The sequence below is a fragment of the Triticum urartu genome, chromosome 2A (genome assembly GCF_056163025.1).
Source record: "Triticum urartu cultivar PI428250 chromosome 2A, HENAU_Tu73, whole genome shotgun sequence".
Classification (NCBI taxonomy): domain Eukaryota; kingdom Viridiplantae; phylum Streptophyta; class Magnoliopsida; order Poales; family Poaceae; genus Triticum; species Triticum urartu.
The window spans coordinates 737,604,354-737,676,442 of NC_141874.1; the positions used below are offsets into that span (position 1 = coordinate 737,604,354).

At 45.2% G+C, this 72,089-nt stretch overlaps 3 protein-coding genes and 1 pseudogene across 4 annotated transcripts; 1 reads left to right on the forward strand and 3 right to left on the reverse strand.

Moving 5' to 3' along the window:
- The first annotated feature begins 5,771 nt into the window (after nucleotides 1–5,771).
- On the forward strand, nucleotides 5,772–7,151 carry LOC125540221 (uncharacterized). Its single transcript, XM_048703798.2, has one exon. It carries the CDS (start codon nucleotides 6,151–6,153, stop codon nucleotides 6,868–6,870), a length of 720 nt encoding a protein of 239 aa, XP_048559755.1. The 5' UTR covers nucleotides 5,772–6,150; the 3' UTR covers nucleotides 6,871–7,151.
- Nucleotides 7,152–26,782: 19,631 nt separating this feature from the next.
- On the reverse strand, nucleotides 26,783–29,684 carry LOC125540222 (putative carboxylesterase Os04g0669500). The gene is made up of 6 exons (XM_048703799.2): nucleotides 29,283–29,684; nucleotides 29,116–29,168; nucleotides 28,885–29,008; nucleotides 28,670–28,791; nucleotides 27,205–27,312; nucleotides 26,783–27,090 (listed from the first exon to the last, which is right to left on the reverse strand). The coding sequence occupies exons 1-6, from the start codon at nucleotides 29,548–29,550 to the stop codon at nucleotides 26,989–26,991; spliced, it is 777 nt and encodes a 258-aa protein (XP_048559756.2). The 5' UTR covers nucleotides 29,551–29,684; the 3' UTR covers nucleotides 26,783–26,988.
- A 90-nt stretch (nucleotides 29,685–29,774) lies between these two features.
- Nucleotides 29,775–32,047, reverse strand: LOC125540223 (putative carboxylesterase Os04g0669600). Its single transcript, XM_048703800.2, has 6 exons — nucleotides 31,549–32,047; nucleotides 31,410–31,462; nucleotides 30,612–30,735; nucleotides 30,404–30,525; nucleotides 30,201–30,308; nucleotides 29,775–30,113 (listed from the first exon to the last, which is right to left on the reverse strand). The coding sequence occupies exons 1-6, from the start codon at nucleotides 31,727–31,729 to the stop codon at nucleotides 29,967–29,969; spliced, it is 735 nt and encodes a 244-aa protein (XP_048559757.1). The 5' UTR covers nucleotides 31,730–32,047; the 3' UTR covers nucleotides 29,775–29,966.
- Nucleotides 32,048–38,984: 6,937 nt separating this feature from the next.
- On the reverse strand, nucleotides 38,985–43,573 carry LOC125540224 (putative inactive purple acid phosphatase 2; annotated as a pseudogene). Its single transcript, XR_015617652.1, has 3 exons — nucleotides 42,892–43,573; nucleotides 41,268–42,536; nucleotides 38,985–40,405 (listed from the first exon to the last, which is right to left on the reverse strand). The product of XR_015617652.1 is annotated as a putative inactive purple acid phosphatase 2 (transcript).
- Nucleotides 43,574–72,089: the final 28,516 nt, after the last annotated feature.

Below are 72,089 nucleotides of genomic sequence, written 5' to 3' on the forward strand. Positions count from 1 at the left end.
TAGTTGGAGCAGTTCTAAACAAAGCGTTGTGGCGGGATCTACGTGTGCAGCGGAGTACATAGCTGCTTCAGAAGCAGCAAATGAAGGAGTCTGGATGAAGGAGTTCATATCCGATCTAGGTGTCATACCTAGTGCATCCGGTCCAATGAAAATCTTTTGTGACAATACTGGCGCAATTGCCTTGGCAAAGGAATCCAGATTTCACAAGAGAACCAAGCACATCAAGAGACACTTCAATTCCATCTGGGATCAAGTCCAGGTGGGATACATAGAGATTTGCAAGATACATACGGATCTGAATGTTGCAGACCCGTTGACTAAGCCTCTTCCACGAGCAAAACATGATCAGCACCAAGACTCCATGGGTGTTAGAATCATTACTGTGTAATCTAGATTATTGACACTAGTGCAAGTGGGAGACTGAAGGAAATATGCCCTAGAGGTAATAATAAAGTTATTATTTATTTCCTCATATCATGATAAATGTTTATTATTCATGCTAGAATTGTATTAACCGGAAACATAATACATGTGTGAATACATAGACAAACATAGTGTCAACAGTATGCCTCTACTTGACTAGCTCGTTGATCAAAGATGGTTGAGTTTCCTAGCCATAGACATGAGTTGTCATTTGATTAACGGGATCACGTCATTAGGAGAATAATGTGATTGACATGACCCATTCCATTAGCTTAGCACTTGATCGTTTAGTTTACTGCTATTGCTTTCTTCATGACTTATACATGTTCCTATGACTATGAGATTATGCAACTCTCGATTACCGGAAGAACACTTTGTGTGCTACCAAACGTCACAACGTAACTGGGCGATTATAAAGGTGCTCTACAGGTGTCTCCGATGGTGTTCGTTGAGTTGGCATAGATCGAGAATAGGATATTTCACTTCGATTGTCGGAGAGGTATCTCTGGGCCCTCTCGGTAATGCACATCACTACAAGCCTTGCAAGCAATGTGACTACTGAGTTAGTTACGGGATGATGCATTGCGGAACGAGTAAAGAGACTTGTCGGTAATGAGATTGAACTAGGTATTGAAATACCGACGATCGGATCTCGAGCAAGTAACATACCGATGACAAAGGGAACAACGTATGTTCTTATGCGGTTTGACCGATAAAGATCTTCGTAGAATATGTAGGAACCAATATGAGCATCCAGGTTCCGCTATTGGTTATTGACCGGAGACGTGTCTCGGCCATGTCTACATAGTTCTCGAACCCGTAGGGTCCGCACGCTTAAAGTTCTGTTACGATCGGTATTATGAGTTTTTGTGATTTGATGTACCGAAGGTAGTTCGGAGTCCCGGACATGATCACGGACATGACGAGGAGTCTCGAAATGGTTGAGATGTAAAGATCGATATATTGGACGACTATGTTCGAACACCGGAAGTGTTTCGGGAGGTTTCGGACATATACCGGAGTGCCGGGGGATTACCGGAACCCCCGGGGAGTATATTGGGCCTAATGGGCCCTAGTGGGAGAAGAGGAGGGGCGGCCAGGGCAGCCGCACGCCCCCTCCCCCTCTAGTCCGAATTGGACAAGGAGGGGGGCGGCGCCCCCCCTCCCCCCTTTCCTTCTCTCCTTCTCTCCCTTCTCCTCTCCTACTCCTACTTGGAAGGGGGGAGTCCTACTCCGGATGGGAGTAGGACTCCTCATGGGGCGAGCCATAGGAGGCCGGCCCCCTCCCCCTCCTCCACTCCTTTATATACGAGGAGGGGGGCACCCATTGGAGACACAACAATTGATCATTGATCTCTTAGCCGTGTGCGGTGCCCCCCTCCACCATAATCCACCTCAGGCATATCGTAGCGGTGCTTAGGCGAAGCTCTGCGTCGGTAGCTTCATCAACACCGTCACCACGCCGTCGTGCTGATGAAGCTCTTCCCGGAAGCTCTACCGGATCGTAAGTTCGCGGGACGTCAATGAGCTGAACGCGTGCTGAACGCGGAGGTGTCGTACGTTCAGTACTGAGGATCGGTCGATTGTGAAGACGTACGACTACATCAACCATGTTGTCATGATGCTTCCGCTTACGGTCTATGGGGGTATGTAGATGACACTCTCCCCTCTCGTTGCTATGCATCACCATGATCTTGCGTGTGCGTAGGATTTTTTTTGAAATTACTACGTTCCCCAACAGACTGGGTTAACCACACCAAGACACCAACTGGAGCGTCTACTTCCACTACTTAAAGCAAAGTACGCGAAGGGGGGAGGCATCGAGAGGATCAGGCACGGACGAACAACGGCTTTTTCTCCTTTTGTTTTCCTTTCTTCTTCCTCGAGAACTATCTAGCAAATATGTGATTTGTATGAACTAGAGACGGAGTATATGTGAGTGATTAGATCGAGTTGGTACCTAATGTTGGCATAGGCCGGCACGGGTGGAGGAGGGATGAAAGAGGCGTGTCGTGGACGTGGCCGCCATGGACACCGTCGTCCTTCACTCCTTCAGTTGCAGTTATGTCATGTATGCCGCCAACAACTTGTCATAGTCTTGCACCACCGCCAAGTAGTCTCCTCCCTCGCCGGTAGTCAAAACTTAAGAGCTCACAGGAAGGGAGAGGTGTGGATCTTGATTTTTGCCGAAGATCTGGAGGAGGGCTGTCGAGGACGAGAATGGAGGAGTGGCGGCGGCATCCATCGTTTTTTCATGGTTAACCAGTGGCCATGGATTTGGGATGGATTTGAGATATAACTGCTACGGTACACAAAGATTGGACTGGGTATGCTCATGTTGTGAGTTTCATGTGCGTTTAGAACTGCTAAATAGCTACATGGGCCTAATATTTGACCATCGTGCCCACTTTGGGTCTTGCTGGCCCCCATCTTCATGTCGGATCGTGCCACCTGTTCTGTCAATTTTGAGTTCCAGCACGGCATATGATTCATGTGGTGCTAGCCTGGCCCACTAGTTCTTGTGTCATTCCGTGCCTTCTAGTCGTGCTTTGGGCTAGCCTAAAATGGCCTGGCCCAAGTCTCAACATTAGTTCTAGATGGATGGGGGAGACCGAGGTTGAGTGACGAGTGAACTCATTGAAATTGGAGTGTTCATTAAAACGAGTGAAATTTGATGGAGTGGATAGCTCACCAGCAACTCCATTTTACAGGGCAGTAGAGATAAAGTTGTAGATCAAACGAACTGATTTTTTTTGTCTTTTCATAAATTAATCTAGCGAGCTATTTCTTTTCATAATGTTCGTTGCCAACGATCCGAGGGTGTAACTTAGTCGAGGTTGAATCTAAAGGATCTACTGCTGGATAAATACCCTTGGAAGCTAATCCTCTGGAAAGTACGGTAGTAGCATCCAAATGTGCAAATGTTGTGGCAGGGGCGCGATTCATAATGGAAAAGAACATATACCTATTTACATAACAAACCCTATGGTAGGTCGCAAATTGGGGGAATTCGTGCCTACTCGGCATTTAACGAGTTATGAAGTCATTAATAACTTGATTATTTTTAGATAATAGTAGATAGAAAGAACGCTCGTAAGGAGTCCTATTGAAACCAAGAAATATAGGCCTGCTTGCCATCCACACCAGAATAGATAGAGTTTTCAGAAGAAACCTGCTAGTGGAGGAAGGCCTCTTGTTTCGAGAAAGATATCGTTCGATTCTCCTTCTATTGATTCTTTTCCGATCGAGATGTACGGATCCATGTGTCTACATACATAGATTCTGTTCATGGATTAACGAAAATGTGCGAGAGCTCTATTTGCCTCCCATTTAAGGAAAAAGAATTTCACGTTCTTCCTGAAAGGAAGGGAGGATTAGGGAAGTCCTATTAATTGCTGCTTTCTCCAGTCCCAGTGTTATATTACTAAAATCTCCTTTTGGTGGAGAAGGGTGGATTGTTAGTGTAGACGATTTAGAAGATACAATGGGTGGGCATGTATGGTTGGGTTTTATTTGTGTATTTGGCAGAATTTGGCATATTTTAACCAGCCAATGGTTCGTATCACGCTATGGTTGAGGGACCTTCTCGGTTCAAAGCTAACAAATAGGTCTCATGTTGGCACTCAATCGCTAAGAGCAGCCAACAACTTAACTTGCAGGCTTATCAATACACAAATGTATAACTCCCCAGGAATTTCAATTGCACTTATATCCATCACTGTAGGACTTGGGTTTAAACTTTCCCCAGCCCCTTTTCATCAATGGACCCATGACGTCTACGAAGGAGTGTGGTTCGTTCGACAAATTCCTACCTCTATATCTATCTCTGAGGTGTTTGAGTTTTGCAAAACTCCATAGACATGCAGAAGAGAAATGCTATCCCCACTCCGACAAAGAAAAGAAATTGGAATTTTTACTTCAGTTTTTCTATAAAATTGTTTCCGATTCACCAAACCAAAAGTAACCATCATTCCTTTTTCTGATGAATCACGTAATCCTCCAAGTTCACGAACTAATAAGGTTATAAAATGAATCATAATCACAATTGAAATCGTTGAGAAAGTGCCTCGGAAAAACAATACTTGCTGGGAACAATAGTATCACAACAGAGCCTTCAGTTAAGTATTTCTCTTAACTTTGGGCCTAATGTTTGACCATCTCCATGCCCACTTTGGGTCTTGCTGGCCCCCATCTCCATGTCGTCGTGCCCCCCTTTCCGTCAATTTTGATTCCCAGCACAGCAGATGATTCATGTGGTGCCAACCTGGCCCGTTAGCTCTTGTGTGGACGGTCGTGCTTCTAGTCGTGCTTCGGGCTAGCCTAAAATGGCCCGGCCCAAGTGTGGATGGGCGAGATCGAGGTGGAGTGACGAGTGAACTCATTGAAATTGAAGTGTTCAATAAAACGGATGAAATTTGGTGGAGTGGAAAGCTCACCAGCAACTCCATTTTACAGGACGGTAGAGAAAAAGTTGTAGAACAAACAAACCGTTAATTTTTTTCATAAATGAATTTGGCGAGGTTTTTCATTAAGAAAGAAACAATGCTTGCTGGGAACAATAGTATCACAACAGAGCCTTCAGTTAAGTAAGTGAAGGTTTAGGGTTTAACGAGGATTACCTTGCCTACGTGGCACACGACTCGCAAATTTGACCGTGGCTAGGCATGCCATAAAAGGCTATACAGTAATCTAGAAAAACTTGCGCGAAATCGCCCCTTCACAAGGTTTACCACCAACCAACCAACCCCTGTTTATCCTCGACATCCTTTGGGCCGACCTGGACACACGCTCGCAGTCGCCGTGGAAAGGAACGGGCCACCCACGGCACGCACGCACAGCCGCTGCTCCACGTGACCCTGACGGAGACGGACCCATCCACATCCACATCAAACTAGATAGCACTCCTCCTCAGCTCACCCCGTCGGGGACACCGGAATTTCGCGGCACCCGAACCACCACGCACGTCCCCGCGGGAACCTCCGTGGAACCCCCGTACGTGGCCGGGAAACACTCCTAGCAACTCGCATCGCCCGACCACCGCCACCACCACGAAACTTTTCACCAGCGGGACGGCACTTGGTACGTACTACGTCGAGCCAGCAGGGTGACCTGCCTCACCCCTACCAATTCTCCCAAAAAGGTCTGAACTTGCTCACGGCTGAGGTCCAACCACGACACGCCCGTGCGTTTCGCCTGCACCGCCGTGCCGTGCCGTGCCGCCGCCGCCCCGGCGACCGTCCTACGTTTACGCGGTCGTATCCAAGACTTCCGTTGCCTGCCGTCGCGACACCACCAAACACACGCCACACACCACAGGTAGTAGTACCACGACTACCCAAACCAAAGACGAAGTTGGACCAATGGAGATTTGGCATCCCCATCGCCTTGGCTTCTCCCAGGCTGCAATAATAATAGGGTCCTGGGTTCCCACCCACCAGACCCAACCCACCACCACACCACACCCCATCACCACCCCAAGGGGAGGGTAGGGTTAGCCCATCCCTCGTTCTCTTCCTCCCTCCCCTCGCCTCACCTCAGCCCCCCAAGAAGCTGAGAAGAGCTGCGCAGCCGCCATACAGCAACGTCGCAGCCGACGAGCCCCACCCACCCCACCAACCCCCCCTCCCCCTCCCCGCACGCCGTCGACCAGGTTGTTACCCGCCACTTAACCCGCCCGCCATCGCCAGCCAGTGAGTGCTACTACTTCAACTGCTGCGGGGGCCGGGGATGAAGAAGCTGTACCAGGGGAAGGGCCGGCGGGTGCACCCGGCGCCGGCGCCGGGGCCGGACGCGCCCGCGGTGGCGCTCGCCATGCTGCCCGCCACCCTGCTGGCGCTCGTGGCCGCGCTCACCGCCGAGGAGCAGGAGGTGCTCGCCTACCTGCTCTCTGGAGGAGCTGGCGGCGCGGCGGCGGGTGCTGGCGGGGGCCGGCGCAGGCGGCTCAACGGGCCGCACCAGCCGGAGATGGGCTGCGGCTGCTTCGGCTGCTACAAGAGCTTCTGGGCCCGCTGGGACGCCTCCCCCAACCGCCACCTCATCCACCGCATCATCGACGCCGTCGAGGAGGGCAACGGCGGCGGAGGCGAGGGGGCAGCCAAAGGAGCTGGAGGACCAGGCGGCGCCACGCGCCGCGGCCACCGCCGCCGCCGCCGTGGCCGCAGCGGGCCGTGCGCCATCGACGCCGCCGCCGAGGAGCACGGAGCCGCGGAGGCTCAGGCCGGGTGCGCGGATGACCACCTGCAACCGCAAGGCTGCTGCGCGTCGGACGGCGGCGAGGACGGCGACTACGAGGGCGACGAGGACGACGGCGCGGACAGCCTCTACGGCGGCGAGGAGGCCCTGACGGACGACAGCGACTGCGCGGGCGCCAGCAACTCGGCCGAGAAGAGCGCCGTGGGCAAGCTGGTGCGCTTCATCGGCGAGAAGGTGTGGGCCGCCTGGACCTGACCTCCTCTGCCGCCGCCGCTAGAACTTGTCGTAGATTAGGGAGGAAGGAGACCAGCAAGGTCAGTGAAAGCAGTAGTAGTAGTAGCAGTTCGGTCGTTTTGTCCAAGCAAGCAAGAGCACCCGCTCTATGCACCTTTTGATTTCTTGCAACTCTGATGAACGAGCAACCCCGAGGCTCCGGGTGGGGATTGTGAAGGTCCAATCCGACCAAAATCTCCCCACATCCAGGCCTCTCATGTACCATATTTTTGCTCATTTGGTTCAACAAGAAACTTTCCCCATTTCCCCTTTCTCTCCTCGCCATTGGCGAGCTGCTTCAGCAAAATCTTGCTCTACGAACCGTCGTTTGATATGATTCCCGCTGCTAGTAGCAGGACTAAGAATCTGCTCTTTTAATTAGTTCTTGTTATTAAAGCCTCTAGAAATGATTAAGTGCCAACCTCGTTGTCGCCTGGCCCATAAGCACCCATTGCCTTGTGTGCTAAGCAAAAGCATCTGCGCACAGGCCCTCGCTAACCCTGCTCTCCTGCTACTCACTCGCTCATGGTGGGCTTTGGTGACGTCCATCCCCCCTCAACGATGGAATCATGCGTACTACTAGTAGCAAGTACAATCTTTGTTGTTGTTGTTGTTGGTTGATTTGATTTGATTTGGTAAGCGAGAGCTGGAGCAGTTCGTGGCACCGATAAAGCTCGAGCTTATAAAGAGCAAATAATCATCACATCATCGGCAGCAACAACAACCACCGCGACGTGGCAGCAGAACCGGTGCGAATTTGACCCAAAAGCGGGAAGCTCCCGTGCTCCACCTCTCTCTTTCTCGAAAGGGAACCACTACCTTTTTTTGAAACAGGCCTTTTATTACTAGTATTTCTTTGATTTGACTGCGTTTTGGTGTATTCTATTCTTTCATTGGACGAGGCAAAAGGATGCACTGGTAGAGTAGATATTTTCTCCTCCCAATGTACCGCATCGGTACTTACCGAAAAGAATTGCTACTCCTGCTAGTTGCAAAGTGAAAGTTATCCGTGGGCCGGGCGGTTTGTTTGTTTGTTTCGCTCCCACTCTGCTGCCTGCTCGGCGGGGACGGACGTGTACTCCACGAAATTAAGCCTTTTTAACTTTATTACCAGAGCTAGTACAAAGCTTAGTGCACTTTAATAACCTACTAGCACAAAATTTATCTCACACTTATCTTGCTTTTTTCCTTAGGGGGGGAAAGCTTTTCTAGCTTTGCTCCCTTGAGCGATGTCATGGCTGATGCGTACCATTAGCTGGCGGCTATGTTGCAACGAAACTGCATACGTTTTTACATGGCACGGGAACGGCCGCGTTTCCGTTGGGCGGAGAGAAAGCCCGGAACCAAGGGCCACTGTTTGGCTGCAATGTTGAGTTGTTGATGCCCACGCTAGCTAGCCTTTGGAACAGCTGCCAACAAGGTAGTAGGGCGTGCCTGGTTCATGATGCCCACGCTACACTAGCCTTGCCAAAATGTTTGAGAACAAGGGGTGGGTGGACATGACACCCATTGCCATTGGCAGGAAACCAAACAGAGAGTGGGCAAGAGAGAATTCATGGCAGGGCAGGGAAAACAGAGAAGTCACTGTAGCCGGTGAGCCCGCCGGGAAAACGGAGGTGGATGGCGATGAGGCCAACTCCACGTTGTTCGGATGCTGTCCGATGGGGTCGTGTCCGGATTTGTCCTGCGATGCGGTGGCCGTGCGCTCAGCGCACGGACGCATCCCGGCCACATCTTGTCTGTGTACTTTTTTTTTCAAGTCCTTAACTTCTTTTCATCATTCATTTTCGGTACATGAAAAATACATCATCATATTTTGACTAGTAAAGCAAGACAAAAGAAAACAAGAACAATAAGAATACATTTTAGAAGATACCCTGTGCCACCGACGGGCGGGTCAGGGAAGGACATGCACAGACGGCCCGCGCGTCCGTGTGGTGTTTGTTTTACCCCAAAAGCGGCGCAAAATTGAACTATGGATAGATCAAAAGCGGACACAAAATGAATAAAAATCCATTTGCTCCCGCGCGCTGGGCCGCCTCATTTGTTAGGGTCGGGCGGTGGAACTGGCCTGAGGCCGAGTGGAGTGGAGTCGAGGGCACGGATGACGGGGTGGTATGTCACTCCACTCCTAGAGTACTACTACTGGTGCTACCGGAGCGGAGGACAGGGAATTGATGGGCACATGCAATGTACCTGCACCACGGCCTTGCGTGCTTCACTCTCACTCACTGCCGCCCGCGCTGCTCCACTCCACTCCAAGGTACACCACCGCAGGGGCAAGGTCGTAATGAGGGGAGGGCAGCGACGGAAAATCATGGATCGCCGCATTTGATGATGCTGCTGCGAATTCATTCATTTGGTTTAAATGAGCGAGCGGCTTCGATGATCCCAGGTGACCCAACTGCAGGTGCAGTTACGGCACCGAAGCAGCGTCCATCGCAGGCGTTTGCTGCGCAAGGCCAAGGAATGAAGGGGCCTTTATGACGCCGCGTTTGCGTTGCACATCCATTATGTTATTATGGGATTTTCAGGTTGCATTCATGGAAATTTTCTGCAAGGAATGGTGCTCCCTCAGTCAAGAAATGGCGCTCCCTCACTCCAAGTTTATATTTCCTAATACGTGCTTCGAAACTTTGTTTCATCACCAATTAAATTAGTAATGCAATCGATACATGCCAAAAGGATTCTACAGTTGGAAAAAAAACTAGGTCATATGTTAGTGACCTGATTGATAGTAAAAAAGGGAAAATACATAGTATTACACTTAACGCAAACAAAGGAACCACGAAGTTAAAACCAACACCGTCACCGTTTGTCGGACTCGTGACCAGACGACACCAACTTTACCACATTTTTTGCAACACGCATGACTAGACAACTTTGACTTTTGCCATCGGGGCATGCTTTGACACGTCATTTGTCGCACTAGTGACTGGATGACTTTGACTTTGCCGTAAAAAGTTCGGGCTCACCATGGTCATGCCTACCAATCTTATCAGTGCCGAAGAGAGGAGACATGCTGGAAGAGAGGAAAACTAGGCTTTCCCCCACACCAACCAAACATGGACACACAACGTTTCTATGTCCATTTGCACCGGCACATAATTGAGTCCACAATTTCCAACAACACATCAAGTTCGCCAGTGCCGCCTCTAGTCGGTCGTTTCACCTCTAGCTAGGTGCTTCGCCCAAAAGGATAGATTCCCAAAATTTGACGCAACCAAACAAACGCACCACAGCACATCAACATAGAGTTAACACTAATACCGTCATCATTTGTCGGACTCATGACCGGATGACTCTGACCTCGTTGCATTTTTTGTCGCACTACCGACCAAATGACTTTGACTATGGCGCACCAAAAATTTGGTCCACCATGACCATAGTTATCAATCCTACCATTGCCGAAGAGAGGACAGATGTTCGAAGAAATACAAAACAAGACCCTCTCTTAGATAGAACAAACATGGATACACACTGTTCGTATGTTGGTTGCGCCATTGCAAATTGCGTCAGCAATGGCCGGCCAAACACCAACTTCAGCAATGCCGCCTCCAGTCGTCGATTGGTCCCCCTTTAGTTAGGTGCTCTAACCAAAAGGACATATCTCCAATATGATGTTAAAAAAAGTGATGACCTGTAAAACGTGATGATCAATTGAAAGAGATAGAAAGAAACGATTTGCTGCATTCACTACCTCTCACTACTGATTTTGTTCAAGGACTTGAATTATCGCAACAGACAAACGCGAAAATTGGTAGTGGGGAGTACCAAATGCAGTGAGTGTTTCTTTCTCTCTTTGTGGTTTGGCTCTAGTTTTGTATCTTCCAAACACATGTGCATACACTCCATACTCGAGAATGGATCTACAGAGCATCAAAATCAATAAGTTCATTGATAAGTTGCCCCTATCGAGGGGGTCCACTAGAGGTGGGCATATTAACCAAGATTAGGAAATAATCATGATTGAAATCAAACGGAACAACAATAAAAAAATCGGTCCCAAAGCCGCCCATGCCTAGGGTGCACCATCAACACCGCAAATATAATCTTGCTTGACGAACCGTTTTCTTTTTTGAAGATGCGGTTGAGATCCTCGTCTCCTCGGCTCTGCATTATTGCGATACACACAACCATCGGCAACTATTTTCCTGAGCAAAGTGGATGGAAGACAAGGACTATAGTAGACCAAAACATCAACGTGTCAACAATACTCGAACTTGATTTTCGGTAGGCTGGGGTTCCGGTCAATTGATCGACTTGGTGGAGCTTTTTGAGCGCTGTCACGCCATGAATGCGCCCAGGAATCGTGAATGGTACTGATGTCTTTGGGTACGGCGATGGTGCGGCTATGCATGGAATGACCAGTGGCAGAGTTTCATGATGATTATTGAGGGGGCTAATCAGAATTGAGGGGGGGTGAAGAAGATAAAATATGCATGAACTCTGAGAATGGTTGATATTCAAGCCTAATAATATTAGGAGTACACTTGGGAGTTTTCCTAGAGTAGGGGGGTGCAATGGCCCCCTTTCGCCCCACAAAGCTCCGCCACTGGGCCTGACCCGTACTACTTATGTTAGGGTTTGACTCTGTCGATTTATTCCTCCTATTAGTAGCAGGACTAAGAATCTGCTCTTTTAATTAGTTCTTGTCAAAGCCAAGAAATGCTCGGTGCCCACCTCGTTGTCACCTGGCCCATGTCCTGTGTCCATTGCCTTGTCTGCTAAGCAAAGGCATCTGCGCAAAGGCGTTGGAGTTCTGCAAAGCCATCGTTAAGCTTGTCCCCCTGCTACTCAGGGCATGGACAATGCATAGCCCTAGGATGATGCACCACAGGCCATGTAGGATCGGATATCAGGAAAAGTAGGTTCGGATAGTGTAGCGGGATCCTCGGCAGGAGGCGGGTGCTTGTGGAGAAAAAGTGTGGTCCGTTGCATAAAGCTAAAAAAGTTGAAGTGGAGAGTAGGGTTGCATGTGTAGTGAGAGTCTACTTTCTATCTTTTAATGAGGGCAATAGCTTACGTTGGAGAGAACAAAATCAATATAGATGCCCCAGTTTCATGCCAAGAGACCATGTAAGGGTTGTACGATCCATCCATATGATAAAAATAACCTATTTTTTCTCATGGGACATTTGTACCTGTCCTCATAGTTCGCTTTGGTGACATCCATCTCCCCTCAATGATGGAGTCATGCGTAGTACTGGTAGTAAGTACAGTACAATCGTTGTTGCTGTTGTAGGTTGATTGATTTGATTTAGTGAGTGAGAGTGGGAGCAGCTCTTGGCACTCGTAAAGCTCGAGCTCAACCAGGAATTAATTAGCACATCAGTAGCAACAACCGCCGCGACGTGGCAGCAGAACTCCTACGAATTTGACCCAAAAGTGGGAAGTTCCCATGCCACTGCTGCTCCCATCTCTCTCTTTTTTCGAAAGGGGACTACTACCATCTTTTGAACCATTCATTTTATTAGTATTTCTTCGCTTTGAGAGTTTTGTGTGTGTATTTAAGACTAAAATACACTTATAACCCCAACAAAGGAACTACGGAGTCGCAACCAACACAGTCATCATCTCTCCCACTCATGACCGGACGATAACGACTACTTTGACTTGTCGCCAGGGCGTGCTTCGCCACGTCATTTGTCGCACTAGTGACTAGATGACTTTGACTCTGCCGCACCCAAATTTCGGTTCACCATGACCATGTCTACCAATCCTATCATTGCCAAAGAGAGGAAACATGCTCGAAGAGATGAAAATTGGCCCTTCTCCTACACCAAACAAACATGGACACACATCGTTTGTATGTCGGCTGCACTGGCACAAAATTGAACCTGCAATTGCCAACAACACACCAAGTTCACCAATGCCGCCTCCTGTTGCTCCACCTCTAGCTAGGTGTTCCGTTCAAAAGGATAGATCGCCAAAAAATGACACAACTAGACAAACACACCAGACCACACCAACATGGAGTTAACACCAAAACCGTCATCATTTGTCGCACTCATGACCGGACGACTCTGACTTCACTACATTTTTTGTCGCACTAATGACCAGACGACTCTGACTTTGGCGGCATGACTGGCTTTGCCACGTCATTTGTCGCACTAGTGACCAGATGACTTTGACTTCGCCGCACCAAAAATTGGGTCCACCATGATCACATTTATCAATCCTACCATTGCCGAAGAGATGAGACATGTTCCAAGAGATGCAAAACTAGGCATTCTCCTACATCGAACAAACATGTGTGCGCGCACACACACATTGTTCCTATGTTGGTTGCACCGTTGCAAATTGCGTCAGAAAATGGCCAACGACACACTAACTTCGGCAATGCCGCCTCCAGTCTTCGATCACCCCCCCCCCCTCGAGTTAGGCGCTCTGAACTCCCAAGATGACGCTTCCAAAAAGGAAAGTGATGACCTTGAAAATGAGAGCATCAATTAGAAGAGAGAGAAAGAAAAGTTTGATGCATCTAGTACTTCTCACCACTGATTTTGTTGAAGAACTTCAATGATTGGAAGAGACAAACTCAAAAATTTGCGCCGAGGAGTACCAAATGCAGCGAGCATTTCTTTCCCTTTTTTGGTTTGACTTCAATTTTGTATTTCTTCTAAACACATGTGCATACACTCCATACTTGTGAACGGATCTCATCCACGGAGCATAAAAAATGATAAGATCGATAATTTGATTGCTGACGTCCCCCTTTTATCGAGGACCACTAAAGGTGGACATATTAATCAAAAACTGGTCTATCGAACCGAAAGAAGCATGCTTGAAATAAAATGAAACAACACCAAAATAGTCATTCCCACAGCCGCTCATGCCTAGGGTCCACCATCTACATCGCAAGTGTAATCTGGTTTGACGAACCTTTTTTCTCTCTAAAGTTGAGATCATCGGCTCTGCATTATTACGATACACACAACTATTGACAAATACTCCTATGGTGAAGTCCCTTTTACTCTGCATATGAGATTTACCTGAAGTAAGAGTTCGTAAAGTTTGACCATATTTATATGAAAATTACCAACACCTACAACAATAAAGTTATAGAATATGCAAATTAAATTCAAGTCGCATCTATGATATTAATTTTGCATTGTGAATGTCGATATTATTTTTTACAAAGTTGGTCAAACTTTATGAAGTTTGACTTTAGACAAATCTCATATGCAGAGTAAAAAGGACCCGTGGGAGTTTTTTTTTTGAGTAAGGGGTCCTTTGATTCTAACAAATTACAGAGTGGGATTTTTTGGATGATTAGACCCCTTACAACGCGTTTGGTTGTTTAAGGGAAAGGGATTGGGAATTTATGAGAGGGAGTTGCCTGAGGGATTAGGCTTGGCAAGTGGACTATTAGTCCTAATCCCACGTTTGGTGTGGGGTGGGAATTATATGTGGGAATAATTCTAATGAACAATGGAGAAAGAATGGGACACGCAAATGTTGAAACAAAATCGTAACATGTGAAGGCAAAAAAAAGAGTAGAAAGGGAAAATAGATCTGCATCGGTCTGTAAAAGAAAGATAAACGAATCAAACTTTGTTACGTAGCAAAATCAGATGGGCTACACGCTGCTGGGTGCCCCTCTTGCATGAGATGTGCTCGTGCTTGGCATTGCATCTGCAGATTAGTAAACAGTTAGAGCTGGCCGATTTATTTGGAGGAAAAATGATGTCGCTGCAAGTAGGATTTCCGTGGAGTTTTTTTCTTTCTTTGCGGGAGATGGGTCAATAAATCTATAACAATTTTCTTCCAGGCGTCAACTCCCTTTCCTTCACGGAATTACCAGGGTCCCCCCAAAGAAGAGATCGATGGGAGTTGGGCCTCCTAATTCCCCTTCCCCTTCCCTTGTTAATTCCCAAGTCCATGTAATCAAGAGATTTTTAGTCCCAGCCACCTTAAATTCCCATTCCCTAGCTCCAACTCCCCCCAAACAAACAGGCTATTAGGATCTTTTCGTACTGTACTTTGGTTGTTTGATCTGTAGGATTGAATTATATATGAATTTTTCGTAATGATTTATGTGTACAGCTGATCTATAGCATCCACTCAAATCTTTATGAAAGAATATCCCTTTTTCATATGATGCAACCGAACAACCTAAAATCCTGTAGAATTGAGATGAACTCGAGTTTGATTTTTGTTAGGCTGGGGTTCGATCGATTGATCGATCGATTTGGTGGAGCTTTTTGGGCGCTGTCACGCCATGAATGTGCCCATGAATCGTGAATGGTACCCCTGCTGGGTTTGGGTACGGCGACGGTACGACGGTGCAGTGCATGGGCCTGTCCGTGCCGCGTGGGCGGGCGTGGGTTAATTAATTAGATGGGTTAGATTTGCCGATGGGTCGGTGTCGTCGTGCCGTGGGTGCGGGACATGGCATTGTTGGCAGTGCGACAGCGACGCCGCAGTGCAAAAACGCCGGGAGGCAAAGCAACAATGCTCCGATTTGGTTCGTGGCTTATGATGAGACACTATTTGACATAATTATTTTGTCTCCTGACTTATCTGATAAGCTGCTTAGAAGGTTACCTCCGGGCCCGTGGGGACGTGGCCGGAGGAAAATAGTCAGCGTCTGTCTAGACCTCATCGCTGGAGAAAAGCATACTATTCATCATCGGGCGACAAAACTACGGCTCGTGGTTAACAGTCAAACCCTAGCCGCGGAGCCGTACTTAACCAAGAATTTTGTCAACATGTCGTGGACAAGATTCTCCGTCTCGTCGATGATTCGCTCTTGGTTTCGTCATATCGATGGATGCCGAGAGCAATGAAAGACTGCGATGCACGAGCGCGACGGAGCAGAGAGCGACACGCGAGGCGAGTACGAGCAGCACGTCCTGCAAGCGTACGAGCGCACCGGGTTCCTAGGGTGGGACGAGTGGCGCGGCGGCGAGCACGAGGCCTTTTGTTCTCGCCTCGGTGTCCTCGAAACCCGCTCCAAGACGGAGGAGGAATGATGCGTTTTCCTTCTCTATCACCGTGCGCCCGCTTTCATTTTTCTCTTTTCTTCTTTCTTTCCTGTGCGCCGTGTTATCGGGTGCGAATGTCGGAGACGGGCCCGGCTGGCCCAACCGCTGCTGCGCCCCGTGATGCTGGCAGGCGGCTCGGATCTCGAGGCGCTCGGAGACGGCTCTGATGGGGACGCGACGCGTCACCGGCGGCTGCCCCGCCGGTCCCCCGCTCCCACCCCCCGTGACGCTGCGGCGGCTCAGACCAACGGGAGCGGAGACTGGGCACTGTGCTAAGTACACTTTGACAGCGCGCGTCGGACGTAGCCGCAGCAGGAGTCGCCGCACCGCGCTTGTCGAGTTCCTCTACTTTGAAATGGTCAGTGGTCAGTGGCAACTGCAAGCGCCACGGAACGATCAAGCTGGAATTCTTACTTTGGACTGGCGGCATAGAATGATAGTAGAACAACTTGGCCGCTCTCTGTGGGGCTTTGGAACCGAACGCACGGCCAAGGCCGACGCGGTGGGGTTTGACCCGGCGGTCGAAAGGGAAACGCGACTCGCTGCCAAAGCAAAGCGAACCACAACTTCCAAGTATATCGTTGATAGACTTGTAGCGATTCCGTCGGAGAAAGGAGGAGCAGAGGACATGGAGTTGTTCTCCGATTCTTTACGTGCAGAGAAAGACACGAGCTCCCTCGCAAAGAGAGAGAGAGACACGAGCTCCATCTTTTTTAAAGTATAGAAAGGACATTTTTGTCTAACCGGGCTCGCACCCCTTTTCATTAATTTTGCAATCAACGGAAATACAATGTTCCAGTAGTTTTACCAAGCCAACCACATCCAAAATAAGACTGAAAGGGGAGGAGCGAGCTGGAGCATCGACAGGAAACCCACCGCAAGAGGACCCTAAAACGGATCAACTGCCATAGGACGGAAACCTGACAACACCGACTAGCCACTACCCTAACCTCATCCACGAAAATAGTGCACCACCTGATAGACTACATAGTCTACTCAGGCATAAAGAAGCAACTCTCCAAAAGCATATAAGACTCCAGAACGGGCATCAAACCCTAGTGGACTGTAAACCAAGCAGATTAGCCGATCTGGATCCCCTCTCCATCCTTCAGTCGCATCACACCTCGTGAGTGAGTCCTGTCCGCCAGAGCTGCTGCCACATACGCCAATCTCTTCACGCCCGCCTGAAATTTCGACCTATCTTCTTCCTTCAGTAGTCCTGTCCAGTACAACATAAAAGAACATGCACTGAAAACAGCCTCCAGCGGAGAACGAGCATTATAATTGTCAAAAGTAACTTTGTTTCGAAGACACCATATCCCCCAACACAAAGCCGCAATGATCATCATGAAAAATTGTTTTCCACCAGGGAAAAACTTATACAACCACGCCCAGCTTTGCCAAAGGGAACGCGGGCAACAGGATACTCCAGCCGTAAGTCCCAGGGCCCCCCAAACTGTTCGAGCAAGAGGACATGTAAAAAGTAGATGGTTCACAGTTTCCATGTTCGTACAGAAAGAGCAAACAGGATTCCCGGGCCATTTCCTCTTCCTCAAATTATCTCGGGTAAGCACATCATTTTGGAATAGCTGCCATAAGAATATTTTGATTTTCAGTGGGATACTAGCTTTCCAGATCCACTTATAGTTAGGGCCAGCTAAATCCCTCTCCAACCACTTATACACCGATTTAGTGGTAAGTCTCTTGTTCTTGCACAACTTTCAAAACACTGTATCAGGGATATTGTTCAAAGTATATTTCTTTGCCTCAGAAACTACCCATTCCCATTGATCATTGATCTCCCCAAACAGCCTACGCCTGAAACCCAGGCTATAGTTTTTCGCCACAAAATCTGCAATAGTCTCATCCTGATCCTGACATATACTGAATAAAACGGGGAATTTTTCACATAATGGCACAGCATCTATCCATGGCTCATGCCAGACCCTAGCCAAGTTCCCACTATTAACCTTAACGGCCCTCCCAGCCATATATGTCTCTTTAACTTTCATAATTGCTTTCCAGCAAGGGGAGTTTGAAAAACGACTACGAATATTAGCCATCGTTTTATTCTTGAAATATCTGGCCCGAATAATTTGTTGCCACAACCCATCTTTAGTTTCAAGTTTCCACCACCACTTGGTCAACAGACTAATGTTCTGCTTGTGGAGGTCCTTGATCCCCAGCCCACCGATTCTTTTGGACCTACAAACCCTAGTCCATTTCATCATATGATACGCCCGTTTATTGTTCTTCCTTTTCCAGGAAAATCTTCTCCGGTGTTTATCCATTTTCTCAATAAAAGTCTTGTTGAATAGGAACATAGACATAAAATAAGAAGGTATTCCATCTAGGCTCGAGCCTAATAGGTTAAGCATAGAAAGGACATGGAGTTCGGTATATACAATGTCGGAAGAGAAATCCCAGCAGTTTCTTATAGTAGTGGAAAGAAAGGACGAGTTATGCGTACCGTGCTGCTCATAGTAGTACGTACGTACAACGTATGATACGCCACGAAGCAAAGAGAAACTGGAACCGCTGAGCGCGTCACCAAGTATCGTGACAGCGCCCGTCGGACGCAGCCGCAGTACATGTCAAGTGCGTGCCCGGCGGGGCGAGCGTCACGTCACAGGTCGCTCTACCTCGTTTGTTCCTTCTTTTGCCTTGAAACGGTCAGTGGTAAGCGCCAGGACACGATCAAACTGGACTACTCCCACACTTTGGTGCCACACAAAGCTGTCCGGTCTCCGTGTAGCTTCGGGAAGGAACGCAAGTAAACCTGGGAATGGTTTGGATTCAAACCACAGTTTCAGTTTGGTTTCCTATTGGGCTGTCATTGGATTGGACAAAATAGGCCTTAATTTAGTTTGGTTTGGGCTATACTTCTTTTTGGGCTGGATTGGTTTGATGTGGACAGAGACCAATTGGTCTCAAACAGTTTCAACTCAGAGTCTGAAACCAAACTGAGCCACCAAACGTGCGAGCAGCTTTGACGGGCGGCCACCGCTAGGCTGGGCTGAGCTCCGGCCAACGCCTCTCTCTCTCTCTCTCTCTCTCTCTCTCTCTCGATGAGATGAGATGAGATGAGATGCCGCCGCCGGCGACCAAGTCGCGTACATATGCTCTGTAGATGAGATGTTGCCACCGAACCAAGACTTACATATGCTCTGTAGATGAAATGTTGCCATTGAACCAAGACCCCGCCGCCGGCGACCAAGTCGCGTACATATGCATCGGTGTTACGCAGTGGTGCACCACCAGCCGGCATGTCCATCTGCTACTTCGCTGACTGCAACAAGGTGCATCAACAGCCTGGGTGTTCAGTAACGGAAATGAGTATGAAAGCATCAGCAGCTATCCACGTGCGCATGTGCAGTCCATTGTCCATAGTTTCAGATTTTGGGCACAAACCGATTTTAGGAAATGGGCTGGATTGGTTTGGTTTGAAAGCACAAGCAGTTCAATTTGGTTTGGATTATAGCACTTACAATTTGGATTGGTTTGGCTTGACTAATAGACTAGTACATGTATGGATTGATCTGGGTTTGGTTTGGATTACAAACTATTCTCAGGTTTAAACGCAAGGCCAAGGCCAAGGGCGGCACGGTTTTGACTCGGCGACCCAAAGGGAAATTGATGCCTGAGACCGTCAAAGCCCGAAGCAAAGCAAATGAGAGCAACACAAACCTGAGAAAGACTACTACGTACTAGTAGTGGAAACGACTTTGTCCAAAAGAGAATGCACCGAAAGGGGCAAGAGGACATGAAATTCTTCTTATATGTCAAGCAAAGACACGGGTTGCGCTAAAAAAATGTGCAGAAACGACACGGGGTTCGGTACATCCAATGTCGGCACAGGAATCCCACTAGTATTTTACTAGAAAGAAAGGACAAGCTCTACGTGCCGTGCTACTTACAACGCACGAGTGCTTATATGATATGCCATGCAGTGGCTGGGCTTCATGGGGCCAAAAGGGGACATTGCCCCCTCTACTCTAGAAAAACTCTATATCTTTAATTATTAGGTTTGAATATAAAAAAATTCTCAGAGTTCATGCATGACTTATCTTCTTTGTCCCCTCAATTTAGATTAGCCTCCTCAATAATATTCATCAAGCTCCGCCATTGATGCCACGGGTTTTGGAGTGAGGTCGTTGGAACTGAACTGAATGTGGGAAGCAACAACCGAAGGCATCATGGGTAGAATCCAAGATGCCTGCACAGTTCTTCAGCCATATTCAGGGACCAGGCCAAAACTACAATAGAAACGTACATACGGCACTACACAAATTCCTTGCCAAATTTGCACGTAGCGGAATTGATGTTGGTCGTCGGTAGCCTTGTTGGTTGCCATAGCATTATGTGTACGTAGCACACGTGAGGTTTGTGTTGCCAAGTTTTGCCCTTTTTTTTTTGCGAGATCAAAAGGGTTTTATTCCATTATGATAGGGCTACAATCTCTTGGCAAGAGATTTTCAATACATGGGGTTCCTCTACCGAGCCACACAGCCGTAGCTCGCTCAGAGCGACTTTACCTTGCCAGGCAATTTGCAACACTGTTTTGAGACCTATGAAGTTTCTGCGGAAACACTCTATCAACCATAAGGGACTTAATTTCAGCTACTAAGTGACCAAACAAAGATCGATCTTTGATGTTAATATTTTTCAGCCTTGAACTTCATCTTGGCCTTCTAAGAACCAAGAATAATCTTCTTCTTGTAGTTCTTCAATGAGTGTGATACCCATCTCTTCATCGATAGCCTTCTTCATGTTGAGAACGACAAAATTCTTCATTGCATATGAAGTTTTGTTAACAGTTTTTTTTGAACACATACAAACTTCATGGTGTCCTTTACATCACAAATACTTCGAAAAGTAATTTGTCACATCTATATATTGTAAAATTTCCGGATAATTTTTTGGCTTATGTTTTTTTAAAGATCTAGCATGTTGCTGGCTTGCATTGATTGATGTAGCAGGTTATATATCCATACTATACACTGCCACATTTTATTAATTTTTATCATGCAAAACTTGTTGATTGATTGTCACTGAATATCTGTGCTTTTCACTTAAATATTTCAACACCACTACTGATGCTTTACCACCATGCCCACTATGTATGTGACGAAGACAACTTTGAATTTCGATGTCTATCTGTAATGCGGATTTTCTTTCGCCGACATTCTCTCCCACTCTAGTACACTCATTGGCATTCATTCAACTCTCTTTTCCATAATATTTTATTATTGCATTTGTTCTAGCTCACTAATTATTTCATAGTTCTTATATCTTCTTGTCAATACAAGTAAAATATTGGAGAATAACTCTTGCAAAGAACTAATTGCTTTTGTTTGCCTTCACATTACTTTCAGGTGGAGTACACCGAGGACAAACTACAGAAATACATTAACAAAGAGGATGACACACTGCCACTCAAGCTCGGAGATGGAGCCGTGAGCTGCGACACACATTTCATCCTTGGAACCGACAAGAGGGCCACCACGACGAACTGGTCATGGTTTCACCACCATGCCAACATGCAGAAAGGTGTCATTTACGCCTTCCATTTTAGCACAAATAAGGGCGCCGTCTCTCCCTCACCATCCATCGTCTCTAGACGTAATGCTCTCAGCACCTTCTATCGCCTATGCACATCACTTGTCTATCGTTTTTAGCTTATCTCTAAGACTTGATATTCCTGCGTTGTGATGATTCGATTAACTCTGACTTTCTTTTGGAGATCAAACGCCTTTTGGAGCATTTTAGGCTTTCATTTAAATTAATAGTTGTGCTTTGACATTCACTTTTAACACTGTGATATTCGTGTTAATATTGACCTTCTAGCTGTAATAGTATGACCTACCTATTAATATGAACCTTTTGGCTTGATCAATTTATTTTTGCTATATGAATGCACATTATAATGATTTATTTCTCTTAGCTGGTGTCCTGGACAAGGAGTACTCACCACAGCATCTCTCGACTATGTGGGTCGGGCTGAGGTCTTCCATGGCGGTTCATTAATGGGCTTTTTTGGATATCACATGATGTATAAAAGAAGATTTTCACAAGAGTTGCTTACAAGCTAAGGACTTCTCTAAATCCTAGGCCTCCAGTACATTATATAAGCCGAGGTCAGGCTAATTATTAGATCATATTTCAGATTATTATAATCATACACAATAATCTCGTGGTAGATACCTGCATTCTATACTATACCCCATATCAATACAATAAAAAACAAGACGCAAGGTATTATCTCTTCGAGAAAGCCTAAACCTAGGTAAAATCATGTGTCCATGCTACCATCGATCCAAAACGCCTAACTTAGGACCTCTACCCAGTCCAAACATATTTGAGACCTGGAGAAAATTAAAATAAGAAATTATTTTCTATACAAAACAATTTTATACCAAACATTTGTCCTTATTTAAATGTATTTTCATTTTGTTACAATATTAACGAGTATAATGTCTATTATTTAGTTGACATAGTTAACCACATAATAGTATATTTTTCGTGTTGGAACCACATAACTATGTTGTTAATTATTAATTGTAATGTTATTTGTTATCATTTGTAACGTATCGCTAGAATTTTGTTATGGCTAAATTTAAATTATGTTGTGTAGAAAAAACTTATCCTCGAATTAATTATTGTTGCATAGCTTATATAGTGTGTACATATATGGTTTGTGCATTTTAATATCATCAACTATAATGATAGAGATCTCTAAAGTGCATCGTCTAACTATAATCTCAATAGTGGTTCTAATATATTATTAGGTAACCATATTCATAGAATCTTGCAGCATGTAAACTTTTTTAAAAAAAATTGATGAACTTTTTTCCCAAATCAATGAACTGTTTTTCAAATCAATGAACATTTTCTTCAAATGAATGAACTTTTTCTGAAATTTATGAATGTTTTCGAAATTTATGAACTTTTTCCAATTTGTGAACGATTTTTCAAATAATTTATACCAGCCAAATAGTTATGTTTTTCCTGCTAGTAGAACAGCCAAGTGAGCTTGGTCTAGTGGTTATGGTGCTAAGCTGTTGAGATAGGCGTCGGTAGTTTGAATCCCACTTCTTCTGTGCAACAATCAGAATTGCTTTTTCTGTTTGACAGGGGCATGTTGCTGGGGCGGCCCGCTACGCGCCGCGTTGGAGCGCCACCAGCCTTAGCCGGCGCTTAAAGCACCCAATAGGAGCTCCCTTCCATCCGATGCACGCGCCGCATCAATACTGGCCCAGAGCACGCAATGGCAGGCATTGATGCAGCGCGATGTGACCACAAGGTTGATGCCAAAGGCGGCACGGTTTTGACTCGACGACCCAAAGGAAAATTGACGCTTGAGACTGCCAAAGCCTGAAAAAAAGCAAATGAGAAGAATTCGAAACCTCAAAAGACTAGTAGTACCAACTAAAAAAAAGACTAGTGTAGTAGAAACAACTTTGTCCATTTTTGAAAAAAGAAACCTACTTTGTCTAAAAGAAAATGCGCCCAGAGGAGAAAGAGGACATGGGATTCTTCTGCTATCATATACTCACTCTGTAAACTAATATAGGAAGCTTTAGAAACCTGTGTTTACAGAGAGACTGTCTCATAGCTCAAGGAAAGACACGAGTTGCGGTAAAAAAAATGTTCAGGAACGACATTCAGTCGGTATATCCAATATCGGCAGAGGAATCCCACTAGTAGTATCTTAGTACAAATAAAGGACAAGCTCTATGTGTCGTGCTGCTTACAAAGTAAAAAAATTGTAATTAAACTAAAGTAAAAAAAGTTCTGATTTTTTTAAAAATAAACTTGACCTTCCCTTGTACTTATAATTTTTTTCCACAAAATGAAAAACCCCCATTGATTTCTTAAAAGAATGGTCAAAATAGTGTGAATAGTGATCTATAATAGCAATAAATTTCGTTTTTTTTGCCCGGAAATCAATGTTGGTTTTTTATTCATAAAAAATTATATGCTAGTGCAATAGAAACTCAAATTTATTCTAAAAAACTTCTATACTTCTTTTGACTTTTTATATTTTTTTCCCATATCAGGTGTATATACACCCAGGAATCAAAGGACATTTCTCCATATGAGTACTTGTATGATATGCCATGGGTTCTGGAATGAGGTCGTTGGAACTGAACTAAAAGTGGGAAGCAACAACGGACGACATCGATATGCAGGATCCAAGATACCTGCACAGTTCTTCAGGCATATTCAGGCACCGGGTCAAAACTACAACAAAGACATACGGTAGTACAGAAGTTCCTGGGGCATCAAGGGTACACGTGTTTCACTGCTATTTTCCTTTTAAATATTTCTCTGTGTTTTTTGTTTCTTTTGATTGTTGATTGTTGATTGTTTTCAAGTTGCATGTTGTTCGATGGGCACATTCTTTTCTTCTTTGTTCTTGGAGCGAAATTCGCACATAGCAGGATTGACGTTGGTCAACGGCAGCCTTGTTGGTTGCCATAGCATTATGTGTAGCACACGTGATGCTTGTGTCACTACAAGTGTGGTCGTGCTATGCCGGTTCGATGTTAATATTTTTTGGCCTTGAACTTCACCTTGGCCTTCTAAGAACCAAGAATAATCTTCTTTGTGTCATCCATCAATGAGTGTGATACTTTTGTCTCCTCATCAGGAGCCTTCTTCATGTTCGGAATCACAAAATTCTTCATTGCATAACACATACAAACTTCGTGGCGTCCTTTAGAGCAAAATACTTAGTAAAGATATCTGTTACATCTATACATTGTAAAATTTACAGATAAGTTTTCTGCTTATGTTTGAAGAAGCTTGAACTCAGGTACATCTTTTGCATGTGACCCACAACTAAGGCATCAAATCTTGACCGGGCACAAACGACACTTGGTATGTCATCCATCGGGTCAATGCCCTTCGCGTGCAAGACAACATTACCACCGACATCATCATTTGCATCTATTCTTGATAGTTTTAATGATTTTGATTTCTTCTGGCTGCATAAGAAATGTATCTGCTTGTGCATAAAGAAAATTATGGTTTCTGGCAATTCATATCCATGTGAACAAACATCTAGAGCTGAGGATTTCAAGTAACATTTAGTTTTAGGAGGTGGACCCTTGCTTTACGTTGTCGCTCCCATTAGAGCTTCCCCCCTCTCCCGACCGCCTTCCACTTGAGCTTTGCCCCACGACGACAAGTGGAGGTGACACGGAGGAGGGACCACTAGAGGCAGCAAACCTAGAGGTATGCGTAACCCACGAGTGACATGTGGGTCAATCACAACAATGTTAACGGACAAATATTTGCTTTTAAGCAACTAGCTGATTTTTGGTCCTTTGTTTCAAGTGGTCTTCATGCTTTTTTTTTATGATTATGTGTAATGAAAAGTAGGAGAAGATTTGTTGATCTCATTGTGACTATCCATTTCGTTGTTTCATGCCTTCTTTGGTTTAGAGGAATTTTATAGGACTTTTTTTTAAGCCCTTTGGCTTGTAGAAATAGATCAGAAATCCTATTTGTATGTAGGATAGGAGGACTGAGCTTGATTTAAGCCATCTTATTTTTATAGTTTTCTTACTTATTCGTAAGATATTCCTAACCTCAGTTTCCAAGCGATGGACAAAAGTTGACACGAGAGGCAACTCCGCTCCATTCGTTCGATACAAACTTGTTCTGATGATAAGCTGTAAAAAAAGAACTTGCATTGCACCGCGTGCAAGAACCAATCATTTCATCCAGCAGATCCAGTTGTAGGTAGAAAAAGATGGACATATATACATACATGTCGTTTATTTCTCATGAAACTAAGAAGATGCGTGTATGTATAAATATGTTGTACTAGAAATATTCCCGGAGACCTATGGACTATGGTGGCGGTCCAGTTGGATAACCCATTTCAGGATACGTGCCCTTGTAGGGATCACCTGAAGCAAGCAAAGAAGCAAAGCATTGATCATGTTTACAAGTGCAGACACACATACAGAGGAAGGGAGGGAGAGAGAGATGAGATCCCGTGCCTGTTTCCTGTAGTTTCCTAGCGGCAGCAACCTCCATGGCGAGGACGAGGAAGAAGGCCACGAGCATGCACAAGACAAGCTGGGTTTTGGCCATCTTTGGTGTCGTGTTTGTTGGCGCAGGAGTGGTTGCTGCCCTCTGCCCTCCCTCTTGCCACGTACTTATATCATACCGTGAGTGGATCGTTTCCATTTCCTGGTCAATGTTACTGGTGAGATTTGGACTGTTTGCGTTCCACCATTACTCCAAAGTTGAACAAGACTACACGAGTCTCCAATGCACGTATATTCATTCATATCTACAGCTCGTAGCCGCAACAAAAGTCCAGGGCATGCATTGCCTGGTGATCAAAACTTCGTTGGTCCTCATTGAAATGGTCATGGTAAGCGCGGCAAATCAATCAAACTGCCCGGTCCCCGTGTAGCTCTGGAAAGGAACACAAAATGGCCAACGCCTCTGACTCGGCCATAGAAAGGGAAAATGATGCAAACCAGAACCATAATCATCACCGCCTTCAAACGATTTTGTCGAGAAGAAACACATCCGCAGGGAGAAACATTTTGTCCGGAAAAAACGCATCCACAGGGAAGAGGACATGAAGTTCTTCTCTTTGTAGCAAAGACATGAGCTCCATTTACACAAATGACTAGGAAGGGCATGGATTTCGGTACATCCAACGTCGGTTCAGAATCCCAGTGGTATCTTACTAACAATAAAGGACAAGTTCTACTACATGCCGTGCATACACCGTATGATATTCAACCGATGTAAGATACGCTCAAAAGTGTGGAAACTGAAAGCTACAATGGACCGTGTCGATAGGCAGATTCTAAGCAGAGAGGATACCTGTACAACGGTATCCAGGTAGTACCAGGTCAAACCTACAGGAGAAAGAAACAACATACCGCAGTACATAATTTCCTGGAACATCAGTGATGCATCCGCGGAGACATTCATGAGCATGAGTGCATGACAAAGTCTCAAGAATAGTTTGGATCGTCCGAGTTCATCAATATACCAGGGAATACAGGTTCAGTACGGCTGCATTAGCCAGTTTTGCTATGGTGGGGAACGTGACGGCGGCCCAAACTGAAGGACGTTAACTTTGCTTATCTTGTGAGGCTTTGAGACGACCCTTGATCCACGCCTCGAGAGAGGATAGCTCTTCCTTTGCGATCGAGTGGCCTAGATTTGGGTATGCCTGATAAATGTGCATGAGCAGTTGAGAGCTCAGATAGGAACCGAAAAGTTGTATGAAGAAATATGGAACCGAAGCTTGCCTGGAGAAGGGGGAAAAGAGGATGTAGAAGATTACCTTAAATTCACAACTGATGCCTGCACTTTGCAAAAATGGTGGGCCGGCCTGACCGGCTTCAAATAATACCACTTGATCAGCTATTCCATGCGACCACAGAATAGGTGTCTGAAAAGTTCCAGGAAAAAATTCAGCCAAACAAAATTAATGCTCTTATAAAGAGTTCAAATTTACTGTCAAACTCCTATTCATGTATTGAAGGGCTCATCTAGCATTCTTCAAAGTTTACTAATTTTTTTGGCAAGTGCTTCCTTCGATCAATCAGGCTAATTGCATCAAGTATGTTTAACAAATGCCTGCAATCTGCGTGTTTTTATCCATACATTCTCGTATAGAAGAGTCAACACTATATGATTTTACTGTCAAGACTGTTAGGATAGAGTGTCAGAGATCATATCACTCACAGGTTCATGAAGGTTTACATACGAAAGGAACATCACGAGTAAAAATGCTGATGGCATCCTTCAAAGTTCAATGCCATTTATCTTTTTTGTGGACAATAGCGTCGTTGACTGGTTAAAATACAAAAGTTGATATGGTGTAACAGTCCTAAGGTGGGCAAAGTTGCTTCGTCCTCCTAAATGTAATAATTTTATATGTAAGGTTGGATCACAGTAGGTGTATTGCCATATTTCTTATCCAAGAGGCAGCACTGGATATTAAGTTTTAGGTACCAACTATGAAATAACTGAAGTTCAAATGTAGTGAATTTCATTTGGCAATGTTGAGGTCAGTACATTTTGGTCTTCCAGCTGTTTTCACAGACTAGTTCAATCTAATATATTAGGTGCCAAAACTATACTCCATAGCTCAATTGTTGAGTATGCTCATGTTGATCAGGAATTATTGCAAAAACTACATCGTTCCGTTCCAGGTGTAGAAGCAATCCAATTAAAATTGAAGAAATCTGTAGATGAGGGATCCTTGGTATGGCCATACTAGTGTAGGCAGAGTTCCGGCAGTGCTCGGGCACGTGATAAGAAATATTTCTATTCAAAAAGCAATGACTAGGCTGTACATAAACATCACCAACCACATCTCTTGTTGACTAGCGTTCAAGTTTATACCAACCGATGAATTTTGGCTTTCTCACATCTTGTGACTGTGTGCTGAAACTAAGGAGAAGGCTATATTTCTATTCAAAAGGTAGTGACAAGGCTGTACATAAACATCACCAACCTCATCTTTTGTTGACTAGCGTTCAATTTAATACCAACCAATAAATCTAAGCTTCCTCACATCTTGTTATTGTGTGCTAAACTAAGGAGAAGGCATCAAGAGATAAGAAATATTTCTATTCAAAGGCAATGACAAGGCTGCACATAAAGTCATAAACATCACCAACCACATCTCTTGTTGACCAGCGTTCAGTTTCATACCAACCAATAAATTGAAGCTTACACAACATCTAGTTATTGTGCGCTAAACTAAGGAGAAGGCATCAAGGGATGACTGTGTGACATACCTTCCTTGCTTCGGGTGAAATCCTCTCAATGACCAACGAACCGAAAGGGACCCAGCCACTGAACACGGCACCACCACCTAGCGTCTTCGGATAAAGCAAAACACTTGCTAATGTCAGAGCACCTGCAGTTTGACACAAAATCCAATACGTATCAATTCACGGCACAAAAATTTGTGATCTTCAGAATATATCCAACACCCATGCAACAATCCTACCTCCCTGACTGAACCCGCACACAAATATGTTGTCAGGATGGATGCCAGCGGCCACCTCCCTGTCGATCATGGCGTGCACATTCTCCACAGCCTTAAGAACACCGCTCTCATCTTGCGGCGAACCCTAATATTTACAGATTTGAGCCAGATCAATTTCTACTGGTACAGTTACTTGCCTCCCTTCCGCGAATACAAGCGGGAGGGACTGAGTGGGTTGATGAGTTAACTCACAGGGCTCAAAGGCAGCTCGTGGATATCGAACCATGATGGCATCACGGCGCCATCTGCAAAAACAACAAGTGATCTTCAGAATCAGGTGATGCTAATTTGATGAATCGAAGCACCCTTCCCCCAAAAACTTCGATGGGGCTGTGACGGTGGACGGAGGGGAGGCGTACTGTTGCAGGAGACGGGGGAGTTGGGGGCGGAGGGGAACGCCCACTTGGTGTGACGGAACTCCGGCGCGGCGAAGAAGGTGCGGATGGGCTCGTTGGCGGGGCCGGAGTCGCCGAGGCCGTGCAGCCACAGCACGAAGCTCCGGTTGCGGGCCGCCATGGGGCCGGGGAGGCGGGGCGGCTGCGCGCGGCGGCGGAGCGAGGCGGCGAGGAGGGAGGCCGCGGCGATGGCTGCGGCGATGGAGAAGAGGAAGCGGACGCGTCTACTCATGGGTCATATGGGCCGGGCCGGGCCGAAGTAGCTCGTCAGCCTGTGCGCTTGTGCTTAGAGAGTGGTAGAAAAATCACTGCCAATCAGAAGCAAAAATTTACCCGATTTTGACGATTGCAAAGATAACATGAATAAGAGAACATCATCGATGAGCCACCGGCCATGTCAGATTCACGTGACAGTTAACCGAAGCATCAACGAATAACAGAGCAAGTCATCAATCAGGCACACGAAAAAGAGCAAGTCAACTGTAATAGTATATCATAATCCTTTCCTTGGATATCATAAAAAACAACTTCCATTGGATCATGTCTTCCAAAGCATTCGTGTGGCAAGATAAACTGAGATTCAGGTCACGTATGTGGTAGCAATGTGCCACCTAGAAATGGTGCCAGTAAGTTTGTGAAGCACCCTAGCTAGTGTAGATCTTCGTGGTTCGACAACGATGATGACGACGGTCTTGCAGCTTCAGTTCCTTGAGAAATCCCTAGACGATCGAATATCCATCGTCGAAAATACTGGAGCTCTTCATCCACAAGCAAGTGCCCAAGGGTCGGATAAGTCTGATAATATTGAAGAAAAATAGTCAGAGAAGCTAAAACCGAAGCTCCAATTCAACGGTTATGACTTCAGGTATGATTTTCTAGCACCTTGAATTCGCAGGCCATGCCAAGCTCTTGGAGAAATGCGCATCCGGCATGCCCGGCTTCGAATAGTACCACCCCGTCTGCCATCCCATGGAACCATAAAACCGGAGTCTGCAGGTTTGCAAGAATTCAGAGACAAGACATTTGCAAGAGGATTCAGCTACGAAATATATTTAGCTTAAGAATGGTTGCTGGGCTGCTGTTACCTTTCTGGCTTCAGGTGTCACCCTGTCAGCAAATGATTTGCTCAGAGGAACTGAACCACTGAAAACAGCACACCCACCTAAAGTCTTGGGGTAGAGCAGAACACTTGCTATGGCTAGAGCGCCTGTGTAGACAGAATGGAAATCAATTTTTTTACAGTATGTAACTGCCTTGGAAACAATATAATAGATGTAGGTTTCAGTGATTTACCTCCTTGGCTTAACCCACAAACAAAAATGTTCGTAGGACATGTTCCGGCAGCCACTTCTTTGTCTAACATTTCGTGTACACGCTCAACAGCTTCTAGGACCTCTTCCTCGTCTCTAACAGTGGTCTAAGAAGGAAAGTGGGAACAGAATGAGCAAAATAAATCATAATTAATGGTATAATAGCAAGTGAGGTATCAGACTATAAATGCTTGGAGACTTGGGACACTTTATCTGTTCTTTATCCGATTTTGTGGTCTAATTCAAGGATACAGAAGTAGTAGAACATTAGAAGAACAATCCACCCTGTTCAGTATATCCAGGCTGCACTCTGCTCTTGTAACTTGTACACTGATGTCCTTGAATGGTCATGTTGATTCTAAAAGGGTTAAATTGGTGCAAGAGGTTCGTTATAATGCAAAGTGCTCAAGAACTTACACTACATTTTAAATCTTCAAACCGATGAGAAAATGATGACATGTTGTTCTATAGCGACAGACTGGGAGCGCAAAAGATGCTAACTTATTGTTCTTCAACCATATTTACTTTGTAATAGTCCTCTAAATTGACTCGCCAATAGCACTAGCAGCTTCAGTGTACTGATTATTTAGTGTCGGAAACAAAGTTTGTAGCAAGCAGATTGCATCCTCGGCAAGTAACACTAGCCAGGTTTTAGCAGCAACCTAGGCTGTTGTGGATCAACAAATATGTATAGTACTGAAGAGAGACTGCAAGTGGATGCAGTATTCTTATATGACTCAACAGCAAGCAAATACTTCTGGGTTATCAAGCAGGGAATTACAGCGGTTATGGGGACCTCCGGGATGCCGAACCACGCATTGAGCACCAAGTCACCTGCAGCAGCAACACCGCAAATCGATCGAGCAACTGAATCAAATCCATCGAATCAGGAGCAGCAAGTGTTGGGTGAGCGAGCGTACCAACGCAGGCGATGGGGGCGGTGGGGAAGGAGAGGCGGAGGGCGGGGGCGGCGGAGAAGTAGGGCGCGATCTGGCCGCGGCTCTGCTCGCCCGTCTCGGCGGAGCCGTGCAGCCACAGCACCAGCCCGCCGGCCCTCGCCGCCGCCGCAGCAGCAGCAGGAGCAGGGGGAGGCGGGGCCATCAGGACAGCGCGGAGTCAACTAAGAAGAAGCGATCGATCGGCGGCGCGGCTGGCAGTGCAAAGGGGCGGCGGTTTGTGCCGATGAAGGGTGCGGGCAGGAGAAATTAGTGCGGGCGTGGGAGGCGTGACGGCGATGGCGGCAGCGTGCGGGGCGTGGGCGTGCCGTGCGGTTGGATCGAATATACCCTCACCCTACCCCGTGCCGTTGCGTTTTGGCTCTGGAACCATCGCCCGCTGGCCGGACGGAGCGACGGCGAAGCGCGCCGGCCGGCAGGCGCCGCCGGTGGATTACGTTGCTTCTTTATTCGTCACTGGTGGGTGGGACTACCCTACGCCCCTACCAGTTCTCAAAAATAGAAAAAAAATACTCCCTCAGTCCGAAAATAATATATGTTTAAATACATCACCTTTTATTTATTTTGATTAATGACAAATATTTTCAGACGAAGAAAGTACTACGCCCCTACCATAATTCCACCAGTCACACAAAAACACGTCTTCATAAATGAGAAAAGAACACAAAAATGTGTCCCAGTTTGTTTCTGAAACCACAGATGCTGGTAACAAATACTTGAGTTTTTTTTCCTGCAGAAACAAATACTCGAGTATGAAGTTTGCATTCATACGATCATTCTACTTATTACAAGGTTAGCGACGAAACCTATACCTCTACTGGAGAAACATGCAAGCCCCTGTAATTTGAGTGCCCTTGTCAAAAGGAAGTCTCGTCACATACAAAATCACATATTGTAATGTTGAATTTAGAGGAATGGACTTGCTCACACGATCACGATGACTCTGAACACCCTTCCTGTTGGTAGAACTCACACGCGATGTTGACTGCTATGATATGTTTCATGTTTCTATCATGGTGCATGGTATTTCCATTCATGAAACCATATTATCAACTCGCTAGAAGACACTACCAAAGCCGCTTGAAAAGGTATCATAAGTAAAGAGCATAATTAAAAGTGCCTGCCACAAGTGCAGATAAGCAAAAATAATGAGATGCCTTCCAGTTTTTTTTGTTTTCCTCACATATCTCATAGCTAGAAGATATATTAGACGGGGATGTGAAGAAATATAAGCTTATAGCATGAATCATTTGCGAGGATTATCATGCTAAACCTACACATGTTGTTCTCTTTTCAAACAAGTTATGAAAGCGTATATATAGCAGAGGGGTGTCATTCTAGAAGGTGCTCATTTGTTTTCGAAAATAGCTCATGCGGAAACATCTTGACTTCATGTATATTATTTTTGTTGTCACGGAGGAATTGTGAACACAAGGTACACTTAAATGATGTAAAATGATACGAGTGTTTGATGTTAGTTGTGGTGTAGTGTGAAATGCATGATGAAACACACGAAGTCCTAGGCCCCCTAATCTCTACTATCAATGGAGAGTTCGGTTCGTCACCTCCACTCCAGTTAATCCCCTTTCCACAGGCGTCTCCTCCCACCGGTTCATCTCACTTCCTAACTCGTTTTTCTCTCCTCCTGCCCACCCCCACTTTGAATTACTGTTTATTTTGTCTGATGCCGTAAGAAATAAAAACCAATGTAAATATAGTACGACTTGGAATAATTTATCCCCCTTATGAGTGGCGGTCGGGGACGAGCGATGGTCTTTTCCTACCAATCTATCCCCCCTAGGAGCATGCGCGTAATACTTTGCTTTGATAATTTGTAGATTTTTGCAATAAGTATATGAGTTCTTTATGACTAATGTTGAGTCCATGGATTATACACTTTCTTCCTTCCACCATTGCTAGCCTCTCTAATACCGCGCACTTTTCGCCGGTATCATACACCCACCATATATCTTCCTCAAAACAGCCACAATACCTACCTATCATGGCATTTCCATAGCCATTCTGAGATATATTGCCATGCAACTTACCACCGTTCCGTTTATTATGACACGCTCCATCATTGTCATATTGCTTTGCATGATCATGTAGTTGACATTGTATTGGTGACAAAGCCATCGTTCATAATTCTTTCATACATGTCACTCTTGATTCATTGCATATCTCGGTACACCGCCGGAGGCATTCACATAGAGTCATATTTTGTTCTAAGTATTGAGTTGTAATTGTTGAGTTGTAAGTAAATAAAAGTGTGATGATCATCATTATTAGAGCATTGTCCCAAGTGAGGAAAGGATGATGGAGACTATGATTCCCGCACAAGTCGGGATGAGACTCCGGACTAAAAAAAAGGAGGCCATAAAAGAGAGAGAGAGAAAAGGCCCAAATAAAAAAATGATGAGAGAAAAAGAGAGAAGGGATAATGCTACTATCCTCTTACCACACTTGTGCTTCAAAGTAGCACCATGATCTTCATGATAGTGAGTCTCCTATGATATCACTTTCATATACTAGTGGGAATTTTTCATTATAGAACTTGGCTTGTATATTCCAATGATGAGCTTCCTCAAAATGCCCTAGGTCTTCGTGAGCAAGCGAGTTGGATGCACACCCACTTAGTTCCTTTTGTTGAGCTTTCATATACTTATAGCTCTAGTGCATCCGTTGCATGACAATCCCTATTCACTCACATTGATATCTATTATGTTGGGGAACGTAGCAGAAATTTAAAATTTTCTACGCATCACCAAGATCAATCTATGGAGTAATCTAGCAACGAGGGGAAGGAGAGTGCATCTACATACCCTTGTAGATCGCTAAGCGGAAGCGTTCAAGTGAACGGGGTTGATGGAGTCGTACTCGTCGTGATCCAAATCACCGATGATCCTAGTGCCGAACGGACGGCACCTCCGTGTTCAACACACGTACAGCCCGGTGACGTCTTCTACGCCTTGATCCAGCAAGGGGAGAAGGAGAGGTTGGGGGAGACTCCATCCAGCAGCAGCACGACGGCGTGGTGGTGGTGGAGGAGCGTGGTACTCCAACAGGGCTTCGCCAAGCACCGCAAGAGACGGGGAGGGAGAGGGGTAGGGCTGCGCCAAGAAGGAGATTCAATCGTGTCTATGGCAGCCCAAAACCTCAAGTATATATAGGGGGAGGGGAGGGGCTGCGCCCCCACCTAGGTTTCCACCCCTAGGGGTGGCGGCCAGCCCTAGATCCCATCTAAGGGGGGCGTCCAAGGGAGGAGAGAGGGGGGCACACCACTAGGTGGGCCTTAGGCCCATCTGAGCCTAGGGTTTGCCCCCTTCCACTCTCCCTTGCGCCTTGGGCCTTGGTGGGGGGGGGGGGCACCAGCCCACCAGGGGCTGGTCCCCTCCCACACTTGGCCCATGCAGCCCTCCGGGGCTGGTGGCCCCACTTGGTGGACCACCGGGACCCTCCCGGTAGTCCCGGTACATTACCGATAAAACCCAAAATTTTTCCGGCGACCAAAACAGGACTTCCCATATATAAATCTTTACCTCCGGACCATTCTGGAACTCCTCGTGACGTCCGGGATCTCACCCAGGACTCCGAACAACATTCGGTAATCACGTATATCTATTCCCTATAACCCTAGCGTCATCGAACCTTAAGTGTGTAGACCCTACGGGTTCGGGAACCATGCAGACATGACCGAGATAACTCTCCAGTCAATAACCAACAGCGGGATCTGGATACCCATGTTGGCTCCCACATGTTCCACGATGATCTCATCGGATGAACCACGATGTCGCGGATTCAATCAATCCCGTATACATTTCCCTTTGTCTATCGGTACGATACTTGCCCGAGATTCGATCGTCGGTATCCCGATACCTTGTTCAATCTCGTTACCGGCAAGTCTCTTTACTCGTTCTGTAACACATCATCCCGTGATCAACTCCTTGATCACATTGTGCACATTATGATGATGTCCTACCGAGTGGGCCCAGAGATACCTCTCCGTTTACACGGAGTGACAAATCCCAGTCTCGATTCGTGCCAACCCAACAGACAGTTTCGGAGATACCTGTAGTGTACCTTTATAGCCACCCAGTTACGTTGTGACGTTTGGCACACCCAAAGCACTCCTACGATATCCGGGAGTTGCACAATCTCATGGTCTAAGGAAATGATACTTGACATTAGAAAAGCTTCAGCAAACGAACTACACGATCTTGTGCTAGGCTTAGGATTGGGTCTTGTGTCCATCACATCATTCTCCTAATGATGTGATCCCGTTATCAACGACATCCAATGTCCATGGTCAGGAAACCGTAACCATCTATTGATCAACGAGCTAGTCAACTAGAGGCTTACTAGGGACATGGTGTTGTCTATGTATCCACACATGTATCTGAGTTTCCTCTAGGGCATGGATAATAAACGATTATCATGAACAAGGAAATATAATAATAACCAATTTATTATTGCCTCTAGGGCATATTTCCAACATATTAATGGGTATCTTCATAGCCCGTTGATATGCCTAGTTGATGTGAGACTATCTTCTCCTTTTTGTCTTCTCCACAACCACCATTCTATTCCACATACAGTGCTATGTCCATGGCTCACGCCCATGTATTGCGTGAAGATCGAAAAAGTTTGAGAACACCAAAAGTATGAAACAATTGCTTGACTTGTCATCGGGGTTGTGCATGATTTAAATACTTTGTGTGGTGAAGATAGAGCATAGTCAGAATATATGATTTTGTAGGGATAACTTTCTTTAGCCATGTTATTTTGAGAAGATAAAATTGCTTAGTTAGTATGCTTGAAGTATTATTATTTTTATGTCAATATTAAACTCTTGTCTTGAATCTTTCGGATTTGAATATTCATACCACAATTAAAAAAATTACATTGAAATTATGCCAAGTAGCATTCCACATCAAGAATTCTTTTCTTATCATTTACCTACTCGAGGACGAGCAGGAATTAAGTTTGGGGATGCTTGATACGTCTCCAGCATATCTATAATTTTTTCCATGCTATATTATATTCTGTTTTGGACATTATTATACACTTTTATATTATTTTTGGGACTAACCTATTAACCGGAGGCCCAGCCCAGAATTGCTGTTTTTTTGCCTATTTCAGAGTTTCGCAGAAAAAGAATATCAAACAGAGTCCAAACGGAATGAAACCTTCGGGAACATGATTTTTGGAACGAATGTGATCCAGAGGACTTGGACCCTAAGTCAAGAAAGAAACCAGGAAGGCACAAGGTAGGGGGCGCGCCTACCCCCAGGCGCGCCCTCCACCCTCATGGGGCCCACGTTGCTCCACCGACGTACTTCTTCCTCCTATATATACCTATGTACCCCTAAACTACCCGATACGGAGCCAAAACCCTAATTACACCACCGCAACCTTCTGTACCCGTGAGATCCCATCTTGGGGCCTTTTCCGGAGCTCCGCGGAGGGGGCATCGATCACGGAGGGCTTCTACATCAACACCATAGCATCTCCGATGATGTGTGAGTAGTTTACCTCAGACCTTCGGATCCATAGTTATTAGCTAGATGGTTTCTTCTCTCTTTTTGGATCTCAATACAATGTTCTCCCCCTCTCTTGTGGAGATCTATTCGATGTAATCTTCTTTTGCGGTGTGTTTGTTGAGATCGATGAATTGTGGGTTTATGATCAAGTTTCTCTATGAACAATATTTGAATATTCTCTGAATTCTTTTATGTATGATTGGTTATCTTTGCAAGTCTCTTCGAATTATCAGTTTAGTTTGGCCTACTAGATTGATCTTTCTTGCAATGGGAGAAGTGCTTAGCTTTGGGTTCAATCTTGCGGTGTCCTTTCCCAGTGACAGTAGGGGCAGCAAGGCACGTATTGTATTGTTGCCACGAGGATAACAAGATATGGTTTATATCATATTGCATGAGTTTATCCCTCTACATCATGTCATCTTACTTAAAGCGTTACTCTGTTCTTTTGAACTTAATACTCTAGATGCATGCTGGATAGCGGTCGATGTGTGGAGTAATAGTAGTAGATGCAGGCAGGAGTCGGTCTACTTGTCTCGAACGTGATGCCTATATACATGATCATACCTAGATATTCTCATAACTATGCTCGATTCTGTCAATTGCTCAACAGTAATTTGTTTACCCACCGTAATACTTATGCTCTCGAGAGAAGCCACTAGTGAAACCTATGGCCCCCGGGTCTATTTTCCATCATATTAATCTCCCGTCAACAAGCTATTTCTAGCGCCGTTTTTATTTCGCTTTATTTACTTTGCATCTTTATAATAAAAATACCAAAAATATTATCTTATAATATCTATCAGATCTCACTTTCGTAAGTGACTGTGAAGGGGTTGACAACCCCTTTATTGCGTTGGTTGCGAGGATTTTATTTGTTTGTGTAGGTGCGAGGGACTCGTGCGTGGCCTCCTACTGGATTGATACCTTGGTTCTCAAAAACTGAGGGAAATACTTACGCTACTTTGCTGCATCACCATTTTCTCTTCAAGGGAAAACCAACACAGTGCTCAAGAGGTAGCAGCGTCCTGGTTGAGGAGTGCGCCGGACTGGTAGGTGCCCCATACCCGACAGGCGTCCTGGTTGGGACCTCAGGTCTTAGATGTTTAGGTTTGGCTGCGATGTCTATTTGGTATTAGGCCCAGACTATCTGCGCCCCTTCATCAATTGGATAGGTGTAGCGACAATTGTTGCTTAGACGGTGGCTTTAGTCTTGCTGTTGTATGACTTTGTAAGGTCTTATGAGAATAATTAATAAAATGGCCGTATGCATCGTCCAGATGCAGAGGCCGGGGGTCATCCTCCTTTTCTAAAAACCCACGACCTCTCGAAGGATACACACAACTAGAAAAGTTTTAATCAAAGTCACAGATGGACTGATGGTAGTCAATCCAAAGACTAGATATTGGGAGTGTCTTCTTTTTTCGTAATTATTGGGAGTGTCTCTTTGATAACCGACTGAAAATCAATTGGACATCATTCAAATTTTCAACCAATAACAAAATGACACTTGTATGTATCTGTATGTCCATATTTTTGTCGTCCATGCTCAGTACTTATATCAACGCTAAATGACTCCACACAAACAAACCTTACCGGGTTGCAACAGGACCCGGGTTCAAACAGATCAATCAGCTAAAACTACAGCAATAAACCTACGACTATGCAGCCCAAAAGGCCATATAAAACATCAACGCATTAAGGGCTCCCAGCAAAACGGATTCAACCAAAATCAATGTACAGAAGGGCTGCCATAAAACATGCACTTCTAAATGCACAGGTCAGAAAATCATCCCGCCCAGTACATCTAAATCCTCTGCATCTTCTCTCATCTCAAAACAAACAGATCAACACCACCAAAAGTATCCATCAAATCAAATTAGATGAACATATCACAAAAATCATAGTGCTGTTTACACGGTAATTAATGTGCTTACAGTGCTGTTTACACTGAATTTACAGTCATTCGACACTGTAAGCAGCCATCTACAGTTCTATTTACACAGAACTTACGGTCATTCTTAGAAAAAATTACAGTTATATTAGTACCTAAAATTACAGTCACCAATTTTAGAAACTTACAGTCATTATGTGCAAAAATTACAATGATATTAACACTGCAAATCATCCTTACAAGTGTCTCTAGCATCACTCTATGGTCATAGGATAACTCTGTTTATTAGATCCCATTACTACTCAGAAGTTCTCTAGGGGAACAAGGGCTGAAAAATACAGTAGATCACATGAGTAGTAGTTCTGTCAAAATATCCTCTCTACCATTGCTAAGGTTCAACAGTGAGAAATCTGACAGAACAAGCAAAAAGAAGAGCCATGGGTATTGCTCTGTTGGAATGTGAAATCCTTTTGACAGAAAAACACACAAACATGCATCAAGCTATTCCCAGTGACACCTGCATAGTACAAACTACAAAGCCTTTAGCTAACTGTAAAAAGGGAAAAACAACATAAGGAGCGGACTAGAAAATTAGTGTTACCTGACATAGATACATGCATCAAGCTATTTACTGTGACACATACACATTAAAATCCCAGTAAGCTCACTGTAACACTGGGGGCAGCAAACAACTTAAAAGTCTATGGTTCAAAATTACTATAGCTTTGCAGGAGAATTACAGCTCTTATTGCACTGTAAATAACAAAGAAGATGCACTACAAAAAAAACAACAGTAGTTTAGTATTGAGCAGCAAACAACTTTAAAACTATGGTTCAAAATTACTATAGCTTTGCATGAGAATTACAGTTCTTGTTGCACTGCAAATAATACAGAAGATGCACTGTAAACAAATAACATTAGTTTAGTATCCAGCAACAAACAACTTGAAGAGATGGTTCAAAAATACTATAGCTTTGCATGAAAACTACATTTCGTGTTACACTTTAAATAATATAGAAGGTGCACTGTAATGCAACAGTAGTATAGTTTCAACTGGGAGCAGCACACATATTCAGGTAAAAACACTAACAAATAAACTACAGTCATGTGATCTATTGTATAGTCTTCCTTGGGAATGTACTGTAAAAAAAATTACATTTCTTGCAACCATAGTCTTCAAATATCGAGTGAAGGGGCCTTGCAAATTACATATTTTTTTACACTGTAAATGGCACATAAATGCACTGTAAAAAAAGTTAAACCTTGAAGGGCCTTGGAAATTATAGTAGCCCTGATTGGGATCACATTTTTCACCACATTGGAGAAAAAATTCCCAGAATAGTGAGTAAAGGTTGTTGAAACAGGAACACTGGTAGATCTCTTGCACTTCTACAGAAACAGAAAGGATAAAAAGAAAAAAAATTCAGAAATAAGTGATAAAAATAGAAAACAATCTCTAAAACTAAAAGTAACAGTACTAGTACACCCAAGTTTACACTCAGCTAAACCAAGTAAATTCTGCTGCAATAATCATACAATCATACGATACATTACTGAAATTACTGAAAAAAAGTAACAAGAAGCAGATTGATAAGACAAGTTCAGAGAAACAGGAGAATCATACTGCAAAAATCTGTATTGGCGGGCAAGAAGCAGATTTTCAGAGTAACAAGAAGCAGATTGATAAGAGAAGTTCAGAGAAATAGAATTAGAAGAGCTACAAAACAAGGCAAAAACATGAACAGAAACCTAGCTAGGATTGGCGGACGAGAGCTCAAAAATCCACAAACCAAGATCTAGAAAAGTAATAAGGAATGCAGAGGAGGGAGAACAACAAATGCGAACCACATGGAAGAGCATCTTTAGGCACAGCGGCCGGCAACAGTAACCAAACGCTCAAGCAATGAGAGAGGGAGAGCTCAGAATGGAAATCGCCAGAGAGTCGCCCCTGTCCATGCTCTCAATGTCTTTGCTTGAACTGTCGCTGACGAAGGGGTAAAAAGAAGACAAGCTACAGAGCGAACAGAGAAGTTTCAGAATCGAAGGGAAAACAGGCAGCCCATAAACACATGAGAGAGCCCACTAAAACAAATAACCAAGCGGGCACGCACGAATCGCTGCGTAAGGATCGAACGGACACAATATCCAACTGAAAACGAATTGTTTTCAGTCGAATGAAAATTAGCAAAACCGTAGATATTTTAGTTGGTGCCTAGGTACTCTGTTACAGTGTAAAAGAAAGAGTAATTACCAAGACAATCGAGTAAGGGTGAAGTAATTAGGATTCCTCATCTTGTACAGGACTCCATCGTGCCGGGTCCGTCTTCCTTCTAACAGCAAAGCAAGCCATGAATCCGAGTAGTATCGCAAGCATCACGCTGCCGGCAATTCCCAGGTATCTCATCTTCTTCGGCATCGCACCGACCAGCTTATCAGGTGCGCTGCCGGTATCGACTTGCGGCGACAATATTTCAACCATGTCATGGACTTGCCCATCATGGTTACCAATGTATGTCAGTGTCAACTTCTCCCTTGTGGCCACAAGTTTTGCGTACCCGAACTCAGCACCATGGTACATGGACCTCTGCGGCTGAGGGAATATGGGGACTTCGGGGTGGTCAGGTCTCGGTTCCCAGCTTGCTTGGTAGTCCTGCCCAGCCATCCCGATCACAATATGCACAGGAGCACCAGGGTACACGAAGCTCGACAAAGTGTTAAGGCACTGATAGTTCTTCATGGGACAGAACCTCTCATACCTGTGAACGTGCCCCCACAGAGCGAGCGTCACGCCATGTTTCACAAAGAGAGGCTCCAGATGCTGAATCATCTGCTCCCTGTGAGCCGTGTCCTTGGACTCGTTGCTTGAGGTGTACATCGGACGGTGGCCCTGGAACACGACGAATGGTGTTCGACTCCGGTTGAGGCGCTCGAGGTCGGCCTTTATATAGTTGTACCGATCACTCCCATGAGTGAAGTCAGTCTCAGTAGACATGTAAACAAAATGAACAACACCTGCGTCAAAGGAGTAGTAGAGATTCCGGGTGTCAGGAGCAATGGTGCTGGTAGGGAGAGAAGAATTCCCAAGCATTTTGAACTTGATGCTGTATGGTACTCCGCATTCACCGCCAGCATCATTCCCGCCATATATGTTTGCAGCCCAGGAGGGTTTCCAAGGTTGGGAAGGCCAGTCGTACTCATGATTCCCAATGCAGACATGGTATGGTGTGTTGGCAGCAATAGGCTCAATCTGTTCGAAGAAATGATCCCATAACCACGCATAACCCTTGGCGTAGCTGATGTCACCGATATGTGAAATGACTGCAGGTTTGTCGTTAAGGGCTTGGAGATCACGGAGAATCCATTTCACAGTTGACAGACTTTCTTGAGGTGTTCGAAAGTAGGTGTTGTAAGGAACGTAAGTGCCGAGATCACCAAAGAGGAATGCGATGGTCTCGTTGGCCTCGGTGTCGCGTGAGATGAAGCTGTATGTCTCACTCCAACCTCCTAGATCATTGCCAACCTATGAAAAACAGTTCAAAGTTCAAAAGATTAGGTGAATGTGGTATAGGATGGAAATACTTATACCAAATGATGATGATGTTGGATGCTCATTATGGTTGGAACTTGAAACTGTGAGCTATGAAAAATAATTCTTGCGTCATAAACTAGAGTCTTTATCAAACTGAAGCTAGTGTTCTAAAACGAAATCTGGACAACTTTGAGACGATCCCGTATGAAATTAAGCATGATTTCGCACATCACAAACTAGGATTTCAGACAATGAACTATGTTTATCTGGAAATAAATCTTTCAGATCACAATGTCAGCACAAAATTAGTGCTACTATTAGTAGCCACAGTTCACCAGGTCACTACCTTGTAGAAGTACCTTGACCCAGGCTGCAGCCCCTTCATGACGCCGTCGAAGACGAACCCAGGGTGGCGCCACCCGACGCTATGGTTCGCCGGGTAGCCGCACATGTGGCGCTGCTCGTACGTGCTCGCCTCCGCCGGAACCTCCTCCCACTCCTCCTCGCGCCGGCCGGCGGGCCCGTACCTCACCGACCTCCTTCCGCCGTCGCCGCACACGAACAGCACCAGCATCTCGTCCACCTCGTCGGTGAACGCCAGGTGCAGCTGGGCGGGTCGGGCGCCGGATCCCTCGTAGGCCACGTTGCCCGAGACGGCGGCGCGGCGGCTGGCGTCGGGGAGCGGGTCGGCATCCTGGTCAACGCGCGGGTTCTGGCCCCGGAAGAGGCGGAACTGGTAGGGGGCGCGCAGGTCGGGGAGGCGCGGGAGCGTGAGGCTGCCGGCGCCCGTGGCCCAGGAGGCGGAGGAGTTGAGGAAGAGGAAGCCGAGGTAGTCGAGGTCGCCGGAGGACGGCGGGGAGTAGACGGCCACGTAGTCGAGCGGGCCCGGGTCGGGGAGGTTGGACCATTGGAGGGTGACTAAGCGGTCTGGTTTGGTCAACTTCGCCGGGGTGGCGGTGAGGGTCGTGATGGAGGTGGGCGGCGAGCAGAAAGAGCAAGGCCCAAGGCGACATTGTAAAGACTCTGCTCGGGAAGCTCAGATCAGTTTAAACACGATCGCGGTTCATGCGAGTTCAGTTGACTCAACGGGTCGGATACACGCAACATAGCTCACTTTCCCCTCACCCTTCTCAAGTAATGATACACATACATAGGTTTACATGGGTTTAAACAGATAAATTATAATTGGAGATTAAGGGAGAGACCCGATCCACCCCATGAAAATCAGGGGAGGGGAATGCTAAACATACGAAGAATTGCACGTAATTACATGCTGACTAGGCTTTTTCTTTCTAACTAACCACCCCTCCTGATTTTCATGGAGGTGGGCCCCGTCTCCCCCTTAACCTCCAATCACAATCCATCTGTTTGTAAAACCCATGTAAACCTATGCATGTGTAGCATTACTCCTCTTCTCCCCCTCTTTTCTTCCCTTTTCCTAAGAGCATCCACAGCCGGACTTGTTAAATACGGGCTCTCAAACGCCCGGACACGTCCGCAGAAACTGACCGATCACGTCTCAAAATTTCTTTCTCACAACCAGACACCTAAATTAACATACGTCAAATCCATACAAACTCATACAACTACGTAAACAATGCATTACATACATTGTCGGCCTACTATATCAAGACATGCCATTGGACTACTAAAATTAGGCATGTTTTACCTACATGCTAGCTCATCCGCGACAACCCTTGCCCTTCCCGACTTCCTTGTTATCCTGCTCGCGGAAGTAGCATTTGAAAGCGCAGTATGGATCGAGTCGGATTTGCTCATCGCTAGAGCTGTGCGACTCATCACTGTCCTCCTTCTCCTCTTTGCGTGGGTAGTCTGGCCATGACACAGACCGTCCGATTCTGCTCTCGGACAAAGGCGCGCGTGTTCCTCTGCTGTCGCTTCTTTACAAAGCGGACGCAGATGTCTTCCTTCTTCACGGCACCCCGCGCTGCCGCATCAGCCGCCTCCGTCGCCACCATCTCGGCAGCGAGTCGGGCCTCGGCGACCCGCATCCTCTCCTTCTCATGGCGGGGACACCAGTCCCAGCAGGACTCATACTCTGGCTGACCGGTGATGGGGAAAGGGAGATTGGAAGACTCCCGAGATGACCTCGATGATCCAGCGCCGGAGGAACCGAGCGGCCGATGCGCCGATGCAATGGACTCACGCCGGACAGATCTCGCCGTCGGTTGGGCGTTGTCCTCCCGGGAGCGGCAGAGTGCAATGCTGACAACCATTGCCTCCTCCAAACCGAAAGGGATGACACCCCGGTCGACGGCTCTATACTGGTCATCGTCGGATCCCATGCCCATTATGTCGGAGAAGGTCAGAGATTGCCAGACAGGAGCTTGGGTGGCGGAGGGGAGTGGAATGAACTAGTTAGGATTTGATCCGGGGCAGTGGATGGGGAGGAATACATGTGGGGTCGGGGGGGGGGGGGAGGGCAGCATGGGCCAGGTCCGACACGGCAAATGCGCCCGCGCGTGCCCGGTCGCTCCCATATCCTACATTTGGGCTGGATATGAGGGGTGCCGGCCAGCACTCGCGTTTGAGGCCTGTTTCAGGCGCCCATCATGGTTGGCTTTCATGATCGATCACTGACCGGGCCGTCCTCTCAAACGTATGAGGAGGATTTGAGGCGCCCGACTTTAGATACTCTAAGGCCATCTTCATCACCGCCCTTTAAATTGGACTTACTATCCGTACATGGACAAATCGCAGACACAGATACAGAAGCCAGACATCCAACACTGTCCCCAAAACGCCTGCAATGTTTTTTAAAGTCCGCCTCATCCAAAATAACTATAGATAAGCATAGTTCATCGAGTAGTGAAAAAAAATCGAATGCAACATTAGTTCAAATTTAAATACACAATCCAAACATTGAGTTTTCAAATAAAATAACCTTCAGATCATTCTTAAGCTGCTCATGAGTTGCTTGATGCTGAATCTGTTGATGCATTTGGACAAACTCCTCAAACACGACCTGATTCCGAGCTGTCTTCTCCACATCCTTTCTAGCTCATTGTCTTTGGGAAGGTGAACTCTTTTCTGACTAACTGGCTCAAAGATGGTCTTGACGAAGGTTGCTGAAGGAGAATAGCTATCACCAACCAAATAGTATCCCATCTTGTATTCATGACCATTGATAGTATAGTTACATGAAGGAGCTTGTCCATCCGTCAACCTGGCAAACAATGGAGACCGCTGCAGCACGATTGATTTCACTGTGAGACCCGACATGCCAAAGAACACGAAATGCAGAGGTCATGTGATGCAACTGCTTCAAGAATGATGGTGGGCTTCTTAACAGGATCATGATATTGCCCTTGTAGAGCCTATGGGTAGTTCTTCCATCTCTAGTGTATGCAATCAAGATATCGGAGCATACATGGCCACCCTCGTACTTCAGACATTGTCATCATCTTTTGGGTGTCTCCGACAGTTGGTTCTCTTCAGTACAACCGTCCAAACACCTTGACCACCGCAGTAGCAAACCTCACCATGGCAACTGTGCATGTGCTTTCAAACATCCAGAGGTACTAGTCCCATGAATCTATGGTCGTGCCCTAAGAAAGCATCCTCAATGCTCTCGTGCACTTCTGGGAAAACCTTACTTATCACAAATTACAACAACCCTATGCACTTGCACGTCATCAGTACCGACCTTTCTTCCGACGTTGGTTTCAAAATGATGGATTGATCGTCATCGACGATGAGCTTGGTGGTTTACAGAGATAGTGTAGAGGTACTTTTCATTCTTGCCGAAGAAGCCCTAGGTGAAGGCTGTCAAAGAGACCCAACTTTCTTGTGAAGTTACCGAAGTCGTACACTGCTGAACCAAGTCATATATTTTGTCAGATACCGAGTAGGATGTTTTGACTTCAGTCGGACAGCCTGACTTGTCCAGGCAGCTGCCGGTCGACTCGAGGAAGATCTCAATTTTTGAGGTGGAAAAGGAAAAAAAGGGGGAGGCTAGGGAAACATAAATAAAAAACATATCTACTCACATAACACCAGATCGATGGATCAAATCCAACCAAAACTTACTAGAAGCAACAAATTGCTCAAGATCGGGTGAGGCTATCTTTTGTGGCGATTTTCGATATTAGGAGGAAAATAAATGAATTAGGCTATAAATGAGGGGGCTCTGAATTGTGGAACCATTTCTCATGATACCAAATTATATGGGGAAAGCCACTGGGGTGGTCCGGTGTTCATGAATTGAGGTGGATTCTAGGATAAACACTGTAAGTGCATCTAGTGCCACCCCTAGTTGGTTTTGGAGTATTGACGACAAACCTAGTTGAGGGACTAATGTGTTTGTGAGAATTGCAGGATAACACAGGTAGAAGTCCCTCATTGATTCGGTTTTCCTACCAGAGATGACCCCTAAAAATGTATGAAGACATTGAAGTCAAAGGTGGTATGTGAAGACATTCACATTGAAGACTATGACAAGAGAAGACATCGCATGAAGACTATGGAGCGCGAAGACTTAGATCTTTCGTAGTTCTTTTTTCTTATTTGTTGAGTCATAGGAACCACCGCACTGTTAAGTGGGGTCCAAGAGAACCAGTCAGAATGACTGAAGTGATGCTTAACCAAAATCCTATGTCTTCGAGTGAAGACTATGAGAGCGAATCTTGTCTAGAGTTGGACAAGTAAGCTTTGCTTGTAGCCCAAGTAAAGTTGCCGTGTGTGTTTGAAATCTGACCGTTGGAACACGTGTCAGTTCCTTAGTGACCCAGGGTCATTTCGGACAAATCAGGCCGGGTTGCCTAGTGGCTATAAATAGCCCACCCCCTACAACCATAAACGGTTGGCTGCTCAGAGTTAAAGTATGGCTTTTGTCGTTTGAGAGCAACCCACCTCGAAGCCTTTGAGAGAGAATTCCTTGAGAGGATAAAGCCCTAACCACCCAGAGCCAAAGAGTGTCAGGCATCACTTAAGTCTTCTTGTCTGTGTGATCTGAAGACTTATTACACTTGAGACTGTGAATCCTCCAGCCGGTTAGGCGTCGCGTTCTGAGCATCCAAGAGTCATTGTGGATCGCCGGTGAATGAAGTCTGTGAAGGTTTGGAAGTCTACCTTGAAGACTTACCAGAGTGATTGGGCGAGGACTGGGTGTCCTTAGCTCAAGGGGAATAAGGTGAAGACGAGGTCTTCTGAGTTGAATCTCAGCCTCCCTAACCAGACGTACAATTGTCACAACAACTTTAACTGGTCCAACAAATCATTGTCTTCAACAAGTCACTGGTTTCATCCTTCCCCTCCCTTTACTTACTGTTGGTTCTTGTGAAGTCATTGTACGATAGCATCACCATTCGACTTCACTAAGTGCTTACGTGTACTGATTGGCTTCACAATATCTTCCTACCTGATCCTTACTGCCTAGCTGCTATTAGTCATTGTGCTTTCACTTCATTGAATACGTGACTATGGTTTGCCTAGTGTAGTCTACCTTCCGCTGCATGGTAATAGGTTTATTTCTATTGTTTGTCTTCGAAACTTACATGTTTTGAAGACTTTCATAAAAATCGCCTATTCACCCTGTTGGGGCACGTAGTAATTTCAAAAAATTTCCTACGCACACGCAAGATCATGGTGATGCATAGCAACGAGGGGAGAGTGTGATCTACGTACCCTTGTAGACCGACAGCGGAAGCGTTATGACAACGCGGTTGATGTAGTCGTACGTCTTCACGGCCCGACCGATCAAGCACCGAAACTACGGCACCTCCGAGTTTTAGCCCACGTTCAGCTCGATGACGATCCCCGGACTCCGATCCAGCAAAGTGTCGGGGAAGAGTTCCGTCAGCACGACGGCGTGGTGACGATCTTGATGTACCACTGTCGCAGGGCTTCGCCTAAGCACCGCTACAATATTATCGAGGACTATGGTGGTAGGGGGCGCCGCACACGGCTAAGAATATGATCACGTGGATCAACTTGTGTGTTTCTGGGGTGCCCCTGCCTCCGTATATAAAGGTTCAAGAGAGGAGGAGGCCGGCCGGCCCCTATGGCGCGCCAAGGAGGAGTCCTCCTCCTAGTAGGAGTAGGACTCCTACTAGGAGGGGGAAAGAAGTGGGGAGGGAGAAGGAAAGGGGGGCGCCCCCCCCCCCTCTCCTAGTCCAATTCGGACCAGGGGGGAGGAGGCGCGCGGACCACCTTTGGCTGCCCCTCTCTCTCTCCACTAAGGCCCATATGGCCCATTACTTCTCCCGGGGGGGTTCCGGTAACCCTCCGGCTTTCCGGTTTTCTCCGAAATCACCCGAAACACTTCCGGTGTCCGAATATAGCCGTCCAATATATCAATCTTTATGTCTCGACCATTTCGAGACTCCTCGTCATGTCCGTGATCACATCCGGGACTCCGAACAACCTTCGGTACATCAAAACGTATAAACTCATAATATAACTGTCATCTAAACCTTAAGCGTGCGGACCCTACGGGTTCGAGAACAATGTAGACATGACCGAGACATGTCTCCGGTCAATAACCAATAGCGGGACCTGGATGCCCATATTGGCTCCTACATATTCTACGAAGATCTTTATCGGTCAGACCGCATAACAACATACGTTGTTCCCTTTGTTATCGGTATGTTACTTGCCCGAGATTCGATCGTCGGTATCCAATACCTAGTTCAATCTCGTTACCGGCAAGTCTCTTTACTCGTTCTGTAATACATCATCTCGCAACTAACTCATTAGTTGCATTGCTTGCAAGGCTTAAGTGATGTGCATTACCGAGAGGGCCCAGAGATACCTCTCCGACGATCGAAGTGACAAATCCTAATCTCGAAATACGTCAACCCAACATGTACCTTTGGAGACACCTGTAGAGTACCTTTATAATCACCCAGTTACATTGTGACGTTTGGTAGCACACAAAGTGTTCCTCCGGCACATGGGAGTTACATAATCTCATAGTCATAGGAACATGTATAAGTCATGAAGAAAGCAATAGCAACATACTAAATGATCGGATGCTAAGCTAATGGAATGGGTCATGTCAATCAGATCATTCAACTAATGATGTGACCCCGTTTAATCAAATGACAACTCTTTGTCAATGGTTAGGAAACATAACCATCTTTGATTAACGAGCTAGTCAAGTAGAGGCATACTAGTGACACTCCGTTTGTCTATGTATTCACACATGTATTATGTTTCCGGTTAATACAATTCTAGCATGAATAATAAACTTTTATCATGATATAAGGAAATAAATAATAACTTTATTATTGCCTCTAGGGAATATTTCCTTCAGTCTCCCACTTGCACTAGAGTCAATAATCTAGATTACACAGTAATGATTCTAACACCCATGGAGCTTTGGTGCTGATCATGTTTTGCTCGTGGAAGAGGCTTAGTCAACGGGTCTGCTACATTCAGCTCCGTATGTATCTTGCAAATCTCTATGTCCCCCACCTGGACTAGATCTCGGATGGAATTGAAGCGTCTCTTGATGTGCTTGGTTCTCTTGTGAAATCTGGATTCCTTTGCCAAGGCAATTGCACCAGTATTGTCACAAAAGATTTTCATTGGACCCGATGCACTAGGTATGACACCTAGATCGGATATGAACTCCTTCATCCAGACTCCTTCGTTTGCTGCTTCCGAAGCAGCTATGTACTCTGCTTCACATGTAGATCCCGCCACGACGCTTTGTTTTGAACTGCACCAACTTACAGCTCCACCGTTTAATGTAAACACGTATACGGTTTGCGATTTAGAATCGTCCAGATCAGTGTCAAAGCTTGCATCAACGTAACCGTTTACAATGAGCTCTTTGTCACCTCCATATACGAGAAACATATCCTTAGTCCTTTTCAGGTATTTCAGGATGTTCTTGACCGCTGTCCAGTGATCCACTCCTGGATTACTTTGGTACCTCCCTGCTAAACTTATAGCAAGGAACACATCAGGTCTGGTACACAGCATTGCATACATGATAGAGCCTATGGCTGAAGCATAGGGAACATCTTTCATTTTCTCTCTATCTTCTGCAATGGTCGGGCATTGAGTCTGACTCAACTTCACACCGTGTAACACAGGCAAGAACCCTTTCTTTGCTTGATCCGTTTTGAACTTCTTCAAAATCTTGTCAAGGTATGTGCTTTGTGAAAGTCCAATTAAGCGTTTTGATCTATCTCTATAGATCTTTATGCCTAATATGTAAGCAGCTTCACCGAGGTCTTTCATTGAAAAACTCTTATTCAAGTATCCCTTTATGCTATCCAGAAATTCTATATCATTCCCAGTCAGTAATATGTCATCTACATATAATATCAGAAACGCTACAGAGCTCCCACTCATTTTCTTGTAAATACAGGCTTCTCCGAAAGTCTGTATAAAACCAAATGCTTTGATCACACTATCAAAGCGTTTATTCCAACTCCGAGAGGCTTGCACCAGTCCATAAATGGATCGCTGGAGCTTGCACACTTTGTTAGCTCCCTTTGGATCAACAAAACCTTCCGGTTGCATCATATACAACTCTTCTTCCAGAAATCCATTCAGAAATGCAGTTTTGACATCCATCTGCCAAATTTCATAATTATAAAATGCGGTAATTGCTAACATGATTCGGACAGACTTAAGCATCGCTACGGGTGAGAAGGTCTCATCGTAGTCAACCCCTTGAACTTGTCGAAAACCTTTTGCGACAAGTCGAGCTTTGTAGACAGTAATATTACCGTCAGCGTCAGTCTTCTTCTTGAAAATCCATTTATTCTCAATTGCTTGCCGATCATCGGGCAAGTCAACCAAAGTCCATACTTTGTTCTCATACATGGATCCCATCTCAGATTTCATGGCTTCAAGCCATTTTGCGGAATCTGGGCTCACCATCGCTTCTTCATAGTTCGTAGGTTCATCATGATCTAGCAGCATGATTTCCAGAACATGATTACCATACCACTCTGGCGCGGATCTCACTCTGGTTGATCTACGAGGTTCAGTAGTATCTTGTCCTAAAGTTTCATGATCATTATCAATAGCTACCTTACTAATTGGTGTAGGTGTCGCAGAAACAGTTTTCTGTGATGTACTACTTTCCAATAAGGGAGCAGGTACAGTTACCTCATCAAGTTCTACTTTCCTCCCACTCACATCTTTCGGGAGAAACTCATTCTCCAGAAAGTTTCCGAATTTAGCAACAAAAGTTTTGCCTTCGGATCTGTGATAGAAGGTGTATCCAATAGTTTCCTTTGGATATCCTATGAAGACACATTTCTCCGATTTGGGTTCGAGCTTATCAGGTTGAAGCTTTTTGACATAAGCATCGCAGCCCCAAACTTTCAGAAACGACAACTTTGGTTTCTTGCCAAACCATAGTTCATAAGGTGTCGTCTCAACGGATTTCGATGGTGCCCTATTTAACGTGAATGCGGCCGTATCTAAAGCATAACCCCAAAATGGTAGCGGTAAATCAGTAAGAGACATCATAGATCGCATCATATCTAGTAAAGTACTATTACGACGTTCGGACACACCATTACGCTGTGGTGTTCCGGGTGGCGTGACTTGCGAAACTATTCCGCATTGCTTCAAATGTACACCAAACTCGTAACTCAAATATTCTCCTCCACGATCAGATCGTAGAAACTTTATTTTCTTGTTACGATGATTTTCAACTTCACTCTGAAATTCTTTGAACTTTTCAAATGTTTCAGACTTATGTTTCATTAAGTAGATATACCCATATCTGCTTAAGTCATCTGTGAAGGTGAGAAAATAACGATATCCACCACGAGCCTCAATATTCATGGGACCACATACATCTGTATGTATGATTTCCAACAAATCTGTTGCTCTCTCCATTGTACCGGAGAACGGTGTTTTAGTCATCTTGCCCATGAGGCACGGTTCGCAAGTACCAAGTGGTTCATAATCAAGTGGCTCCAAAAGTCCATCAGTATGGAGTTTCTTCATGCGCTTTACATCGATATGACCTAAACGGCAGTGCCACAAATAAGTTGCACCATCATTATCAACTCTGCATCTTTTGGCTTCAACATTATGAATATGTGTATCACTACTATCGAGATCTAATAAGAATAGACCACTCTTCAAGGGTGCATGACCATAAAAGATATTACTCATATAAATAGAACAACCATTATTCTCTGATTTAAATGAATAACCATCTCGCATTAAACAAGATCCAGATATAATGTTCATGCTCAACGCTGGCACCAAATAACAATTATTTAGGTCTAATATTAATCCCGAAGGTAGATGCAGAGGTAGCGTGCCGACCGCGATCACATCGACTTTGGAACCGTTTCCCACGCGCATCGTCACCTCGTCCTTAGCCAATCTTCGCTTAATCCGTAGTCCCTGTTTCGAGTTGCAAATATTAGCAACAGAACCAGTATCAAATACCCAGGTGCTACTGCGAGCATTAGTAAGGTACACATCAATAACATGTATATCACATATACCTTGGTTCACCTTGCCATCCTTCTTATCCGCCAAATACTTGGGGCAGTTCCGCTTCCAGTGACCAGTCTGCTTGCAGTAGAAGCACTCAGTTTCAGGCTTAGGTCCAGACTTGGGTTTCTTCTCTTGAGCAGCAACTTGCTTGCCGTTTTTCTTGAAGTTCCCCTTCTTCTTCCCTTTGCCCTTTTTCTTGAAACTAGTGGTCTTGTTGACCATCAACACTTGATGCTCCTTTTTGATTTCTACCTCCGCAGCTTTCAGCATTGCGAAGAGCTCGGGAATAGTCTTGTTCATCCCTTGCATATTATAGTTCATCACGAAGCTCTTGTAGCTTGGTGGCAGTGATTGGAGAATTCTGTCAATGAAGCAATCATCTGGAAGATTAACTCCCATCTGAATCAAGTGATTATTATACCCAGACATTTTGAGTATATGCTCACTGACAGGACTGTTCTCCCCCATCTTGCAGCTATAGAACTTATTGGAGACTTCATATCTCTCAATTCGGGCATTTGCTTGAAATATTAACTTCAACTCCTGGAACATCTCATATGCTCCATGACGTTCAAAACATCGTTGAAGTCCTGATTCTAAGCCGTAAAGCATGGCACACTGAACTATCGAGTAGTCATCAGCTTTGCTCTGCCAGACGTTCATAACATCTGGTGTTGCTCCAGCAGTAGGCCTGGCACCCAGCGGTGCTTCCAGGACGTAATTCTTCTGTGCAGCAATGAGGATAATCCTCAAGTTACAGACCCAGTCCGTGTAATTGCTACCATCATCTTTCAACTTTGCTTTCTCAAGGAACGCATTAAAATTCAACGGAACAACAGCACGGGCCATCTATCTACAATCAAACATACATAAGCAAGATACTATCAGGTACTAAGTTCATGATAAATTTAAGTTCAATTAATCAAATTACTTAAGAACTCCCACTTAGATAGACATCCCTCTAATCCTCTAAGTGATCACGTGATCCAAATCAACTAAACCATGTCCGATCATCACGTTAGATGGAGTAGTTTCATTGGTGAACATCACTATGTTGATCATATCTACTATATGATTCACGCTCGACCTTTCGGTCTCCGTGTTCCGAGGCCATATCTGTATATGCTTGGCTCGTCAAGTATAACCTGAGTATTCCGCGTGTGCAACTGTTTTGCACCCGTTGTATTTGAACGTAGAGCCTATCACACCCGATCATCACGTGGTGTCTCAGCACGAAGAACTTTCGCAACGGTGCATACTCAGGGAGAACACTTCTTGATAATTTTAGTGAGAGATCATCTTATAATGCTACCGTCAATCAAAGCAAGATAAGATGCATAAAAGATAAACATCACATGCAATCAATATAAGTGATATGATATGGCCATCATCATCTTGTGCCTGTGATCTCCATCTCCGAAGCACCGTCATGATCACCATCGTCACCAGTGCGACACCTTGATCTCCATCGTAGCATCGTTGTCGTCTCGCCAATATTATGCTTCCACGACTATCGCAACCGTTTAGTGATAAAGTAAAGCATTACTGCGCGATTGCATTGCATACAATAAAGCGACAACCATATGGCTCCTGCCAGTTGCCGATAACTCGGTTACAAAACATGATCATCTCATACAATAAAATCAGCACCATGTCTTGACCATATCACATCACAACATGCCCTGCAAAAACAAGTTAGACGTCCTCTACTTTGTTGTTGCAAGTTTTACGTGGCTGCTACGGGCTTAAGCAAGAACCAATCTTACCTACGCATCAAAACCACAATGATAGTTTGTCAAGTTGGTGCTGTTTTAACCTTCGCAAGGACCGAGCGTAGCCACACTCGGTTCAACTAAAGTTGGAGAAACTGCCACCCGCAAGCCACCTATGTGCAAAGCACGTCGGGAGAACCAGTCTCGCGTAAGCGTACGCGTAATGTCGGTCCGGGCCGCTTCGTCCAACAATACCGCCGAACCAAAGTATGACATGCTGGTAAGCAGTATGACTTATATCGCCCACAACTCACTTGTGTTCTACTCGTGCATATAACATCAACACATAAAACCTAGGCTCGGATGCCACTGTTGGGGAACGTAGTAATTTCAAAAATTTTCCTACACACACGCAAGATCATGGTGATGCATAGCAACGAGGGGAGAGTGTGATCTACGTACCCTTGTAGACCGACAACGGAAGCGTTATGACAACGCGGTTGATGTAGTCGTACGTCTTCACGGCCCGACCGATCAAGCACCGAAACTACCGCACCTCCGAGTTTTAGCACACGTTCAGCTCGATGACGATCCCCGGACTCCGATCCAGCAAAGTGTCGGGGAAGAGTTCCGTCAGCACGACGGCGTGGTGACGATCTTGATGTACCACTGTCGCAGGGCTTCGCCTAAGCACAGCTACAATATTATCGAGGACTATGGTGGCAGGGGGCGCCGCACACGGCTAAGAATATGATCACGTGGATCAACTTGTGTGTTTCTGGGGTGCCCCTGCCTCCGTATATAAAGGTTCAAGAGAGGAGGAGGCCGGCTGGCCCCTATGGCGCACCAAGGAGGAGTCCTCCTCCTAGTAGGAGTCCCTCCTAGTAGGAGTAGGACTCCTACTAGGAGGGGGAAAGAAGTGGGGAGGGAGAAGGAAAGGGGGGCGCCGCCCCCCCTCTCCTAGTCCAATTCGGACCAGGGGGGAGGAGGCGCGCGGCCCACCTTTGGCTGCCCCTCTCTCTCTCCACTAAGGCCCATATGGCCCATTACTTCTCCGGGGGGGGGGGGGGGGTTCCGGTAACCCTCCGGCTTTCTGGTTTTCTCCGACATCACCCGGAACACTTCCGGTGTCCGAATATAGCCGTCCAATATATCAATCTTTATGTCTCGACCATTTCGAGACTCCTCGTCATGTCCGTGATCACATCCGGGACTCCGAACAACCTTTGGTACATCAAAACGTATAAACTCATAATATAACTGTCATCGAAACCTTAAGCGTGCGGACCCTACGGGTTCAAGAACAATGTAGACATGACCGAGACATGTCTCCAGTCAATAACCAATAGCGGGACCTGGATGCCCATATTGGCTCCTACATATTCTACGAAGATGTTTATCGGTCAGACCGCATAACAACATACGTTGTTCCCTTTGTCATCGGTATGTTACTTGCCCGAGATTCGATCGTCGGTATCCAATACCTAGTTCAATCTCGTTACCGGCAAGTCTCTTTACTCATTCTGTAATACATCATCTCGCAACTAACTCATTAGTTGCATTGCTTGCAAGGCTTAAGTGATGTGCATTACCGAGAGGGCCTAGAGATACCTCTCCGACGATCGGAGTGACAAATCCTAATCTCGAAATACGTCAACCCAACATGTACCTTTGGAGACACCTGTAGAGTACCTTTATAATCATCTAGTTACGTTGTGACGTTTGGTAGCACACAAAGTGTTCCTCCAGCACACGGGAGTTACATAATCTCATAGTCATAGGAACATGTATAAGTCATGAAGAAAGCAATAGCAACATTCTAAACGATTGGATGCTAAGCTAATGGAATGGGTCATGTCAATCAGATCATTCAACTAATGATGTGATCCCGTTTAATCAAATGACAACTCTTTGTCAATGGTTAGGAAACATAACCATCTTTGATTAACGAGCTAGTCAAGTAGAGGCATACTAGTGACACTCCGTTTGTCTATGTATTCACACATGTATTATGTTTCCGGTTAATACAATTCTAGCATTAATAATAAACTTTTATCATGATATAAGGAAATAAATAATAACTTTATTATTGCCTCTAGGGCATATTTCCTTCACCCCCCTCTAGTCGATCACTAGCACTTTCAATTGGTATCAAAGCAAGGTACTCCCTTGTTCTCTGTGATTCGGTTTAACCACCTGGAGTTTTAGCTATGTCAACTGCAGGGATAATTATAGTCTCCGCTGCATGCCCCGTCTTCGATGGAACTGAATATCCATACTAGAAGAATAAGATGCGCATGCTGTTGGGGAACGTAGTAATTTCAAAAAATTTCCTACGCACACGCAAGATCATGGTGATGCATAGCAACGAGAGGGGAGAGTATGATCTACGTACCCTTGTAGATCGCAATGGAAGCATTAACACAACGTAGAGGAAGTAGTCGTACGTCTTCTTCCCGATCCGACCGATCCAAGCACCGTTACTCCGGCACCTCCGAGTTCTTAGCACACGTACAGCTCGATGACGCTCCCCGGGCTCCGATCCAGCAAAGCTTCGGGGATGAGTTCCGTCAGCACAACGGCGTGGTGACGATGATGATGTTCTACCGACGCAGGGCTTCGCCTAAGCACTACAACGATATGACCGAGGTGGAATATGGTGGCAGGGGGCACCGCACACGGCTAAGGAACGATCACGGGGATCAATTTTGTGTTCTAGGGTGCCCCCCTGCCCATCGTATATAAAGGAGGGAGGGGGAGGTGCGGCCGGCCCCCAAGGGGTGCGCCAGGAGGAGTCCTACTCCCACCGGGAGTAGGACTCTCTTCCACTTGCCTTGTTGGATAAGGAAAAGAGGGAGGGAGAAGAGGAAAGGGGGGCGCCGCCCCCCCTTCCTTGTCCTATTTGGACTAGGGGGGAGGGGGCGCGCAGCCTGCCCTGGCCAGCCCCTCTCTTCTCCCTTATGGTCCATGTAGGCCCATAAACCCCCGGGGGGGTTCCGGCAACCCCCCGGTACTCCGGTAAAATGCTGATTTTCACCCGGAACAATTCCGATGTCCAAATATAGGCTTCCAATATATCAATCTTTATGTCTCGGCCATTTCGAGACTCCTCGTCATGTTCGTGATCACATCCGGGACTCCGAACTAACTTCGGTACATCAAAATGCATAAACTCATAATAACTGTCATCGTAACGTTAAGCGTGCGGACCCTACGGTTCGAGAACATTGTAGACATGACCGAGACACGTCTCTGGTCAATAACCAATAGCGGGACCTGGATGCCCATATTGGCTCCTACATATTCTACGAAGATCTTTATCGGTCAGACCGCATAACAACATACGTTGTTCCCTTTGTCATCGGTATGTTACTTGCCCGAGATTCGATCGTCGGTATCCAATACCTAGTTCAATCTCATTACTGGCAAGTCTCTTTACTCGTTCCGTAATACATCATCTCACAACTAACATATTAGTTGCAGTGCTTGCAAGGCTTATGTGATGTGTATTACCGAGAGGGCCCAGAGATACCTCTCCGACAATCGGAGTGACAAATTCTAATCTCGAAATACGCCAACCCAACATCTACCTTTGGAGACACCTGTAGTACTCCTTTATAATCACCCAGTTACGTTGTGACGTTTGGTAGCACCCAAAGTGTTCCTCTGGCAAACGGGAGTTGCATAATCTCATAGTCATAGGAACATGTATAAGTCATGAAGAAAGCAATAGCAACATACTAAACGATCGGGTGCTAAGCTAATGGAATGGGTCATGTCAATCAGATCATTCAACTAATGATGTGATCCCGTTAATCAAATAACAACTCTTTCTTCATGGTTAGGAAACATAACCATCTTTGATTAACGAGCTAGTCAAGTAGAGGCATACTAGTGACACTCTGTTTGTCTATGTATTCACACATGTATTATGTTTCCGGTTAATACAATTCTAGCATGAATAATAAACATTTATCATGATATAAGGAAATAACTAATAACTTTATTATTGCCTCTAGGGCATATTTCCTTCAGTCTCCCACTTGCACTAGAGTCAATAATCTAGATTACACAGTAATGATTCTTACACCCATGGAGTCTTGGTGCTGATCATGTTTTGCTCGTGGAAGAGGCTTAGCCAACGGGTCTGCAACATTCAGATCCGTATGTATCTTGCAAATCTCTATGTCTCCCACCTGGACTAGATCCCGGATGGAATTGAAGCTTCTCTTGATGTGTTTGGTCCTTTTGTGAAATCTGGATTCCTTTGCCAAGGCAATTGCACCAGTATTGTCACAAAAGATTTTCATTGGACCCGATGCACTAAGTATGACACCTAGATCGGATACGAACTCCTTCATCCAGACTCCTTCATTTGCTGCTTCCAAAGCAGCTATGTATTCCGCTTCACATGTAGATCCCACTACGACGCTTTGTTTCGAACTGCACCAACTGACAGCTCCACCGTTTAATGTAAACACGTATCCGGTTTGCGATTTAGAATCGTCCGGATCAGTGTCAAAGCTTGCATCAACGTAACCTTTTACGATGAGCTCTTTGTCACCTCCATATATGAGAAACATATCCTTAGTCCTTTTCAGGTATTTCAGGATGTTCTTGACCGCTGTCCAGTGATCCACTCCTGGATTACTTTGGTACCTCCCTGCCAGACTTATAGCAAGGCACACATCAGGTCTGGTATACAGCATTGCATACATGATAGAGCCTATGGCTGAAGCATAGGGAACATCTTTCATTTTCTCTTTATCTTCTACAGTGGTCGGGGTTTGAGTCTTACTCAATCTCACACCTTGTAACACAGGCAAGAACCCTTTCTTTGCTTGATCCATTTTTAACTTTTTCAAAACTTTGTCAAGGTATGTGCTTTGTGAAAGTCCAATTAAGCGTCTCGATCTATCTCTATAGATCTTAATGCCCAATATGTAAGCAGCTTCACCGAGGTCTTTCATTGAAAAACTCTTATTCAAGTATCCCTTTATGCTATCCAGAAATTCTATATTATTTCCAATCAGTAATATGTCATCCACATATAATATCAGAAATGCTACAGAGCTCCCACTCACCTTTTTGTAAATACAGGCTTCTCCAAAAGTCTGTATAAAACCAAATGCTTTGATCACACTATCAAAGTGTTTATTCCAACTCCGAGAGGCTTGCACCAGTCCATAAATGGATCGCTGGAGCTTGCACACTTTGTTAGCTCCCTTTGGATTGACAAAACCTTCTGGTTGCACCATATACAACTCTTCTTCCAGAAATCCATTCAGGAATGCAGTTTTGACATCCATCTGCCAAATTTCATAATCATAAAATGCGGCAATTGCTAACATGATTCGGACAGACTTAAGCATCGCTACAGGTGAGAAGGTCTCATCGTAGTCAACCCCTTGAACTTGTCGAAAACCTTTCGCGACAAGTCGAGCTTTGTAGACAGTAACATTACCATCAGCGTCAGTCTTCTTCTTGAAGATCCATTTATTCTCAATTGCTTGCCGATCATCGGGCAAGTCAACCAAAGTCCATACTTTGTTCTCATACATGGATCCCATATCAGATTTCATGGCTTCAAGCCATTTTGCGGAATCTGGGCTCACCATCGCTTCTTCATAGTTCGTAGGTTCATCATGATCTAGTAGCATGACTTCCAGAACAGGATTACCATACCACTCTGGTGCGGATCTCACTCTGGTTGATCTACGAGGTTCAGTAGTATCTTGATCTAAAGTTTCATGATCATCATCATTAGGTTCCTCACTTATTGGTATAGGTGTCGCAGAAACAGTTTTCTGTGATGTACTACTTTCCAATAAGGGAGTAGGTACAGTTACCTCGTCAAGTTCTACTTTCCTCCCACTCACTTCTTTCGAGAGAAACTCCTTCTCTAGAAAGGATCCATTCTTAGCAACGAATGTCTTGCCTTCAGATCTGTGATAGAAGGTGTACCCAACAGTCTCCTTTGGGTATCCTATGAAGACACATTTCTCCGATTTGGGTTCGAGCTTATTAGGTTGAAGCTTTTTCACATAAGCATCGCAGCCCCAGACTTTAAGAAACGACAACTTTGGTTTCTTGCCAAACCACAGTTCATAAGGTGTCGTCTCAACAGATTTTGATAGTGCCCTATTTAACGTGAATGCGGCCGTCTCTAAAGCATAACCCCAAAAAGATAGCGGTAAATCAGTAAGAGACATCATAGATCGCACCATATCTAGTAAAGTACGATTACGATGTTCGGACACACCATTACGCTGTGGTGTTCCGGGTGGCGTGAGTTGCGAAACTATTCCACAATTTTTCAAATGTACACCAAACTCGTAACTCAAATATTCTCCTCCACGATCAGATCGTAGAAACTTTATTTTCTTGTTACGATGATTTTCAACTTCACTCTGAAATTCTTTGAACTTTTCAAATGTTTCAGACTTATGTTTCATTAAGTAGATATACCCATATCTTCTTAAATCATCTGTGAAGGTGAGAAAATAACGATATCCGCCACGAGCCTCAATATTCATCGGACCACATACATCTGTATGTATGATTTCCAACAAATCTGTTGCTCTGTCCATAGTACCGGAGAACGGCGTTTTAGTCATCTTGCCCATGAGGCACGGTTCGCAAGTACCAAGTGATTCATAATCAAGTGGTTCCAAAAGCCCATCAGTATGGAGTTTCTTCATGCGCTTTACACCGATATGACCTAAACGGTAGTGCCACAAATAAGTTGCACTATCATTATCAACTCTGCATCTTTTGGCTTCAACATTATGAATATGTGTATCACTACTATCGAGATTCATCAAAAATAGACCACTCTTGAAAGGTGCATGACCATAAAAGATATTACTCATATAAATAGAACAACCATTATTCTCTGATTTAAATGAATAACCGTCTCGCATTAAACAAGATCCAGATATAATGTTCATGCTCAATGCTGGCACCAAATAACAATTATTTAGGTCTAATATTAATCCCGAAGGTAGATGTAGAGGTAGCGTGCCGACCGCGATCACATCGACTTTGGAACCGTTTCCCACGCGCATCGTCACCTCGTCCTTTGCCAGTGTTCGCTTAATCCGTAGTCCCTGTTTCGAGTTGCAAATATTAGCAACAGAACCAGTATCAAATACCCAGGTGCTACTGCGAGCTCTAGTAAGGTACACATCAATAACATGTATATCACATATACCTTTGTTCACCTTGCCATCCTTCTTATCCGCCAAATACTTGGGGCAGTTCCGCTTCCAGTGACCAGTCTGCTTGCAGTAGAAGCACTCAGTTTCAAGCTTAGGTCCAGACTTGGGTTTCTTCTCTTAAGCAGCAACTTTTTTGCCGTTCTTCTTGAAGTTCCCCTTCTTCTTCCCTTTGCCCTTTTTCTTGAAACTAGTGGTCTTGTTAACCATCAACACTTGATGCTCCTTCTCGATTTCTACCTCCACAGCTTTCAGCATTGCGAAGAGCTCGGGAATAGTCTTGTTCATCCCTTGCATATTATAGTTCATCACGAAGCTCTTGTAGCTTGGTGGCAGTGATTGGAGAATTCTGTCAATGACGCAATCATCCGAAAGATTAACTCCCAATTGAATCAAGTGATTATTATACCCAGACATTTTGAGTATATGCTCACTGGCAGAACTGTTCTCCTCCATCTTGTAGCTATAGAACTTATTGGAGACTTCATATCTCTCAATCTGGGCATTTGCTTAAAATATTAACTTCAACTCCTGGAACATCTCATATGCTCCATGACGTTCAAAACATCGTTGAAGTCCCGATTCTAAGCCGTAAGGCATGGCACACTGAACTATCGAGTAGTCATCAGCTTTGCCCTGCCAGACGTTCATAACATCTGGTGTTGCTCTAGCAGCAGGCCTGGCACCCAGCGGTGCTTCCAGGACGTAATTCTTCTGAGCAGCAATGAGGATAATCCTCAAGTTACGGACCCAGTCCGTGTAATTGCTACCATCATCTTTCAACTTTGCTTTCTCAAGGAACGCATTAAAATTCAATGGAACAACAGCATGAGCCATCTATCTACAATCAACATAAACAAGCAAGATACTATCAGGTACTAAGTTCATGATAAATTTAAGTTCAATTAATCATATTATTTAAGAACTCCCACTTAGATAGACATCCCCCTAATCTTCTAAGTGATCACGTGATCCAAATCAACTAAACCATAACTGATCATCACGTGAAATGGATTAGTCTTCAATGGTGAACATCATTATGTTGATCATATCTACTATATGATTCATGCTCGACCTTTCGGTCTCCGTGTTCCGAGGCCATATCTGCATATGCTAGGCTCGTCAAGTATAACCCGAGTATTCTGCGTGTGCAAAACTGGCTTGCACCCGTTGTAGATGGACGTAGAGCTTATCACACCCGATCATCACGTGGTGTCTGGGCACGACGAACTTTGGCAACGGTGCATACTCGGGGAGAACACTTCTTGATAATTTAGTGAGAGATCATCTTATAATGCTACCGTCAATCAAAGCAAGATAAGATGGATAAAGGATAAACATCACATGCAATCAATATAAGTGATATGATATGGCCATCATCATCTTGTGCTTGTGATCTCCATCTCCGAAGCACCGTCATGATCACCATCGTCACCGGCGCGACACCTTGATCTCCATCGTAGCATCGTTGTCGTCTCGCCAATCTTATGCTTCCACGACTATCACTACCGCTTAGTAATAAAGTAAAGCATTACATCGCGATTGCATTGCATACAATAAAGCGACAACCATATGGCTCCTGCCAGTTGACGATAACTCGGTTACAAAACATGATCATCTCATACAATAAAATATATCATCATGCCTTGACCATATCACATCACAACATGCCCTGCAAAAACAAGTTAGACGTCCTCTACTTTGTTGTTGCAAGTTTTACGTGGCTGCTACGGGCTTAAGCAAGAACCAATCTCACCTACGCATCAAAACCACAACGATAGTTTGTCAAATAGACTCCGTTTTAACCTTCGCAAGGACCGGGCGTAGCCACACTTGGTTCAACTAAAGTTGGAGAAACAGTCACCCGCAAGCCACCTTTGTGCAAAGCACGTCGGGAGAACCGGTCTCGCGTAAGCGTACGCGTAATGTTGGTCCGGGCCGCTTCATCCAACAATACCGTCGAACCAAAGTATGACATGTTGGTAGGCAGTATGACTTATATCGTCCACAACTCACTTGTGTTCTACTCGTGCAAATAACATCAAACCATAAAACCTAGGCTCGGATGCCACTATTGGGGAACGTAGTAATTTCAAAAAAATTCCTACGCACACGCAAGATCATGGTGATGCATAGCAACGAGAGGGGAGAGTATGATCTATGTACCCTTGTAGATCACAATGGAAGCATTAACACAACGTAGAGGAAGTAGTCGTACGTCTTCTTCCCGATCCGACCGATCCAAGCACCGTTACTCCGGCACCTCCGAGTTCTAAGCACCCGTACAGCTCGATGACGCTCCCCGGGCTCTGATCCAGCAAAGCTTCGGGGATGAGTTCCGTCAGCACAACGGCGTGGTGACGATGATGATGTTCTACCGACGCAGGGCTTCGCCTAAGCACTACAACGATATGACCGAGGTGGAATATGGTGGCAGGGGGCACCGCACACGGCTAAGGAACGATCACGGGGATCAATTGTGTGTTCTAGGGTGCCCCCTGCCCCTGTATATAAAGGAGGGAGGGGGAGGTGCGGCCGGCCCCCAAGGGGTGCGCCAGGAGGAGTCCTACTCCCACCGGGAGTAGGACTCCCTTCCACTTGCCTTGTTGGATAAGGAAAAGAGGGAGGGAGAAGAGGAAAGGGGGGGCGCCGCCCCCCCTTCCTTGTCCTATTCGGACTAGGGGGGAGGGGGCATGCGGCCTGCCCTGGCCGGCCCCTCTCTTCTCCCTTATGGTCCATGTAGGCTCATAAACCCCCGGGGGGGTTCCGGTAACCCCCCGGTACTCCGGTAAAATGCCGATTTTCACCCGGAACAATTCCGATGTCCAAATATAGGCTTCCAATATATCAATCTTTATGTCTCGGCCATTTCGAGACTCCTCGTCATGTCCGTGATCATATCCGGGACTCCGAACTAACTTCGGTACATCAAAATGCATAAACTCATAATAACTGTCATCGTAACGTTAAGCGTGCGGACCCTACGGTTCGAGAACAATGTAGACATGACCGAGAAACGTCTCTGGTCAATAACCAGTAGCGGGACCTGGATGCCCATATTGGCTCCTACATATTCTACGAAGATCTTTATCGGTCAGACCGCATAACAACATACGTTGTTCCCTTTGTCATCGGTATGTTACTTGCCCGAGATTCGATCGTCGGTGTCCAATACCTAGAATACCTAGTTCAATCTCGTTACTGGCAAGTCTCTTTACTCGTTCCGTAATACATCATCTCACAACTAACATATTAGTTGCAGTGCTTGCAAGGCTTATGTGATGTGTATTACCGAGAGGGCCCAGAGATACCTCTCCGACAATCGGAGTGACAAATTCTAATCTCGAAATACGCCAACCCAACATCTACCTTTGGAGACACCTGTAGTACTCCTTTATAATCACCCAGTTACGTTGTGACGTTTGGTAACACCCAAAGTGTTCCTCTGGCAAACGGGAGTTGCATAATCTCATAGTCATAGGAACATGTATAAGTCATGAAGAAAGCAATAGCAACATACTAAACGATCGGGTGCTAAGCTAATGGAATGGGTCATGTCAATCAGATCATTCAACTAATGATGTGATCCCATTAATCAAATAACAACTCTTTCTTCATGGTTAGGAAACATAACCATCTTTGATTAACGAGCTAGTCAAGTAGAGGCATACTAGTGACACTCTGTTTGTCTATGTATTCACACATGTATTATGTTTCCGGTTAATACAATTCTAGCATGAATAATAAACATTTATCATGATATAAGGAAATAACTAATAACTTTATTATTGCCTCTAGGGCATATTTCCTTCACATGCATCTTGAAGCCATTGATGTCGACCTATGGTATGTCGTCAAGAACGCCGTTCCCAAGGCTGGAGAAGGTGTCACTGCCGCTGATGTCAAGAAGTTCGTTCAACTGGACTCTACTACCAAGAATATCATCTGTGGTCATCTGACCAAAGGACAGTATGGCCGCTTGAGTGCTTTGGAAACATCTAAGCTAGTCCGGGACTGGCTATCCAAGGTCAACGAAGGCGTCTCAACCCAGAGAGATCAGAGAATCAGTATTCTTCGCAACCTCTTCAACCGCTTCAAGAGAAATGACAATGAGAATGTCCAGCTCACGATTGATCGACTCACTAACATCACAAATGAGCTTCAAGCCCTCGGCGCTACTGAGATCACCAAGCATGAAGTCGTCAAGACACTCCTGAGATCACTTGACAGTTCGTTTGACACCCTAGCCCTAATGATTCAAGAACGTCCTAATTTCAAGACACTCGATCCGTATGACATACTTCAGAGGCTCAACACACACGAGTTTCAGCTTTCTGAGAAAAGAGACATCTACGGTCCCAACTATGGGCGAACTCGTGCCTTGAAGGCAAAGGCTGTCTCCTCATCTGAAGAAGAATCTGACAGCAGTTCTGATGATCCTGAAGATATTGGAAGGGAGCTTGCTATGCTTGTGAAGAAGTTCCAAAAATTCACCAAGAAGAAAGGCCTCAGAAAGTCTTCACGATCAGGCTCAAGGAATGATGAAGCTTCTGCTCATGACTACAAGAAGAGAACATGTCACAAGTGCAAGAAACCCGGCCACTACATCTCTGAGTGTCCACAGTGGGACAATGAGAACAACAAGAAGAAGAAGAGCAAGGAGTATGACTCTGACGACAAGAAGAAGAAGAAATACTCAAAATCTTCTTCCAAGTCTTCCTCCAAGTCTTCATCACACAAGAAGAGCTCATCTGGCAAGGCACGTGCATTTGTTGGCAAGGAAATGGACTCTGAGGAGGAGTCCGCTTCTGAGGAGGCGGAGGTGGAGTCTGAGGAGGAGTCCGGTTCTGGCGTTGTAAGTCTGGCTACAACATACATTGCCAAGTCCATCTTCAACACTGAAGACAATGACTTCATCACCGACACCGATGCAAATGACAAGGACTATTCCGCTCCTTCCTACTGCTTCATGGCACGCGGTGCCAAGGTAAACACACGCACTACTCACTATCAAACATCTAGTGATGATGACTCTGATTGTGGTTCCAAACCCAGCTACAAAACACTTGCTAAAATTGCAACTGAACAACAGAAAGCTATGGAACACATTCAAAAACTGTTAGACAAAAGCGATGATCTGTTAGACGTTGAAATGACTCGATCTCAGTCCTTAATTGAAGACATAAAAAATCTTCACGTTAAGTATGAGGAACTTGAAAGTCGTCATGAAACGCTCTCAACAACTCATGAAAGGCTTTCCTATGATTATCTTCAAAGGAAGCAAGATCTTGAGAAATTGAGAGCGGCTCATGAAGATCTTCAAAAGGAAAGCGAGTCACTTCGCGCCGAACAGATTAGTTCAGCTCAGGAAGGATTTGAACCACCATGTCTTAAATGCATTGAGCGTGATAACGCTACTTCTGTTGCTGAATGTTCTACTGCTGCTACTGTTGCAATATCTTCAACTGTTGATGTGGTAACTAACCCCTCTGCTGAGGATACCACTGCTATTGCTGATGAGAATGCTAGGTTGAAGACACTGCTTGAAACAGGGATGTACAAAAGTCTCAAAGGGCATCAGACACTATGTGATGTCCTCAAAAGGCAGATCCTGAACCGAAACCCTAGGAAAGAGGGTGTTGGGTTCGAAAGGAAAATGAATGCTGATGGCTCTTACTGGAAACCTGAGCAGTACCCCAAAACCACATGGGTTGCTGCAAAGGAACCTTCAGCAGATCCATCCACCCTATCTGGCTTCACTTGTGCTAACCCCATTGTTATTGATGAATCCTTTGATGCAAACTATAAATTGTTTAAGAATCAAAATGGTGAAGTGTTTGCCAGGTATATTGGTACTAACTGCAGGAATGGACCGCCTATGAAGAAGATCTGGGTGCCGAAAAGGTGTTTGGAGAATCTCCCTGTGAATGTCATCATGACACCACAAGTGAAGAAGACAAACCCCAGACCACAGGCTTCATACGGTCCAATGGCTTCATACAGACAAAGGACTCACCTGAGTCACACTAATGCAAATGTTTTGCAGGGAAGCCATACTCAGGCCTATGAATATGAGCGCGGTCCATCAAACCTCCATGTTCATAAGACCAAGAACTATTCTGCTTATTCTTATGAGTACTATTGTCCACCTGCAAGACTTTTTGCGAGGGCTCCAAAGCCAAAGTTCTCAGATGCTGCACTTAGACTTATTGCTTCGAAGCCACCCCTGAAGATGTGGGTGGCTAAGAAAGCTTAACTCTCTTTTGCAGGGAAAGGTCTCCGGCCGAAAACCAAAATCGTTTGACACTATTGCTGGGGACCTTAAACATCTTGTAGGGCGCAAGATCAATTGCCCAAATGGTCTTATTATGTACTTTGTTCCTGAATCGCTTGCAACTTGCCCTATCAGTCCTAATCTCGATCTAAGCTTTAATAATCCACTGGTTCGTCAAATGTTTTTGCTTCACAATTCTCTTCGTGAAGCCTATCCCCTAACTGCACTGTAGGGTACGACACCAGCTGCTTCAGAATGGATTATTGATAGTGGGTGTACAAATCACATGACTGGCAAGCGAAGCCTTCTCATGGACTCAACTTTACGTCCATCTGACAAAAGTCACATCACATTTGCTGACACTGGTAAAAGCAAGGTATTGGGTCTAGGTAGAGTTGCAATCTCAAAGGATCAACACATGGATAAACTCATGCTTGTTGAATCCCTTGGTTTCAACTTAATGCCTGTCTCAATGCTTTGTGATTTAAACATGATTGTGATGTTTGGAAAATATCGTTGCCTTGTACTAATGGAATCTGACAAGTCTCTAGTGTTTGAAGGGTATCGGAAAGATGATTTGTACGTGGTAGATTTCTCAGCAGGACCACAACTTGCAGTATGTCTTCTAGCAAAAGCTTCTGAATGCTGGCTCTGGCATCGAAGGCTAGGGCATGCTGGCATGAGGAACCTCCACACCCTTGCAAGGAAGAAGCATGTCATAGGCATCGAGGGCGTCAAGTTCAAGAAGGATCACTTATGCGATGCCTGTGAAGCAGGAAAGATGACGAGGGCCAAGCATCCCTCAAAGACAATCATGACAACGACTCAACCCTTCGAACTGCTACACATGGATCTTTTCGGTCCCACTCATTACGCAACTCTTACTACTACTGCTTGTCTCTATGGCTTTGTCATTGTTGATGATTATTCAAGATATACTTGGGTGCATATAATCCTTTAGAAGACTGAAGTGCAGGATGTCTTCAGACGCTTCGCCAATCGAGCAATGAACAACTATGGCGCCAAGATAAAGCACATCAGAAGTGACAATGTCACTGAATTCAAGAACACTGGCCTAGATACATATCTTGATACTTTGGGCATCACACATGAATTCTCAGCTCCGTACACGCCACAGCAGAATGGCATTGTCGAACGCAAGAACAAAACACTTATTGAGATGGCTCGGACAATGCTTGATGAATACAAGACTCCAAGAAAATTCTGGCCTGAAGCCATTGACACTGCATGCCATATCATCAACCGTGTTTATCTTCACAAGCTTCTTAACAAGACATCCTATGAGCTCCTTAATGGCAAGAAGCCAAATGTCAGTTACTTCAGAGTATTTGGCGCCAGGTGCTGGATCAAGGATCCACATCACACTTCAAAATTTTCACCAAAAGCACATGAGGGTTTTATGCTTGGATATGGAAAGGATTCGCACTCCTACAGAGTTTTCAATCTATTTCATTATAAAGTGGTTGAAACAGTGGATGTGCGGTTCGATGAGACTAACGGCTCACAAAGAGAGCACTTGCCAAATGTGCTAGATGAAGTTCCATCCGGTGAATCAATCAAACTTATGGGAACTGGAGAAATCATACCTTCTGAAGCTCAACCTGAAGAGGAACTTATCATCTCCGCACCTGATCAACCTGAAGACAATCCCTCTAACAATGACAGTGATCAGCAAGAGCAAAATCTTCGTCCTGTACATCCTCGTGTTGCAAATGAAGTATAGATTGAGAGAATAATTGATAGCATCAATGCACCAGGTCCACTCACTCATTCAAGGGCAACACAGCTAGCAAATTTCTGTGGGCACTTCGCATTCGTCTCAATAACTGAACCCAAGAAAGTTGAAGAAGCCTTCATGGAACCTGAATGGATTCAAGCTATGCAAGAAGAGCTTCAACAGTTTGAGCTGAATAATGTATGGGAACTGGTTAAGCGTCCTGATCCTGGGAAGCACAATATAATAGGCACCAAATGGATATATCACAACAAGCAAGATGAGCATGGTCAAGTTGTCAGAAACAAAGCTCGTCTCGTTGCTCAAGGATACACTCAAGTTGAAGGGATTGACTTCGATGAAACATTTGCTCCTGTGGCTAGACTTGAAGCCATACACATACTGCTGGCCTATGCAAATCATCATAACATACTTCTATATCAAATGGTTGTGAAGAGTGCTTTTCTATATGGCAAGATTGAAGAAGAAGTGTATGTTGCACAACCGCCTGGCTTTGAAGATCCAAAACATCCTGACATGGTGTACAAGCTCAACAAGGCACTATATGGCCTCAAACAAGCTCCTCGGGCTTGGTATGACACACTCAAAGACTTCCTGAAGAGCAAAGGCTTCAAATATGGTTCCCTCGACCCCACTCTCTTCACGAAGACATATGATGGTGAACTATTTGTGTGCCAAATATATGTGGATGACATTATCTTCGGCTGCACCAATCAGAAATACAGTGAAGAGTTTGGATATATGATGCAAGAGCAATATCAGATGTCCATGATGGGTGAGCTTAAGTTCTTCCTTGGTCTTCAAATACGTCAGCAACGCAACGACATCTTTATATCTCAAGAGAAGTATCTCAAAGATTGCCTGAAGAAGTTTGGTATGCAAGACTGCAAAGTCTTCACAACGCCAATGCTAGCCAAACATCATCTAGGTCCCGACGACAATGGTAAAGAGTTCGATCAAAAGGTATACCGCTCCATGATTGGTTCTTTACTTTATCTATGTGCATCTAGGCTAGATATTATGCTTAGTGTTTGCACGTGTGCTCGATTCCAAGCGGCACCAAAGGAATCACATCACTTAGCTGTGAACCGAATTCTTCGATATTTGGCTTACACCCCAACTCTAGGATTATGGTATCCAAAGGACTCAGAGTTTGACCTGGTTGGATTCTTGGATGCTGATTATGCTGGTGACAAGGTGGATCGCAAGTCTACATCAGACACATGTCATTTTCTGGGACGATCACTTGTATGTTGGTCTTCAAAGAAGCAGAACTGTGTATCTCTCTCCACTGCTGAATCTGAATACATTGCTGCTGGATCTTGCTGCGCTCAGCTTCTGTGGATGAAGCAAACACTCAAAGACTATGGCATTCATCTGAAGCAAGTGCCACTCTACTGCGACAACGAAAGTGCCATCAAGATTGCCAACAACCCAGTTCAGCACTCGAAGACAAAGCACATTAAAATTCTTCATCACTTTCTCAGAGATCATGTTGTGAAGGAAGATATTGATATCATACACGTCAACACTGAAGAGCAATTGGCAGATATCTTCACCAAGCCCTTGGATGAGAAGAGATTTTGCAAGTTACGGTGTGAGCTAAATATCTTAGAATCCTCAAATATCCTGTGATCAGGCACACATCCTAACACTTATGCATATTGATGACTTAGATGTGCAACACACGAAGTAAAGTATATCTTCAATCAATGAAGACATACATTCTAAGTGTGAATACATTAATGTGGAATTTGACTTCGGAGCGCCACGATAATTGTGCGTCGTGTCTGGGTCTAATACTTCCTATACGGTGGGTAACGCCACCACCAAATTCTTCTGTTTGAAGTGTTTTACCCATGGCGTTACATTTGCTATGTCTTCACATTTGGTTTGTCTTCATTCTCAACTTGTCTTCATGATTATATTCACTATGTTGGTTTGATTGTCTTTCTCACATATATATACATATACTAGTGTTCTGTCCTCTACAACATTCACTTATAGCTATGTCTTCTTGTTGAATCTTTTGAACTAAGTGAATGTGATCGGACCCTAACCTCTCTATGCTTTCTATCTCAAACTCTATCTCTCCAAATCATATGCATTCTCTTGAAACTTTCGAATGTCTTCTCTGCG

What these genes read in the sequence shown, in the direction of transcription:
- LOC125540221 (XM_048703798.2), top strand. Translation starts at nt 6,151, where the DNA reads ATGAAGAAGCTGTACCAGGGGAAGGGCCGGCGGGTGCACCCGGCGCCG.
- LOC125540222 (XM_048703799.2), bottom strand. Translation starts at nt 29,550, where the DNA reads ATGAGTAGACGCGTCCGCTTCCTCTTCTCCATCGCCGCAGCCATCGCC. An exon ending in CTCCCCCGTCTCCTGCAACA is followed by an intron (nt 29,169 to 29,282) that starts GTACGCCTCCCC and finishes TTGTTTTTGCAG; the next exon opens with ATGGCGCCGTGATGCCATCA. An exon ending in ACGAGCTGCCTTTGAGCCCT is followed by an intron (nt 29,009 to 29,115) that starts GTGAGTTAACTC and finishes TGTAAATATTAG; the next exon opens with GGTTCGCCGCAAGATGAGAG.
- LOC125540223 (XM_048703800.2), bottom strand. Translation starts at nt 31,729, where the DNA reads ATGGCCCCGCCTCCCCCTGCTCCTGCTGCTGCTGCGGCGGCGGCGAGG. An exon ending in CGGAGGTCCCCATAACCGCT is followed by an intron (nt 30,736 to 31,409) that starts GTAATTCCCTGC and finishes TTTCCTTCTTAG; the next exon opens with ACCACTGTTAGAGACGAGGA. An exon ending in TGACACCTGAAGCCAGAAAG is followed by an intron (nt 30,309 to 30,403) that starts GTAACAGCAGCC and finishes GCAAACCTGCAG; the next exon opens with ACTCCGGTTTTATGGTTCCA.